Here is a 72,089-nt window from a genome sequence, read left to right on the forward strand (position 1 = left end):
ACTGCACATTAGGTAGCCAGGGTCTAATCTCCACCAGTACTACCCAGGAGAAATATAACGGGAGCCACCAATCATTTTAAAGTTTCTAATACCCACATTTTAAAAAGGAAAAAGGTCATAATTATTATTTTTAAGAGTATCATTTATTGACTCTCATAAGGATGTGATATTATTTTGACGTATAATCAATATAAAATATAATTATATGCAGGGTGGAGCAAAAGTAGGTTTACAGTTATTCCTATGGAAAATAATACCATAACTAATAAATACTAATACAAGAATACACTGTTTCCCATACTCACAACTGTGAACCTACTTTTGCCCCACCCTGTACTTAACGTTCTTTTTATATCCTAAGTCTTTGAAATTCAGTATGTACTTTAAATGGACAGCATGACTTAGACGCGACATGTTTTAAATGCTTCAGAGACACACGTGGCTCGTGGCTGCCGGCTGGACAGAACGGCTCCGACCACACTGCTGCCCCGTAGGCGTCTGGCAGAGTCCATCTCATTGTGTAGTCCTGAAAGCAGCTCCTCCCCCTGAACAGGGCTCTGTTCTGTTGTATGATTCTTTGATATTCTGCCCAATACACACACACACACACATATACAGTCCAGGAAAACTTCTTAATTGATTTCCTTTTGCTCTGACCTGTTATGGAGAGAAAACAGCCTTTCGCACCACCTTCACACATTTAGATTATTCTGCTCGGGCTCTCCAGTTCCGACGTTAGTGACGACATTAAGTGAGGAGACTTCCGAGCTCTTTCTGCTTCCATGACTCTGCGATTCTGTGCTTTCCAATACTAGCTGCAGACATTGTCCCATGTACCTTCTCGGCCTCCTCTTTTCATCACAAACAGTTCTTACATCCCTCCCTCATTTCCTCTCTTGAGGACATTTTCCCATTCAGATAGAGCGGGAGGGAGAGTGAGGAAGAGAGAGAGAAACATTGACGTGAAAGGGACACATTGAGTGGTTGTCACCCACACAACCCAACCAGGGCCGGGGACAAACTGCAACCAAGGTACATGCCCTTAGCGGGAACTGAACCCGGTCTCTCTGGACCGCAAGCTGACGCTCTAACCGCTGAGCCAAACCGGCCAGGGCTCATTTCCTCTCTTAAAAACTCATTAATCACCTTCACCCTCCCTCTGGAGCCAACTTCAGGCAATTCTCAGATTTAGAGGCTTAAGTGGAACACTGGAGTCTAATAGAGGACAATTGGGGGCACTATATCAGATGCTCCTGTGTCCACATGCCCTCAGAACCCAGTCTTCTGTTTATATACAGCCCTGAGAAAAATGGCCCGTGGTTAAAGCACTAAGTGCCTGAGGAAGTCGAGTGCAGGGTTAAGTGCACAGGCGTGGGGAGCTGACAGCCTGTGATCACGTACCCGTTCAGCAGGGGGGCATATGGGAAGTCTCTAAACTTCAGTGTGTCCTCATATGAGGTTAAATGAGATAACTTAAGTAAAGGACGTAAGACATTGCCCCTACATAATAGTCAATAAGTGGCAGGTGACTATTAAATTTGGTGTTTTGTGTTTTTCTTTTTTTTTAATTGCTAGGAAGGGACCTGATTTTGTTGCGTGACTCAGCCAGGAGAAATGTTGTGGGCTGAAAAGGACTGAGCACGTTTTGGACTGTGCCTAACTTAATTTTTTTTCTTTTATTGACTTTTAGAGAGAGAGGAAGGGAGAGGGAGAGAGAGATAGAAACATCAATGAGAGAGAACATTGAATGGCCGCCTCCTGCATGCCCCCCACTGGGGATTTGGCCCACAACCTGGGCATGTGTTCTGACTGGGAACTGAACCGGTGCATGGGTCAACGCTCAACCACTGAGCCACACCGGCCGGGCTGGATTGTGCCTAACTTAGAGTAAAACTATTTTTCTTTCCCGTTAGACATTTGATCACTCTAATATCAAGACTTTCTGATTTCAGCCCTTTGCTTAAAATCTTGTTGCTGGTTTCTCATCGCCTCACTACCCAGTACTCGTTGGTGACCTTCACCTGGCTCTTTAAGAACCTTGTAAATCGCTGGTCATCTCACAGAGCTCCTGAGCAAAGGCCTTGTCTCCATGCTGCCCGAAGTCAGCCGCATGCAGTTTGCAAATAAACAACTTCTCCCCACGGAAGGAAGAACAAATAGTTCATAATTGGCAATCTGCATAATGAGTGGAGCGTGTATGCAAATATAACATTTGGAATAATCTATTAATATCTCGACTGTGATGTCTGTGGGCCACCACTTCCCATGCTAAAGAGTCAGAGCCAAATATTCTCTGACTCCTCTTGGGGTGAGAAGAGAGATTGACAAGCTGCTGTCTTCTTGGGATTCCAATTAGAAATCTGGAGACCACTGGAGTTGGAAGGGATCTCAGAGGCTGTTTAGTCCCTACCCCTACGCAGCTCTCACATTAAGGATGAGGAGTTGTGTTCAGAGAGTCATGAAGACTCGCTGGGTTACTGTGCTCGCTGACCCAAGGTCACGGGCCAGTAGCAGTCTCCCAGCCTCAGCCCTCCCTGAGATGCCAACACAGGTCTCTCCTGCTGATCGGGTGTTTGCTGCTATAAAGAGCAGCCCTCCATGTGGAATTGTCCCTCGCTTTCCATTACCTGCCTTTCCTCTCCTGTGATTGAACTGTTCTTGCTGATTTGGACTTCTAACCTCGAGAACCAGCTTCTAAGACTGCAGGACAGATGGTTGGGGGACTCAGACAGAAGTGTATGGTCCCACCCTGGCTGGTGTGGCTCAGTTGATTGGAGCATCATCCTGTATACCACAAGGTCATGGGTTTGATTTCTGGTCAGGGCACACACTCAGGTTGCAGATTCAATCCCCAGTCGGGGCATGTGCAGAAGGCAACCAATACATATTTCAATCCCACATCGATGTTTCTCTCTCTCTCTCCCTCTCCCTCTCCCTTCCTCTCTTTCTAAAATCAATAAAAGTATGTCCTTCAGTGAGGATTAAAAAAAAAATGCCTGGTACCAAACAAGTAGCCATTGGTGTTAACCAAAAAAATGCATCCACTGGCTGAGCCCCTTTACTTTTGAAGTAGAGAGATTCTTGAACACACACACACACACACACGAATAAATAAACCCTCAGATTTGCATAGGTAATACTACTGAACCACCAGTGCTGGGGAGTGCAGAACAGTCTCAGTGAGCAATCCACGACCACATTTCCTTTACCCCTTTCTTTAATCCCACACTCTTCAGCTAATCTTAGGCAGCCCCACCATTTCCATTATGTTCTTCCCCTTCCCTAGAGGTAATAGTAGCTCCTTCTGTCACCCAGATATCTAACAAGCAGCAGTGCATGTCTGCATACCTGCTGGCCAGGGAAAGGTAAAAAACTGTGATGGGGACAGAGCAATCAGTTACTCAGTCAGGCAATGAACCATTGCCCAAGTTGAAAGAGTAACATTGTGAGTCTGGGAGGTTTGGGCTACACCGTGCCATGAATACTACCAAGTCATACATTCTTGATCTTTCTTTAAGGCACAGGGCAAATAATTCCTCCTCTCGGATCCTTTCTCTGAATTTGACCTCACTTCTTAGATTTAATTAACAGCCCCTCCTTCTGCTCCGGCTTGTACAGAGCACCATTTTACTTCTCACAGTTTGTATTTTGCTGAGTTGTTCACGTGTCTCTCTTCCAGGCTGGATTGTGAATCTCTTTGTCTCCTGAAGCCCCGAGCACCTTGCACAATGTCTGCCACTAATAAACGCTCAGCAAGTGTTTGACACATGACAGATGAGTAAATTAAGTCATAAAAACCTTTCCAGACTTCAATTTCCGCATCAGGAAAATTAGGTACTTGGAGTTTTGTGACTTAATTCTATGACTCTAAGATATTATTGAGCGCCTGCTGTGTGCTCAAATTCTGCTAAGGGTTGCTGAGAATCAAAGGAAGTATGAAACCTGCTCCTGGCCTTCATAAGTCTAGTTGAAAATACAAACATTTAGTAAAGAAAATTATTTCAGGCTAAACTGGTTGGTTATAGTTTATGCAGTAGAGTTTCCGAGAAAAGACAGATGACTGCCAGATGGAGCATTTAAAGACGTTCTGGCCCAGCTGGTGTGGCTCAGTGGTTGAACGTTGACCCATGCACCAAGAAGTCATGGGTGCCCAGGTTGTGGGCCAAATCCCCAGTGGGAGGCATGCAGAAGGCAGCCAATCAATGTTCTCTCTTATTGATATTTCTGTCTCTCTCTTCCTCTCCCTTCCTCTCTCTCTAAAATCAATCAATCAATCAATCAATCAATCAATCAATCAATCAATAATGATGTTCTCAATGTCATGGTGGTGAGTAGGTGGGCGCAGGGTAATAGCATACCAAGGAGAGATGACTTTGTGAGCCTTGGCATGACATTGGGGTTTAGCATTTAAGACACTTATCTGCAGAAGGGGAATGGCAACTTCAGGAGCTACAGACCCTGATTTCTGACCATCAATTCAGTAACAGATATTTACAAGTAAATGTGGTTTTTTTTTCTCTTGCTCTTTCTTTCACTTCTCCCTTTATACCCACTTCTTCCTAAAAATAGGTTCTTGCATTTCTATCATAATCAAGCATTTTGTCACCCATGCAATCCTCTCAAAATGTTCCTTCACCTCCTAACCCCTTTGAAATGTGGCTTATATCACTGCCTCTGCTGCTTCAACAGCCCCGTGCAGTCTGCCTGCTTCTTCCACCATGTGTTGATTCCATTTGCAAAGGCCTCCAAACATCTGTAATTGCCAAACCCCAAAGCTATGCCTTATTTCCGGTCCCCCTTGACCTCTAGCACTATTTCATCTACTGACCACTAGTCTACCTCTATCACAGACCTCACTCTCTGTCTTTTGTTACTGCCTCTCTTCTTCCCTAAACAAAGATATTCCCCCCAAATCACTGAGGATTCCTAACCTCCATCCCCTGATGGTTACATCTTTTTATAACATTGGCTTCCACCCCGATGGCTTATACATCCTTAATACTAACCCTAACCACTATCCCAAGCTTTTGACTCTGACTTCCAACTGCCAACTAAACTCTCAGCCTGGAATCTTAGCAACACCTCAAAACCAGTGTCTAAAAACCCAGCCTTTCATACTTGCTCTTAACCTAGTTCTTTGCCCCGCCACTGTTACCCCCTTTCTCCTTCTCCTTTCCAATCACATTTATTCCAAAGCTTACACCTTGTAAATTCTCTCTCCTTGGCACCTCAGATTCATCCTTTTTTTCATTCCATATGCCCACCCGTTTGTTTGGGTAATCTTTACTTCCTAGGCACCTTCCTGTCAATATCACTTCCAATCCATATAAAACTGTCAGATGCCTCTTTTCTCTTATTTCTATTTTTAACTTATCTTTATTGTTGAAAGTATTACAGATTTTCTCCCTTTTTCCCCCATTTACCTCCTCCTCCCCACTTCTGCCCCTCTCCTGCCTTCCCCACCTATTGTCTGTGTCCACTGATTATGCATATAAGTTCTTTGATTTATCTATCCCTGCTCCCCCAACCCCCTTCCCTTTGAGGTTCTTCAGTCTAACAACCAATTTGTACTTCTTAATCCCTTCACCTTTTTACCTACCCCCCCAAGGCCCCTCCCACCTGGCAACCAACAAAAGGTTCTCTGTATCTGTGAGTCTGTTTCTGTTCTGCTTCTTCATTTTGTTTGTAGATTCAATTGTTGATAGACATGTACTTATTGCCCTTTTGTTGTTGTTGTTGTTCATATTTTTTATCTTCTTCTTCAAGAAGTCCCTTCAAGATTTCATATAATACTGGATTGGTGGTAATGAATTCCTTTAGCATTTTCTGGTCTGGGAAAATCTTTATATGTCCATCGATTCTAAATGATAGCTTTGCAGGATAGAGTAATCTTGGTTGTAGATCCTTGCTTTTCATCAATTTGAATATTTCTTGCCCTCCCTTCTGGGCCTTCAGTTTCTTTTGAGAAATTGACTGACAGTCTTATGGGAGCTCCCTTGTAGGTAACTAATGGCTTTTCTCTTGCTGCTTTTAAGATTCTCTCTTTGGCTTGAAACTTTTGCATTTTGATTGTGATGTGTCTTGGTGTGAGTCTCTTTGAGTTCATCTTGCTTGGGACTCTCTGTGCTTCCTGGACTTGTATGTCTGTTTTTTCACCAAGTTAGGGAAGTTTTCTGTCATTCTTTTTTCAAATAGGTTTTCAATTTCTTGCTTTCTCTACTCCTGCTGGCACCTCAATGATGTGAATATTGGTACACTTGACAGTTGTCCCAGAGGCTCCCTACACCATCCTCATTTTTTTTGGATTCTTTTTCCTTTTGCTGCTCTGATTGGGTGTTTTTTCCTTTATTATATTCCAAATCGATGGTTTGCTTCTTAGCTTCACCCACTCTACTATTGATTCCCTGTAAATTGTTCTTTATTTCAGTTAGTGCATCCTTCATTTCTGACTAGTCCCTTTTTATGCTCTTGAGGTCCTCACTAAGTTCCTTGAGCATTCTTATAACCAGTGTTTTGAACTCTGCATCTGTTAGATTACTTATCTCCATTTCATTTAGTTCTTTTCTTGGAGTTTTGTTGTGTTCTTTCATTTGGGATATGTTTCTTTGTCTTCTCATTTTGGCTATCTCCCTGTGTTTGTTTCTATGTGTTAGGTAGAGTTTCTATGTCTCCTAAACTTGGTAGGGTGGCCTATTATAGAAGGTATCCTGTAGGGTCCAGCAGCACAGCTTTTGTTGTAATTTTGATGTGGTTGTGGGAGGAGGCGAGTATGCCACCATCTTTGGTATGTAATCCCAGATGCATCTTTTCTATGCTATGGTTCTAATGACCTGAATTTAAAATAAAATCTTTGTCTGGGCATCTTAGCTTCTGTCTTCTATGACACCATCTTCTAGCTTTACCTCTGACTACTACCTACTCAACCCCCCAGTCTCAGAAATCTTGACTATTTTCCAAAGGTACCCTATAAATTCTAATCTCTGTGGCTTTCTTAAGCTTATCTGCCTTCCTGGAAGAGCCTACCCACCACAATTACCATTAAAAATTACATATCCTTCAAAATTCCTGTGAAATTGCTATTTTCTTCTTGAATCCAAAAATTTGTATAATCTCCATCTCTGTTTCCTAAGGTTCAAATCTAGACAATGAGCTCCTAAGGGTAGGGGTTAGGTCTCACTTGGTTTTGAAGTCTGAGTATTTAGCACAGTGCCTTAAAGACCCCTATTAAGAAATGAATTGAATTGAACTGAACTGAACTTAATTGAATTACTGGTAAAGAGGTCTGAAGACTGCTCCCTTTATTCCTTATCTCGAGAGTAAAATCTTTGGAGAACTACTTCTTGAGACAAATCTGTGCGCTATAGTACAGTTAACATTTAGAATTGAACTTGGAGAGTTATCCCCTGTCTCTAGTGAAAACTGATTTCAAAGACTTCTGGAAGTAGTTTTTCCTTTAAACCCCTGAGATAACATGATAGAAGCAGGTGATTTAGCAGAAAGTGTTTTGGATTAATTTATCTCTGCATGTGCAAACACATTTATGGGCCAACATTTTCCTGATGCGCTTTGGAAGGTAAAAAATTAGATTATGATACAGTTCCTGTTCTAAATTTTAAGGTCTTAAGGGAACCCTTTGCAGAGAGGGTCCCTGTTTGTTTTATTTACCAAGGTTATCCACAGAACCTGGAAAACATAAGTGTATAATAGGTTTTTATTGAATGAGTCTAATGAGGAGATGATACCTGACCAAAGAGCTAATTAAATTAAAACCCAAGGTAGTGGAATGATCAAATTAAAAACAAACAAACAAACAAACAAAAAAACCACAAGATAGAAAGGTGACTGCATCTTATTAATTCTTGAATTTCCCTCCTTACCCTCACTCCCATTAAAATCTAGCATAGTGTGTGGAACAACCCAGATAAGCACGTTAGAAACAGAACAACCCCACAGGTGTCATGGAAAACAAACTTCCACCTCCTACAGGATTTGCTCTCAAGCATTTTGATAAAATGTCCTCCAGTCTCTGTTTAAGTTACCTCAAGAATAGTAAACTCATTGACATCTACATTGTTGGACAGTTCTCCATGTTGAAAAGACAATTTCTATATTGAGCCAAAAGCTGGCTTCTTATAAATTCCACCCACTGGTCCTAATTCTGCCTCCAGAGTAACATAGCAAAAGTCTATTTTCTCTTCTGTGTGATGGCCTCTCCTATGTTTGATGATAATTATCATGTTTCCAACACATGAACTATTCTCCAGACTCACCGCCCCACCCACATTCCTCAGACCACTCTTCCTGTGACCTGGTTTCAGAGCCTCTCTTCATAATCATTACCTTTCTCTGAATGTATCCACTGATCCTCTAAAATGTGATTTCCAGACCTGCTCTATCTGAAATGTTACCTTCTACAATCTAAGCCTCGTCTACCTCTTAATGGGGCCTAAAAGCACACCGGATTTTATCAAAGCTTTATCATTTGCTCACACTAAGTGTATAATTATGTAAACCTTATGCCCATTTGAAGTAAATCCCTCCTCACCAAGGTTCCCATCTAATTTTTCAGTTATTACAGGACTTGGCCATGGCCAAAAAGGATGTTATGCATGTACTGTATTTTACGCATAGATTTGTAGGCAAGGAGCTCTCCACAAACTAGCTAAGGTAAATCACTTTCCATCTCACCTGCTATATGGCACAGAAAATGCCCATCCCACCTTCCTCACTAGAGTAATATTAGGCTCAAATAAGAAACAGACACTCAAATAGAAATTATTAAGATGATTCATCCTCCTCAAACCCCAGTGCCTTGCAAATATCTCCAGGTAATAGTGGGCCTCTATACTATACTATGCTCTACTCTACTCTACTCTACTCTACTCTACTCTACTCTACTCTCTGGGCCTCTCTCCTATAGTGGTAGAGGGGGGTTAGCCTTATTTTGTAGTGTGGTGCCCTAGAAAGAACAAGGGGCTAGATGCTACAAGACCAGCCCTTACTAACTCTGTGGCCATGGCAACCCATTTAACCTTATAGAAATTGTCAATATTCTCCAGCCAGAGATCACCAGAAACACATCTATAGTTGAACATGTTGGATTTATTGCTCTTTGCAGCAAGGGAGACTACACACCATGGGGAACCACAGGCCATCTCAGTAATAGGGTAGTAGAAAGAACCGATTATAGAATTTGAGCCTTGGTTGGGTGATTTTAAAAGGGTCTAAGAAAATAAAGCTTTGCTCTAGATGGAATACTATCAGAAAGTTGAGAAACGTCTATAATTGTATCTTAGTAAATCTTCTCTATAGTGAAAACAAGAATAAATCTATAACTGATAAAGAAGTCATTCGTTTTACCCAAGGGTGGGGATGGTTATGTATTTGTGGGAGGTATGGCACCCTGGTTTTTGTATATGTTTAAACAAAATTATGAAGTAGCCTTGCTTTGTCTCATTTTATCCTGGTCTCAGAGTAACTTTGTGTGAGGTTCGTACTTTTTTATGTTCAACATGAGAATAACACGGCCTAGCTGTGAGTGCTAGGCCAGCTTTCAGATGTCAGGAGCTGCTCTTTTTTTCTTTCTCAAAATTAATTAAACTATTGTAAACCTCCTTGAATCTCAGTTATACCATCTAGAAAACAGAAATAACAACTCTCAGCACTGTGGCCAGGGATCAAAAGTGATAACATTTGTAAAATGCTTTGTCAACTCTACAGTTGTTTGATAAACATGAAGCTGCCTTGCTCAGCTCTGGCCTCCAGGATCAATGACCTGTAGATGTTCTTGAGTTTTCCTGGGCCCTTAGGTCATCAGCCCTCAGAAGAAAAGTCTTACGTATAGCTTCAAAGCTTGAGTCCTCTAAGAAAGTTGCTCTTGACCTCTTCTGATAAACCTCTCTCCACAGATAGAGCCAACCAGTCTTATGCACTTGTTAGACACTTAATTATCTCCTCCCCTGGCTGAATCTGAGCTCTGTAGTAGAGCAGAATCTGAGAGGCCTGAATCCATCTTCACATGTAATGCAATTGGATAGCGATGCTTGGCACACATTTGGTTAAAAAATAATTGTATTTTTCAATCAAAACATCATTGGATATGAGATTTGGAAGATACTAGACACGTTTTTTTCACCCAACCTCTTATTTTATAGTTGGGGAAATTAAGGATCAGAAAAGGAAAGACCTCCTGAGTTTAGTTTTCTGTGGTCTCTTGACCACAGTCATCCCAAACTGTATAAGCTACAAGGACACAAGACTGGATTTGATATATCCCCTTCATTTTGGATCTGGACCTGAGCCATCTGAGGACTTCAACACTTGAGTCAATGTTCTATTTTATTTTATTTTTCTTAGTGTGACTTAGGTCTAGCTTTTAGGGATCTAATAATGTAGACTACAAATGCCTTAAGGGACAGACTAGCTGGAGACAAAATTGTGATTTCAACTCAATTCAAGTAACATTTGGGAGTAATGCTTGCCCCATATCCTGGTGATATAGGAAAGGATTAAACATAGGTTCTACTTTCAATGAGCTGTTACTCTTGTAGGAAAGAAAGTACATGGTAGTATGTACTGATTAGTATAATGGGTGTCAAGGACAGTAGGGTTTCACTCTACCTGAAGGTATAGGGGATGCCTACATGCACAGGCATCTACACTTGAGTTAATCTCTATGACTTGGTCTGCAGGACACCTAGTTACCATATTACATCTTCCCAGATTCCCCACAGTACTTAACTCTTTCTACGCCCCTTTTCTACCCAGACACTAAATGATTACCTATTTTGCCTTATTAAAAAGGGCCATCCTTATGTTTCAAAGTGAACCTAAGTCAGATGTCATTCATCCCTGAAATATTTGTATTTTAACCATAATATCTGTATAAAAAACTTAAGAGAGTTCTGGATACTTGGTATGCACTGCTTAAATACTTCTAATTGATTACATGACACTTGTATTTTCAGATATTTCTTTTTATACTTCAGATAGCTCTTTTGAAAATTGCTGCTATGTACCCATTTGTGCTGTGGCCATGGTGGTCTTGTCTAATAAATGGCAGAGGAAGAGTTTAGTTCAGAACTGCAGAAAAACGTTTAAAGTTTTCTATCCCCTTGATGGCGAACAATTTTAATCTCAAGTAAAAGCTCTATTTGGTTGATAGTGACTGTTTCAAATAATGTTGAGAAGGATTCTGAGTCCAATTCAGTAGGAGAGAGCACCGTGATCCATCAGCACCACGTACTGTGGGATAGACTGCCTGGCTTCCTTTGTGCTATACGTGAACCTTCTCTGGCACATCCCAATGCCTATATTTGACAGAAAGGCAAATTAAAAACTAGAGAGGGAGAGTGACTTGCCCAAGATCACACAATGGGTTAGTGAGAAAAGTAGGACCTAGACCCAGGTCCTACTATATGATTCCCCGTATATTGCTTTTCCCATAATCTCATGCAACTCCCAAAAGCAGCTGGGAAGTTCTACTCTGGCTATCTGTGAAGACAGAGGAAATTTGCCCATTAGATACTAAAACAGCTTGGCTCCAGGTGGAAAACACAGTGACCATATGGAAGCTCCTTCAGCCACACACTTCAAAACTCCATCCCGCTCATTGGATCCCAGAGGCTGAGAGTTGAAACGGGCTTGGGGGTCACTCAGTAAAACTATCCAGCCAGTGCAAGAGTCTTTTCTGTACCTTCTCTGAGGGTCCTAAACAAAATCTTGGTATAGGCCAGGCCTATGTTACACTCCACCTCTCTTACCACCTCCCTTGCCTTCTCTCCTGCTCCCCAACCTCCTTGGGCTCCTTGCACAGGCCTCCAGGTATTCAACCCTTCATGATGCTCTCCATCCAATTTCACCTTCAACCCAGATTTAATCTTGCCCCTAGTTGTTCCATAAATGAAAATGTCTAAGTACTATCCCTCCTGGATGTTATAAAAGAGCAATCTGAAAAATATCCCTGGGTGACTGCCCTAATCTCTGCTTTCCCAGGCTTCTTTATTTTCTCCACTCCCAGGCCCGTCTTTCCCTCCCCCCAAGAGACTCTGACAGCGAGGCGAAGTGAGAAAGATCAGGGAGGTTAATCTGAGGTTCATTTGCAGGATGGATGGATTGAAGGAGAAGGACCAATACCAAGGGTAAATCCCTCAAAATGTACAAAAGTTTAGCGAGCCAAGGAGTGTCTCTGGGCTGAGTACAGGGGAAGATCATTGCTCTTAAACACCAGATATTCTAGCATAGGCACTACAGGGAAAGAGATTGGACGTACATTACATTTGTTTGAAAATAAGACACAGGAAGCCTTTGCTCTTTTTCTTAAAACCACTGGGATCTAACCCACTGCTCTAAAAGGAGGAGTAAGAGCTTGAGGGAGACACAGTGACCCTCTCCTCTGCTGGCTGTGACCTGCTGGCTCTGCCTCCAGCAGTTGATTTCACCTTCAAAGCGGAGAGCACCACGGACCCTCCCAGGACCAGCCTGGGGATCCACGAACCAATTCTCTTGCTGTACAGTGAATGGACCAGAACTTTGCTCTCTAAAGGGCTTTGTGGCTCTACGATGTTCTATGTTCCTCAGTGGAAATCAACCCGCAGACTTCATAAAGGAAGCATCCTCCACTTTCTTGGGGCTACAGAGGATACCCCAAAGATACCCTCAATCTGCCTTGGCCAGTCTCTGAATAGAGATAGATTTAGGATTGACTGTTAGGCATTGCTGCCCTCTGCTGGGTGGTATGTAGCCACCTGCCCCCATAAAGTGCTCTGTGCACCCCCTAGCTGCCCAGCTGCTGTCCCTGTCTTGCATTTCATGCTCAAGTGGAAGGCCACAAGAAAACTGAGGACCCAGAGGGCGTGTATGTACCCGTGTCTATTTGGGGGATATGGGTCTGTGAGTATAAACCCAAATGGCCAGAGTCCTCAGTTAGGTGAAAGCTCCCTAGGACTGGAGCGAGCCCTGTGAGCTCCCCCACTCAGCTGAAAACCGCACGCTGGCTACCAGCATGATGGCCCCCTCAAGCAAAGACGGCCAGGGGGCTTTCGGGGTTCACCTGCCTGTTGTTATTGATGAGCCAAAACACAGAAGCAACATGGGAATAATCGGACGGCAGGGGAACATCAGGATATTGTGATTGTTCTCCTCGGAGAGGAAAAGGGAAGCTGGAAACATCTGCACTCTGAAATCTGCGCTGATGCGCTGAGTGGGCCAAGAAAACCTGCAACCACGACGTGGGGCTAATTTACTGCTCTAATCACCAGCATCCAATCTGAAGCCAGACATTATCTTAAAGTACACACCAGTTCCAGGTGGTGCACAGCGAATGTTTGATTAGCACTACCAAACTCCCTGCAACTTGATAAGGCTTCTGAGTGTGCAGGAATCACACGGCTGCTGGGGAAGGAGCCGGGCCGCGGGTTTCCTGCAAGCTGCGTGCCTTCGGGTCACAACCTTCCTGAGAAATACGTCCCAGCCTCTTCTCAGGGTGCAGAAACACTGGGTTTAAACATGGAGAAAAAAAAAAAAGAAAACTCACACAGGAGCACAGGGAGGTAGATTTAGTAGATGAAGAAGAACCAGACTATTTCCAGTGAGGTTGAAAATGGGATAGAGGGAGAGTGGGGGGTTAAAACCCACCGAGTATCCAACATGTGCCAGGTGCTGGGTGTTTCATACATCACTCGTTTTCTACATGGTTAGCACCACCATCTTCCCATTTTACAGATGAGAGAACTGAGGTGCAGACACTTTAAGGGATTCGCCTAAGATATTTTAGCTAGAAAATTGTGGAGCCATAATTTGAACCCAGGACTGACTTAAAAGCCTCCAAAGGAAATGGCTCTGAAGGAATAGGGGTTCAAATGAGGTAATACAGATGTTGAGGTGTTCTACAGGTTACACAGAAAAGTAAGAAGAATAGTATAGGTCAGTCGATGGCCTCAGAAAAGATGGAAATGAATAGACTTGAGGCGGCCGAGGTTTTCACTGAGTGCCATGGGCAAAGCAGACGACACAGTGCCTACCCTCAGAGAGCTCAGGGTGTATGTGAAGGAGAGGAGGTTGTTTGGCCCAGAGTTGGGAGCTGCACTGACAAAGGATGATCAAATCAGCAGAGGGAAGAGCTTAAACCAATCAGTGGAGGTAGAAGGGATGGCGGCAACTTTCCGGGGCAAGTGACAAAGCCCATGTGAGAAGTTACATCTGTCTCGCTGAAGCTGGTTCAAAAACTGCAGCTGGAAACGACTTCCCTCCTTTACTTCTCGCCAAACCAAAGGGTCAGATGTCTCATGGAAATTTTATATCCCAAACCCAGTAGATGGGATGGGAGATAGTATTAAACCTGAAGGGTGGGCCAGGGTAGAGTGAGGATTGGTGACAAGAAATTCAGTTTCCATGACACCTGGAGTTAGAGCTGATTCTTTCAGTGTCTTCTTGAATTAAGAGCTCAGGAGTGTCTTGGGAGACCAGGGCCAACCACAACATTGTGGTCTTGAGGCTCACAGCGCCCCCATGGGCCCAGGCATTGGCTCTGTACCAGGCCTCTTCATTAGAGCTTAGCTGGATGGATCCCTTCTGAAAAGGCTTGCTTCCTGCTCAGTAGCAGTGGGTACAGCTGCATTAACGTAAACTGAGTCTTGCTAACACATAGCTCTAGACTCCCTGTCCATTCAGCGACTGCTAAGATGCCTTTCAGAAGCAGAACATCATGAGGTTGACAGCATGGATGCTGGCATCAGGCTGGGATTTGAGTCTCTGCAGTGATACCAACTGGCTGTGGGACATTGCGCATGTTACTTGACCTCCTGAAGCTTCGGTTTCCTCAACTGTAGACTTGGGATGATGATATACCTACCTCCCAGGGACACTGTTGATGGCAATAAAACATGCAAACCACTTAGCACATAACCAGACACCTGGTGAGCACATGCAGTAAATAGCAACTTATTATTAGCATAATTGTGACTCAGTCTGAATTATTCTTTGTGAACACTCTATGAATGTTAACTCTCTCTCTGTGTTGAGACCTGGCTTCAAACTGTTTTTGGAATACACTTGTCTGAATTACCCACACTTGTCTGAATTACCCTTTTTCTCGAAACTGGGTTCAGCCCAGTTGCCACTTCTTCTATTGGGCCATCACTGATGCGCTACACATTGGGAAATGTACACATTGAGAAATCTCACTCCATAAGAAGTTTGCTATATCTCCCTTACAACATTTCTCTTTAAAGTGCAGTCATTTATGCCCATGTCTATATTTCAAGGATAAGCTCCCTGTATCAGTCAAAATAGGCTAGGCTATGCTGCAGCCTCAAATGATCCCCCAATCTCAAAGGTTTTAAACAATAAATGCTTTTGCCTCACTCATGCTCCTTGTCCTTCAGCTGAGGGACTCTGCTCATGGCAGTGACTAAAGGGGCAGGATAATGGAGCAGTCACCATCTCATACTTTGCTGGTCACCATGCATGAGAGAGAGAGCACGCGCGCTCTGGAGGGTCTCACAATAGCACACGTAAGCTCCAGCCTGGAAGTAACATACATGACTTTTTGCCACAACTCATTAGCACACTAGTCATCTGCCCTGCCCCCAACACAAGGAGGCAGCCAATGCAACCCTACCAGTGCCTCCTCACTCCCAAAGTGAGCAGAACCAGGAAGTGGTGGGAATGCAAAGGCAATCTCCATTTCCACTTTGCACACACCCCCGCACACACATTTGCCCAGCAATGTGCCTTAGACACAGCAAGTGCACAGGAGAAGTCTTTGAGTGAAAAACTGAATGAATATGTTAGTTTACGATTATTGAAGATCAATTCCTTAGATCCAGGATCTGTAATGCATGGTAGTAGAAATCTCAGGTGTCCTCGGAGAAAGTAAGAAGGGATGGTGTTTGGGCACAAGACACAATTCTGATTCTCTGTTACTCACACCACATGTTTTTAAGTGTAAAAAGGTGTATGAATGATTGTGACCGTCAGTAACTGAGAAGGATTCATTGCCCTCAGGAAACTGATTCACACATGAGATAGCACTTACATGTGGTGTAGCTGGAAGACAGTCTGCAGCTACTTGTAGAAAATGCATGAAAGTTGGTACAGAGTGTGTCCACGGAAGGAGCGGAAGAATACATGAATTCTTGAGGTCAGGTTCAATGAGAAGGAGATCATTCTTGACCTGATTTTTAAAGGTAGTGTGCAGCTTGGAAAAGCTTGGAGGAGGATCTTCCTGGATCTTCTAAAGCTCACCTTGTTTACATCTTGAAGAAAGTAGGAACCTGAAATGAGGCCTTGCTTGATCACAGATAGAGAACAGTTTTGCTCCTTAGCTCTTGACAACAAGAGCAGTTATAATTACTTGTGGCTTCTTCCATTCTCTCCTGGCATCTGTGGCCACTCTGGCAAGTTCCCTTCAATGCCCCAAGGCTGGGAGTACCTGGGGTTGAAGATGTTTATGTATTGAGATACAGAATCCTAAACCCGTTGTTTCCACCATCTCCTCTCATATTTCCCAAGAGAACGTGAAAAAATAGAAATGCCATCCATGTGTCTCATTCCAGATGCTAGCCACAAAGAAGAGCATCTCAGCACTTGCATGGAGAAGAGGTACATAAATCACAAATTTCTCCATCACGATCTAGGAATAGATGGGCTGTGTAAAGGGTGCTGGTGCACACCCATATGTATTTGTGCGAGATAGGACTGTGAAGCCAAGGGATCCTTATACATCTAAATGTGGGTTCTCTCCTTCAAAGGAAGCATACCAATGTTCTAGAAGCATCTAACGAGGATTTAAAAATACTAAATAAATAATTAAGAAAAGACAGAAGTCAAATATTCATACATATAAATAGACACACAGTAATCTGGCATGGATGAGAACAAGAGTTAATCCTTTGAGAGAGAAAACCTTTTCATTTCAGTTTTGTCTCAAACATGGGACACAAGTGTGAGCCCTGGTATGCAGAGGTAACTGACCATCCTGAAGCTATTTGCTGGTGATGAAGGTCATCTTTCTGAGCAACTATTGGCTGGCTCAGGAAGCTTGTAGCTTGAGTGGCAGAACAGAACGGTGTTCCAGGCAGGCGAGCAATTTCTTTTCTTGACTAAATTTTGATATTGGTTTGGTGCTTTATTTTTCTTTTTCATAAATATGGGCTATAGATTCCATCTTTATCATTCCTTGAACCATAGAACCTGGCTCTCTTTCTCCAAAAGTAATGATCAACTCAGTGGCCAAACTAAGTTTTTCCAAAAGGATTGTCTCATTCTTCTTCAAGTCAAACTATTCCTCCTCTTCAAAGACTGACTGTTTTTGCAATATAAAAAGCAAAATAAAAAATATTTAAAAATCTGCTTTCGGTAACTCTCATGGTCCCAAAGCAACTTCAACATTTTGTCTCCCTTGAATTAAGTTAGTGGGTAAACATTGCGAAACTGTGACCTTTTAGGGTTCTACTGCAAACAGTTTCTCAAATAGTTATTCAACTACAGAATTAAAAGCTGCTTTGTATTTGTGGATATCTGCTCACAAGTGCCAGAGGTCAAGGCAAGCCTTAGGCAAAATAAAATTGGCTAACTTTGTCACACCTTGCCTAATATCTCTCTCTTTGGTTCGCGCCTTTTCCCTGAACCCAGTGCCCCTTGCTCACCCTTATTCCAAAAGATCTGTATATTAGATCCCACACTCACGCTAAAAAGTAAAACTGTTAAGCTGCTAGAAGACCTTTGCATTTTGACAGGTATCCAAATTCTAGGCTAAAAGATCACTGTAGCAGACAAAAGCGCCTTCAGTGTTTGGGAGAGAATTTGAGAGGAGGAAGAGGAGTGGCCATGGGCCCTGGAGCTGTAGAACACAGGTGGTTCCTTATTCTCGATATACACTGGGTTGCATACAGGACATGTGCTCTGGGGGGAAACCGAGTTCTGGGGCAGGCACTGATGTATCCAGGGGGTGCTGAAGAGAGACCTCTATCCTGCGTCCTCTATCCCTACCTGCTGTGATCTTACTGGACTTCATGCAGCAAGCAGTGAGTCGTCTCAGGCAGTAGCTCATCGCTGCCTCATGTGCATGTAGGCCTCCAAGAACAGAACAATCAGGCTATCTTCCAGTCAGCTAAGCCTCATGGTGGGAATGGTGCTCCATTGTGCTGTCTGCCCACACCCTCATGGGCAAATTCATTCATTCATCAGTAAACAAAAGTTCCCTGAGCACCCACTAAATGCCAGGGACTTTTCCAGTAATGAACAAAGAGACAAAAATCTTACTCTAATGGAGCTTGCATTGTATTATCTGAGAGATGTAATAAAAAGGTGCACAAATAAAATGGGGTATATATGGAATGTTGAGGAAAGGGGCTAGGAGGTGAGTGTGAATTAGGGCCATGATTTTAGCTGGGGTGATCAGATCCGAACGACCTAAAGGAAGTGATGTCAGTTGCTACCTGTCATAAATGGCCACTGGGGCCAGGCACTGTGCTGAGCACCTTTCACACAGCTCATTGAACTCTCTCCATAGCCCATAGGACAGCCAACATTGCTATGCCTGTTTCCCAGCTGAGGGAATGTTAATGCAGAAAGGTTGAAAACACTGACCCAAGACACACAGAAGGGAGTGAAAGCAGGATCCAAATCCCAGAGTCCTAACTGCTGTGCTGCATCACCAACAGAACGGCCAAGGTCACGCAAGGACATCTGGGCTCCTCAGGAACCTCAGGACATGCTCTCACCAACAACCTCCCTGCTCCCAACACACATACACTTTTCACCTATACTTGCTGGTTTTGTATTTTTTATCTACGGGCTTAATTGTGCTTGATTTATATGAATTCTTGTTACTAAATGTTTAGAAGAAGGAGAATTGAAAAATAAAGACACAGTGGAGTGGCCCCAGGTAAAGCCTGGGCCAGTGAAAGCCACGGTGGTTCACAGCACAGCATGGTAAGCAACGTGCATAATGTTGACCCGGAGCTCACCATAAAATGTCAGAATCATTTAATAGCTCTGTTTAAGATGGGCCAGAGTAGAATAACATGTTTTTCAAAGAGATCCACTAAAAGGGTTGTTGTATACAGAACTTGCTTTAACTGCACACGCAGTTACGTACAAAAAGAGTTCACCTCTTTGAAATGCTGAAGTAAGGTATTATGTTGTATGACTATACACTTTGTATCTGCACCTTTGAACTTATGTCCACAGATTTATAAGCAAACATGTATGCATATAGTTTGTATGTATGCATCTCTCACGTTGAAATAAAAATACACAGCCCTGGCCAGTATGGCTTAGTGGATAGGAGCATCGTCCCACACACCAGAAGGTGGTAGGTTCTATCTCTGGTCAGGGCACATACCCAGGTTGCAGTTCAATACTCAGTTGGGACATGTTCACAAGGCAACCAATCAATGTTTTTCTCTCTCTCTTCCTCCTTCCCTCCCTCTCTCTAAAATAAATTTTTAAAAAATCTAAAATCAAAGAAAAAATAAAGAGAATTAGAAAGTCCAATTTTGATTTAAATTGAGATTAAACTTCTTTTCTTGTTAAGAGCACATTTGCTTTCTAATAATGCGCATCAACTTATTTTCTTTTTAAAGCAGTACATTCTTAGTAAATGAAGGTAGGTCATGCGGTCATGCAAGTTTTCTTCCTGGGCTCCTTCAATATTCTTTCTACAAAAACACTTGACTACAAATCCTGTCCTCTCTCTGTCTCCCCTATACCCATGTGGTATTGTTAAATATTAATTTTATGTGTGGATACATTTTTATAGCTATTTTGTATTCCTGTTATCTTAACCTATATTTGAAATATCATAAAAGGGTGTAAGAAGACCCAGAATCCTTAACATGCTTTGCCCCATCTGCCAACCCATGCCTGAAATTTTGCCCGTTGTTAGTTCACTTGCTTGACTGAAGGCTCATCTTTTTGCAACCTACGTTTACAAACTCTACGCCTCTCTCAAAGAGTTGACACATCGATTGCTTTAATGGAAAAGCACGTGCCAGTTCAATTTCTCCCCAGAGAAGGTTGTAACTAAATATTGTCCCTGTGCATCATGGAAACCCAAAGTCTGGAACAAGGCAACTCAGAAACCTTTGAAGGTCTGCGAGCCCTAGAGGGTGGGAGAGACCTTGATGCTCTTGAGAAGAACACCAGCCCTAGCAGTGGACTCAGCTCACCCACTCTCACTTGGCCCTCTCCAAGTTGTCCGAGAGCACACCCAGCTTGTTCCCTTGGCCACCCCATTTGACAGAGCTCTGGCCTCCTTTGTAGGCTGGATATACAATATCCATTCTTTTTCTGCCAGTTTTCCTAATCAGAGCAGTGGCCAACACTCACTGAGTTCATACTACGGGCCCCACACCTTACAAGCATTATGATCCTATTGAAACCTCCAAAAGCTCTCTAAGGTGTTATCATCCCCACTTTACAGAAGAAAAACTGGAGACCAAGGTCTCATCATAGCAAGTGATGAGGATGGGATCCAGACTCAGGTGTAAATAGCTCCAAGCTCTTAGCTCCTCCTCACCCTCTCTCTCAGATAGTCTTCATTCATTCAAATTTGTCTAGTTTGAGCATCTCAGCATTTTATCATTTCCTCCTAAAAGAAACTATACACATTACACACATTAAATAATTTATTGTGATGCAATGATACGTTCACTGGTCCAAGTTTATGGGGCCAATAAACTGAATTAAAAATTCTTGTGTCTACTTCTCATTGTTCTGTTATATACCAGGATGTCAGGAGTCACTCTGTAATGTCATCAGTTGGCTACTTTGGACATTCCCATTCCTCTTCACTGATTTTATATAATCTGTTAGTTTGCTGGAAATCAGAGAATCAGACTCTAAAACTGTATTTAAATCAAAAATAAAGACATACTGAATCAAGTTCTCAGGCTTCACTACAAATAAAATATGTATGAGATTTGTAGCATCCTTTGCAACTCACAGTGTTTGGGTTATTTTAAATTTAGAATCACAGACTGTCAAAGTAGAAATTACCTTTAATACATTTTTTATAATGGCCATCCTACAGGAATGATGTATAATATCTCATTATGGTTTTGATGTGCATTTCCTTAATAACTAGTGATGTGCATGTTTTCATATACCTGTGGCCATTGTATATATTCTATGGAGAAATGTTTGATACAGTCCTTTGCCCATTATTTTCCAGGTTATTTGTTTTTTGTTCTTGAGTTGTAGGAGTTCTTCATGTATTTTGGATATTTACTCCTTGTCAGTTATATGATTTGAAAATATTCTCTTCAATTCCATAAGCTGCCTTTTTATTCTATTGATTGTTTTGTCTGTTGAAACTGGAGCCCTTGGGCACCGGAAAACAGTAAGAAGTTTCCTCAAAGAATTAAACACAAAACTACTACATAATCTAGCAATATTACTTCTATGTATTTGTTCAAAAATTTGAAATAAGAATCTCAAAGAAATATTTACATTCCCATGTTTATTGCAGCTAAGAGATGGAAACAACCTAGACATTCATCAGTGGATGAATGGTTTTTACACATGTGGTATACCTGTACAATGGAATATTATTCCGCCTTTTAAAAGAAAGACATTTTGTTATGTGCTAAAACATGGATGAGACTTGAGGACATTATGCTAGGTGAAATAAGCCAGTCACAGGAAGACAAAAACTGCATGATTCCCCCTTTCATAAAGTAGTCAGACTCTTAGAAGCAGAAAGTAAAACAGCAATTGCCAGGGCTGGGAGGAGGGGAACATGGGGAATTGCTCTTCAGTGGGGCATAGAGTTTTAGCAACATGAAAATGTTCTAGAGGCCTATACAACAAAGTGCATAGTTAACAATACTGTCATGTACACTTAAAAGTTTATTAAACAGTAAATTTCATGTTCATATGTTTTTAGCACAGTGAGGGGGAGATATCTAATCCAGCCTCTTCTTTTTGCCAGTGACAAAATTCAGGCTTGGACAGAGGGATTAGCTTTCTCAAATTACAAAGCTAGTTAGGGAAAGAACCAGACCTGAACCCACACACACAGAGATCTGCTCCTGTGTGTGCCAGGATTGCTGCCTCCCCTCACCCTCCTTCCCTGCAGGGCGCCCAGGGAGAACCTCAAGATGCGTCAAGTCTGGAATTAGAAAGAACACGTAGCCACAGCCATTTGAATCCAACACACTGCCTGCCCAAGAAATGTCATCTAAAACATTTCTGACAGCAAGTCCATCAACTTCTGCCTGAACAAAAAGATGAGCTATTCAGCATTGGCAAGGAACTCATTCTATATTAAACAGTGATCATTTTTAGGACATTATTTCTTATATGAAATTGCAGCCTGACCCTCACATCTTCCATTCATTTGTTCCAGTCTTACTTTATGGATTGGCAAGGAAGAAAGTATATGTTTTTCCATATGGGAGACATTCAAATATTTGGAGACAACTACATTATGTCTCTATAAGTCTTCTCCCCAAGTTGGATTGGGTCCCTCAACCAACAGGTCATGTACGATATAGTTTCCAGATCTCTCACCCTAAACATTCTGACCACCCTCTTCCACACAAACACTAGTTTTCTCAGGCCCTTCTTCAGATGGTACTCCCAGCACTGAACACATTGTTTTAGATGTGATCAAGCCTATGCAACGGTCCTCGTCTTCATCTGAGTACTGCTCTAATTGCAGGGCCTAAGGGAACATTCAGTGTTTGGCAAGCGTATCCCACAACTGGAGCATGAAGCTTTTCTGGCCAAATAAATCATCCTTAATCTTTTTTCACTTAACTTCTGGCAAGTCAGTTCATCTGCATTCCAGTTGTGTAGTTGTTGTTGTTTTTTAACCTGAGTTTAAATCTTTACATTTATCTTTACTAAAATGTGTGTTCTTTATTCTACATCTATATCATATACAGAGAACTTATTATCATATAGTAACTGCCCTTCCCAGACCCATGTTATTTTATAGTCCTTCATTGTATCCTTTATTCAAGCCATTGATAAAAAGAAACTGCTGATCATGTCAAGGGCACTCTACTAGAGACTTTTTTCCATCTGTATATTCATCCATTAACCAATGCCCTTGAGGTCAATTAATTAATCAGATACATATTCATACAATATTATCATCCTTATTGCTCCACTTGCCTGTCCCTACACACTCACAAAATATCAGAATTTCTTCTCTTTTCTTTTTCTTTTTATTAATTTTTATTTTATTTCTATATTTGTCTATTGAGTTCATTGGTTAGTTGTAGGGACAGTGATGTGTGAAGGTAAAGAATACATTTCAGGAGTCAACCTGCTTAATTTGAATCCTGGCTTCATCATTTACTAGCTGTGGTATTTTGAGCAAATTAGCGAATCCTTCTACAGCACAGTTTCCCCATCTGGAAATTAGAGATAACAATAGGACTTACCTTAAGAACTAGCAATGATAATGATAACGATAGTGATGATGATGATGATGATGGCAAGGATGGTAATACTGATAATGATAATTGATGATGATAGTGATGATACAAATAAATCACCTAATTGCAAGTTTATATTACTTTTTACCTTAATCCTAGTGGGGGAGGGGTAGGAATTAACATTCATTGAGGTCTTCCTGTATGCCAGAAGCTTACATATACAATTTTACTTAATTTTCACACAGAAAAGAAGAAATATTCTATTAATATAATTCATTTTATATACAGAAAAACTGAGGCTCGTGGGGACTAAATGAACAGGGCAAGGTCCCCATAGATAAGATAGCAGAATCAAGATTCTAAAGCCCTTGCCCTCCTCCCCATCAATCACTCTCCTCCTTGCTTCCCTGCACTGAGTGTGTGTCTGAATCAAAGCTGGATGTTAATTTCTGACCTAAACCAGATGATGAGGGCTGAGGCTCCAGAAGGAAATAAGATGGTTGGGCCATTCACAAGCTGTCTCTGGGATCAGACCAAAAGGCTCTGATCAGGAAACAATAGGATTAGAGGGACAGACTTCCAGCGTAAAACAATAGTATACGCAAAAGAATTGAAAGCAGACATTTGCTACCAGTGTTCATAGCAGCACTATTCTCAATAGCCAAAAGGTGGAAACAACCTACATGTTTGTTGACAGGCAAATGGATAATCCATGTGTAATCTATATACACAATAGAGTATCATTCAGCCTTAAGAAGGAAGGAAATTCTGACACGTGCTACACCATGAATGAACCTAGAGGACACTGTGCTAACTGATGTAAGCCAGACACAAAAGGACAAATATTGCATAATTCCATTTATATGAGGTACCTAGAACAACCAGACCCATCTGAACAGGAAGAAAAATGGGGTTTGCCAGGGGCTGGGGTAAGGTGTAGTTGTTGTTTATTGGGTTCAGAGTTTCAGTTGGGAATGATGAAAAAGTTCTGGACATGAATAGATGACACCACAATGTGAGTGTACATAATGGCTCTAAACTGTACATTTAAAATGGATAAAATTATATGGATATTTTACCACAATAAAGTATCTATAGATGGCCAAAAAATGTATAACACTTATTAGTGCTAATCCCATCTCATTTATTTATTTTTTATTAATTAGTTAATTAATTTTTGTTACAGAAGTTTCTCCTTTTGTCCCCCACTGATCTCCCCCCTCCCCGTCCCCAGCGTTGTTGTCTGTGTCCATTGGTCATGCATACATGTTTATAAATTCTGTGGTTTATCTCTCCCCCAGCAACCCCTCTTCTGGGGATTGTCAGTCTGGAACTACCCCATTCCTCAGATTGTTATGTTCATTACATTCCACAAATGAGTGAGATCATATGATACTTGTCTTTCTCTGTTTGGCTTGTTTCACTTCGGATGATACTTTCCAGGTCCTTCCATGTCATCTCAAAGGATAAGAGATCTTTCTTTCTTACCGCTGCATAGTACTCCATTGTGTATATGTACCACAGCTTTTTTATCCATTCGTCTACTGATGGACATTTGAGCTGTTTCCAGATCTTAGCTATTGTAAATAGTGCTGCTGTGAACATGGGGGTACATATTTTCTTTCTGATTGGTGTTTCAGGCTTCTTAGGCTATATTCCTAGAAGTTAATCCCATCTCATTTAATCTTCACGATCATCTCAAAACAGGTTTCATTATTGCTCTCAATTTTGAGACAAGGGCACTGAGGCGAAAAGAGGTTAAGAAACTGAACCACGTTCACACAGCCAGTAGAGGTTGGAGACAGGATTAGAACCTGAGTAATCTGGCTTCTGAGTGTATGCTCTTACCCTCTGTGTTAAAATTGGCACAGCAAACTGCCATTCCACGCATGAAGAAGAACCCTGGGCTTTAAGACAGCTGGGGGCATTCCCTCCAGGGTTGAGGGGCCCCTGGAGGCAGGTGCGTGCTCCTGAGCCCACAGAAGAAGAGCTGGCTGACCCACAGCTCTCGAAGCCATCACCACACCTCTGAGGCAAGGTTTGGGGTTTATCGAGCCTCAGAAATATCCCAGACATGGGAGACTCCGCTGGGGTCTGTCATCAAGAAGGCCATGTGGGTGAGAAGCCACTTCCTTGTCTTCTGCTATTTTTTTGGCACAGAGGAACTTGGGAGATTTCCTGGTGGTGGTTGATTTTTGTTTTTTCCTTTTCTTTCATTATTTTGTTTGGTGGGGTTATATAGGGAAGAGGAAGAATATATATTTTAATAGGACCTCTTTTTCTGTTTTGTTTCTATTTGCATCTTTTTTTTTCTACTTTTTCAAATCTTTCTTCTATTCAGTGCCACCCACAAACTCTTAACCACACAGGAAGACAACTGGTGAGATTATGTTTGAAGTTAAAAGGGTTTTGATTATGCTACTACTCCTGAAGAGAAATTTGCAAATGAAACTTGGTGGCAACAGTCAAGTGAGTTTTCTTCCTCCTTATTCTCTCTCTCTCTCTCTCTCTCTCTCTCTCTCTTTCTTTTTTTATCCTCACCTGAGGACATTTTTCCATTTTTTGTTCAGATAGAGTGGGGAGGGAAACAGAGAGAGACAGAGAAACATCGACATGAAAGGGACACATGTAGTGGTTGCCACCTGCATAACCCAACCAGGGCCGGGGACAAACTGCAACTGAGGTACATGCCCTTAGCGGGAACTGAACCCGGGTCTCTCTGGACCACAGGCTGACGCTCTAACCGCTGAGCCAGACTGGCCAGGGCTTCCTCCTCATTCTCAACAGAGTTGGCTGCAGCCCCAAAGGTCCTGCAGACCTGAAGCAATAAACTGTCTTGATTCATGACTGTCAATTGCATGGTCATTTGCAATTTGTGCATCACTAGCAGCAGTTGAAGTATGGAAGTTGAGGATAAATTTTTAAAATGTAATATTTGAAGCAAGTTCAAACTGACAAAAAAAAAAAGTTGCAAGAAGAGTACAAGGGATTCCATATACTGTTCATCCAGAGACCCCAATCAAGTTACACAAGATGCACCAATGAAGTCCTTTACAGCAAAGGGGACCCAGCCAAGATGTTGTGTTGAGTTACACCCAGTCATTCATCTTTCTAGTTTCCCTTGATCTGGAATAGTCATTCATTCAGTCTTGTCTTGTGTCTCATACTCTTGACCTTTGTGAAGATTACAGGGCATTCATTTTGCAGGAAGTCTCTTAACTGGGGTTGGTCCAATCCTTTCTTATGGTTAGACCCAGGTTATACATTTTTTGTGGTAGGAAGTCCCAGAATTCCTGTTGTGTTTTTCTCCCTGGCATTCTTTCTAGTGGCGTGCAACGTCAGCTTGTCCCATTCATGTTGATGCTGTGATCACTTGGTGAAGATGGTGTCTTCCACGTTTCTCTACTATAGAGTTCCAATTTTCCTTTGTTAAAAGGGTTTTGTATTTAATAAGTATTTCATGTGGAGAGACTTTGAGACAGTGTAAAGATCTCTTTCATTAGCCTACTCTCAACCACGCGTTTTAACATCCATTGATGTCTCTTGCCTGAGTTGTTACTATGATGATCGCCAAATGGAAATTTCCTAATTCTCTCATTCCCTCCACATTTATTAGTTGGCATTCTCCTGTAATGAAGAGTTTTATTTTCTCCCCGCATTTTTATTTACTTGTTTATTTATATCAATGTAGACTCATGGATTTCTATTTTACCTAATGGGTCATAACCCATGCCTATCATTATTTATCTTGACACTCAGCTTTGTCCTAGATTTGGCCAGCAGGAGCCCCTTTCAAACTGTGTCTTTTTCATCTAGCTGTATATCATGCTCTGCGAAATTCATTTGAATTGTACTTTCCCTGCCCTTGAGTCAACCATTTCTCTAAGGATGCGTAGCTATTTTCAGTGAGGAGTGGTGGTCAGAGCTAAGGTCTGGGTACGAGGTGTGCTCAGACCTACCAGGGTGTTGCTTCCCTGAAGACCTTCCAGTAGACACAACTCGCTCCCCACCTCCTTCAAGTCTTCACTCAAATATCATCTTCGTGGGCCTTCCCCGTCTACCCTACTGAAAATTGTGCCCTCTGACACCATTCCTAGCCACAGTTCACCCCTCCCTCCAATTTAATTTTCCCTATCATTTATTATCATATAAGGCTATGTGAGTTTATGTATTTACTTTATTATTATGTATTACATGAGGGTAAGCACTGTTCTAGGTAACCAAAATAGGGGGGGGAAAAATCCTTGTTTTCACTAATGAATGTGAAAGATATATACAAATTACCCAGGAAAATAAGTCCAGGCAGAAGATGTATGACACCCTAAGCTTAGGAAAGCCACAGCATGCAGGAATGGCAGGAGGCCGAGACTGCTCACGAGAGGGAGAGGAGGGTCAATTGGTACAGAGTAGCCAGCTGAGCCGAGGCCAGCCAGGGCTGTGTGGTTCAGCAAATAATTTGGTGCATTTCCTAAGTGCAATAGGAAACTCCTGCCGGGTTTTCAATACAGTAATGAACTAATCTACCTTATATCTTTCAAAGAGTCACTGGTTACTTATGGAGGCAAAAATTTTAGCAGAGCTACTTATAGGGAGGTTTGTTGCAATGGCCTGAGAGATGATGATGTAGGGTGGTGGGAGTAGATGTAATGGTAGACGACTTAGGAGAGATTTTGGAGACAGTCTCCCTAAGACCACTGGTGATGAATTAGATGTGATGGGTAAGGAAGAAGGAAGTGTCAGTAATGATCCCCAGGTTATACTTTCAAGAATAGGGAATTGAATCTGGACCTGCCTGGCTTCAAAGCCTGTCATCATAACTGCCTTGACATCCCCACATGGCTAGAGACAGAGAATAAAGCTTTGCAGGTGAATATCTGGATCAAGATTTGCTTTATAAAATCTGTCCTCACTTCCCTTGTTGCCAGGGAGTCAAATCCTCCTCTAGTCACAGAAGTGATGATGTAGGCCCTCGACACCTATGACAGGGGCTTATGGTCCCTTCTGAGGTCTCAGCAGAGAGCCAGAAGCTGGCAACGGAACCCCCATGAAAACCCCGGAACCGAGAATCACATTCCAGCTTTCTCACCCCACGCCCTCCCTTCCTTTCCTCCCACAAAAATGTTTCTCTTTGTAATTGTCTATAAAAGATTATTATCTGCATTTTATTTAATTATTCCGTATGAAGTAATTATGAGGGAATAATCAGCCAGTTCGCTGATAATAGATGTTTCATAAAAAGAACACAAAAGACGCTAATAAAGGCAGAACCAGCCCTCATCTCTGTCATTATTAGTTTCTCTACATCTTTAATTTTCCTACATTTTTACTGTTTGCCTGAAATTAATTGTCCATTTCTTTTCCCAATCAGGTTTATTGCAAGTGGGCCACTTCTAGATAGCTATACCATTGCTGTGTTTATCTGGTGAATGTCCCAATAGGTCTTGTTAATATTGAAATATCTATCTAGGAAGCTAGAAAGAAAGGGATCACGAAATCATTGTGTCTTGGTAGGCTAAAGGACCTTATAGGAATTTAGCTACTCCCCACCACCTCACTCAGCCCAACATCCTCATTTCACAAACAAAGAATCTGTCACTGAGAGATATTTACACAGTTTGCTGCTGGCAGTGCTGAGCCCAGAACCTGGATCTCTTGGACGACTCTTGAATGGTGAGGAGCTAGATCAGGATTTAAGCAACCTCACATGAAATTTCACTTTTGATCATAGGTGTAAATTATTTCAAAGGGGGGTATCTGGGGCTTCACTACCCTTGTGCACACTACTAGGAAGGTTCTTCCTTCAATTCCTATTTTCTAAAAACGAAAATGTTTGCTATGAATAAGACATTTCAGAATCATCTAACAGGATGTATTAGTCTGCTAAGGCTGCCATAACAAAATACCATGGACTAGGTGGATTTAACAACAGAAATTTATTTTCTCACAGTTCTGGATGTTGGAAGTCCAAGATCAAGGTGCTGACAGGTTTGGTTTCTGTGAGGCCTCTCTCTTCAGTTGAAAGATGGTCATCATCTTCTCTCTGTGTCCTCATGTGGCCTTTTCCTGTGTGTGTGTGTGGAGAGAGAGAGAGAGAGAGAGAGAGAGAGAGAGAGAGAGAGAGAGGACAGGAGAGGAGAGGAGAGGAGAGGAGAGGAGAGGAGAGGAGAGGAGAGGAGAGGAGAGGAGAGGAGAGGAGAGGAGAGGAGAGGAGAGGAGAGGAGAGGAGAGGTAAATGAATTATCTCTGGTGTCTCTTCTTCTTCCTATTAAATTAGAGCCCTACCCTATGGCCTCATTTAACTGGAGTTACCTCTTAAAGGCCCTATCTCCAAATACAATCACTGGGGATTAAGTCATCGACATATAAATTTGGGCTGGGAGGATATGAGGGAAAGAGCAAAGAATTCAGTCCATATACAGGATAATAATTTAATTCAATCACAGAATCTTTTTTTAAACTTTTAAGCTAGAAATTATAATAATTGCTTGGAGGCGCCAATGATGTGCCATAACTACAGGCCATACACACAGTGGTGTTTCTCAAACCCTTGAGATTGGCTACCCCTGAGCCCTCCACATTCCTGTTCACTCTTCCTCGTGTGAGCTGGTTATGGGGCCTGTGCAGTGGGTGCCCACTAGGCATGGAAGCAGGCAGGAACTCACTGGACATTCCACAGTCTAGTTCATGACTTAGCCTTATTTGCCCTACACTCTGGGTATAGGCCATGTTTTATCTGTTCTCCTTTGTATCTCAGTATCAAAACCAGGTTCTGGTACAGAGTAACCACGCAGTCAGAGATTAATGCATGCATGCATGAATGAATGAATGAACGAACGAATGAATTGATGGATGCTCTCTATGAGTCAGATTTGATCATCAAACTCCTCTGCTTAAAACGCTGCAGTGGCTCCCCAGCACCTGGGAAGAAAAGGCCATTGAGGACTCTCATGGCCATACTCCACCTCTCCAGCCTCAACACTTCCCTCTTTGGCACTGGCCCCTTTCTCTCTGTAGAGTCTCCTTCTAGGCTAAGCTTCCTGCGGTTTTCAGAATAGCTGAAGCTCTTCCAAGCACCTGTGTCTTTGCTCATGCTGCTCAGGCTGCCCGGAGGAGTCCTTCTGCATCTAGCTGGCAGAGTTCACCACCAGAGCTCCCTCGCTGCCTCCCAGTTTGAGAGGTGCCTCCATTCTCTGGGCTCCTCTTGCTTTCTGCTTGAACCCTTACTCCACTGGTATATGTGCCCATTAACTTGTCTTTTTTCCTCTTTTGGGTATGAAGTAACTCTTTAATCTGTGTTTTCTTAATGTTTAGCACAATGCCCGATACACCAGGGATCAATTAGCCTAATAAATTATGACATTAATTTTTGCATTATGTAATAATAAGACTAGGTTTCTAATTCATTAATCAAAAGCCAGTACAGTACACATTTACGTAAGAAAGTTTATGGTCTTGGGAGTGCAAGCAATTTGGCTGACTCCTGATTTCCCTCCCTTCTTTCCTTCTTCCCATTAGTGAGGAGGTGTCTCCCTTACGTTGCTTCGGACCCGCTTGAAGGGAAAGCTTGAATACAATGGGCATGATGCAGTAATTCCCAAACCTGTGAGAATCTCTTGGGAAACGTATGATTACATATCTCCAGGCCATGCTCCCATTTCTAGTGAATCAGTCTCTCCAGGAGAGATCTCATGTGTTTCTGTGATCAGCCAAGTGGAAATCACTGGAATAATGGAAGGGAAACTGAAGTTGGACTTTCTAACTGGTCTGGCCACTGATGAACTGAGTCTCCTCGGTTAAGTCATCCATCTCTTTACATTTTAACCTTGTCTTCTACATGTGGAAAGGGTACAGCTGGATTAGTGTTTGTCAGTCTTGTGGGGTTTTTTTTAGCAATGAAACGAAACCTTGCATAATACATAGAATTTTTTAAAAAGCAGTTTGTAATGGTTGAAGGTGGAGAGGAGTTCCCACACAGCCTCATGCTCAGTTCCACTAACATTGTCCTGAGAAGTTTGCAAGGCACTTCCTCGTGGACTTCCAGGACTCTCAGAATTTGCTAAATCCTAGACCAGAAGATCTATGTCTCTGCCAATGGTAGCATGTTGAGACTCCATGGTAACAATGTGCTTCTTTGGAGACGAGACCTCTGGTCACTTTCTCGACAGTCTGGGAAGTTGCAGAACATACTCAGGGCAGAAGAGCAGCCTGACAGTGTATAGGGAACATCTCCAAGCATTAAAACAAGAACAAACAACAAAACAAAAAAATATGGAAGAACCCCTGCGGTCAGCTCTGGAGCTCTGAGATGCAAAAGGTGCCTGGCCCTAGCCAGTTTGGCTTCACAGTTAGAGCATCGGCCCTTGGACCAAAAGGTCACAAGTTCGATTCCTGGCCAAGGACATCTACCTGGTTTGCAAGTTTGATCCCGGGCCTTGGTCAGAGTCATGCAGGAGGCAACCAACTGAACTGATGTGTCTCTCTCACATCGATGTGTGTGTCTCTCTCTCCCTCTCCCTCTCCTACTCTATCTAAAAATCAATGGAAAAATATCCTTGGGTGAAGATTAACAAACTAACAACAACAACAAAACAGGTACCTGGAGAAAAACATGGGTGAGCAGAACACCTCAGTGAGGTCCAAAGGCAAAGGGTTGAACTAGAAGAAGGATCCAGAGCATCCAAGAAGAATGCTCATAAATCTTAGTAAGAAATCAGGTTGTGCCCTGGCCGGTTTGGCTCAGCGGTTAGAGCGTCGGCCTGCGGTCCAGAGAGACCCGGGTTCGGTTCCCGCTAAGGGCATGTACCTTGGCTGCAGTTTGTCCCCGGCCCTGGATGGGTTGTGTGGGTGGCGGCCACTCGATGTGTCCCTTTCACGTCAATGTTTCTCTCTCTCTCTCTCTCTCCCTCCCTCCCTCCCTTCCTCCCTCTCTCCCTCCCACTCTATCTGAACAAAATATGGAAAGTGTCCTTGGGTAAGGATAAAAAAATAAAAATAATAAAAATAAAATCAGGTTGTGCTTATTGGTGAAACAGGTCAATATCACAATTTTTCCCATCTAATTTTTCTACATGGAGGCACATATAACCTCAGTAAGTTCTTAGGACCCATATGGTTATGTTTCAGGACAGTGTCATATGCAGAGAAATTAAATTTAATGACCAAAGCCAATTTAAAAATCTAATATTATTGGTACCTTTGAAGTCCAAATCATAACGCACAGCAATGCTTTTCTAAAACCCCCTTTTCTCGCCTCCCCATTTCATTCCCATCCCCACTGTTATAATCTTTTCATTCTGGATGTCCTTCATTTTCCACTCTCCTGACTTCACCCAGCAACCAGATGAAAACCTGCTTGTCTGGCAAGGATCCTGAGCAGTTTTCAAACATGTGTATCTCCACCTCATGACTCCACGTTCGTGCCTAACACAGGCTCATTGCTGAATTTCTCTCCTTTCATTTGAATCCTCCCCACAATTTTAACCCAGTTTCTAATTTAGAAGAGATGCTTTTGAAAGCTGTCCCCAGCACAGATGTCTTTCTTATGCTGAGCTTAGCGGTTGCACTCTGTTTGGTTTGAATTTGCCCCTTCCTCCCACCTCTATCCACCCTGTCACCCTGTCTCCTCCTGTTATGACACTAAACAGACCCATCCGGGCCCTAGGAAGAAGACTCTTGATGGATCGGGCTTAAGAGGGGCAGACCTTGAGGAGCCCGGTACCAGTGATTCCTACCTCTCCCTCCACAGACTCTTCTCCCAAAGACTGTCTCTACAGTGTCGCAACCACTAAGCAAAAACAGTTGCCCTTATTTAGGACAATAGCAATACTCACTTGCCTGATCTCAACATGCAAAATCCTGAGTTCTGTAGCTGGTGCAAGACATAGACCTGCCCCTGATGTCCGGTGCCCCTCTCCAGTGATGTCTCAACCAACACATTGCATGCATCTGGTGGCCTTCCAAAGGGCCAACTGCAGGCTCTAATCCATGGGCCTGCTTGGAGGAATCCAGCCACAGAAACAAATCTCACCATTTTAGCTCACATAATAAGCAATTGCAATTATGACCCTCCCCACGTTGCTTACTTAATTATTACCTAAGTCAGGTTGAAATACACTTGGTAGAAATCGAGCTGCCTTTCTTTGAGCTGAGGCACAAAGCTTCACTATTCGCTGTTAATATCATTGTTAGGGGAGTCAAGCTGGCATATGTTTTCAGTAACCACCCCGAGATCATTTTTCTCTCTCTGGGGTAATTCTGGGAAAGAAAAGCATTCAAAATATTATATTTGCCATCCCCTACCACATTCATGTCATGTAGCACCTACAATTAATGAATGGTACTTGTGAGGATGTGAGTCATTACAGCAAAGCATTTAATTCCATTCTTCTGCAATGTGCTGATTTAATCCGCCCTGAGTTAAACCGGAGCTGTAACGCAACTTCCCTGAATAGAGCTCCATGAGATAACGTGGTTTGTCCGAAGGACAGTAATTTTGCACATGTACGTAGCAGCTTCCAGGCTAGGATATCCAAGAGTTGCTTCACACATGGTAATTGATGGCACCTCTAAGCGTTACATTAAACATTTAATTGAACAGTTAAATGTAGATTAATGAGGCCATTAATTAATACAGCGGGGAAGTCTGTAATTCTTATCTGTGGACCACAGAGAAAATTTCCCCACACCATGTCTTTGAAACTCCATCATGAAGATTCAAAATCGTGAAGCTGTTGGGAGTAGGGGGAACGTGTGTGATGGCGATAGAAACAGCATAAGACTGGCAGGAAGGAGACTCAGAATTTGGAGACATGAGTTTGAGACCAGGTTCTATTGCTAAGGAGCTGTATGACTTCGTATAAGTTACTTTACCTCTCTGAGACTTGGTTTCCTCAACTGAAAAATGAGGGATGTACAACATCATCCCTAAGATTTCTTTTATTTAACCAATTCTCTGAGTCTGCTAATTTAACAAAATGGAATCCGAGAGTGGCCAACTTGATCAACTATTCAAGTGTCTTTTGACTCCTATTCATCAAAAATGAGGCTCAGTGCTCTAGCCCCTCCCATTAAAGCCCACCCAAGGCAGGTGGAGGAGCACTGGACTTGGAACCACAAGTCCCACTTTCCATTCTGCTGCTACAGGTGTATTTCAGAGTCAGCACCTGCCTCACCTGCCCCCACCTGCCCTCTCCATTCCTCATGTTTAAAATGTAGATATAATGATCAACTACAAGGATAGTTATGAAATACACTATATGAGAACCAAAAAGCGTGATGCATATGTGAGCTACTATTTTTTCTTTATTATCATCATGCACTGGTAACTGGTTCTGGGAGTCACGTCAGGGCCTATGGCCGCTCCTTCATCTCCCTACTTCCCTTCTTCTTCTCCCATCTTAATGCTCACTCTTGACTTTCTATTTTTCTAACTATAGCCCAAACTATCAAGTCTTTGGTACGCATAGTTCTTCATTCAGCAAACTATTATCAAACCCTTTATGACTATGGTAGTAAAAATGAAACAGGAAGAAAATTCTAAAGTTTCCATATGACAGCTTTGCCTCTTCCACAGTACAGCCAGCCCACTGAGCTCCAAGGCAAGCTTTCCTTCCATCCATGCCTTCCCCAGAGGCATGCTTTCGGGATGCTTCTTAGATGTAAATGAAGTGACAAAAGAATTAAGTAAGAATTATTTGTTCTTTTTTTTTCCATATAAAGATCACTATACACAGTAGCTTATCTAATGTTATCTACAGAGAAAGAGTGTTATCTACAGAGAAATAGTCTTATTATCAGGCAGTTTTGTTGAGGAGAATTCCTATCCTTTAGTAATATGAAGCTCAACCTTTTCTTCCCACAGAAAAGGCATCTTTTTCTGCCAGTGGGGTCTCTTGGATAAGCTTGTAGAGTTGTAGAGTTGTTTGTAGAATCATGTTGCAATATGGTAAGAAGGAACATGAAGGTGGCTGTATCACATACATGCCTGAATTGAAATGCTCAAACAATAACACTGTGCTCACATTCTTCGGCTCCCTTCTCTTTTTTTTTTTTCTTTTTCCTCATCTGGACTCAAGCCCAAGTTCCTGACTTCCAGGGAGGCATTCTTTCCTTTCCTTGCTTTAGAACCCACAAGGTGGACCCCAAAAAGACCAATCAGAATTTTAAGGTAATAGCAATATTTTAGATTCAAAATTCCAATGCATTTACAGAACTTGGCTGCTTTTTCTCCAACATTGTCATTTGGCAGGTTGACCAGAGAGTCACTGTTTCTGCCAATGCTGACCTACAGCAGTTAATATGTGGGGTTCTAGGGTGACAGTTCTGGACGCTGGTCCCACGACCTTCTTATCTAATTATGTGACTTTGGACAAGGTGCTTAACTTGATCCTAAGCTACAGTTTTCTCATCTATAAATAAGGTAATGATAGTGCCTATTTCTGTAATGTTTTTTGAGGGTCAAATGAGATCATACGTGAAACTATATATGAGCGAAAACCCCAATAAAAAGAAGACCATGTATAAGTCTATATGTGAAGCACAGAGAGCTGTGTCTGGTACAAAAAAAATCAATATCACCTGACTTATAAAGAAAGAGTCACTATCACCTGGCCAGCATGGCTCAGTGGATTGAGCATCATCCCATGTTCAATTTTCAGTCAGGGCACATGCCTAGGTTGAGGGCTTGGTCCCCTGTAGGGGGCGTGCAAGAGGCAACCAATCAATGTTTCTCACGTCAATGTTTCTCTTTTGCTCCCTTCCTCTCTCTCTAAAAAATCAATAAAAACATTTTTTTAAAAAAACTCATTATTATTATCAAATAGGTGCATGAATACTTCTTTGCTGTAGAGTATTGTAAGAATCAGGATACATCTGCAGTTTCCAAGTGATTGTAAATGGAGCAAGTCAGCCAAAGCAAACCCATGTTCAGTATCATGTGGGTAGTGGATGAGCTTTGGCCTGGCCAACAGAAAATGTGCACTCATGCCATTGGTTTCAGGCCTAGCACACAGTCTGCAGCATTGCAGAACTGAGTTCAGGTACCATGCATGGAGCCCAACCCCAGAGCACACCGTGGGGAGTGCTCAGTTGGAAAGTGGCTCTTGTTAAACAATAAAGAATGGAACACTCAGAATTTTTCAAGACATTTGGAATTCTAGGATAATGATTGGAGATGAAGAAGTCTTCTGAGAGAACCCAACAATTTAAGAGAAAAGAAGTTCCTTCTCTCTTTCTCTCGTCACTCTCTACTCTCTTTCTACCTGTCTATTCATATACCCAATGGGAAATGAATTGGAACATTTAGGCACATATGTGATTAACTTTTTTGGAGGAGAGTTTGTCTTCTACAAAATTGTATACTTGTATCAAATCCTCCAGGATACAATGGGCCTTTCCATATTCCAGGCACTGTGCTAGGCATTGAAGATATAATAACTGAGAAATATAGTCCATATCCTCAAAAATCTCATAGTTTTGGAGACAAGATTATCTTTTTAAAGCCCCAACCTTCCCCATTCTCCTTCCAGTATTCCTCCGACCCTAAGTGCCCCGTGTGTTCACTTGCTCTCAGCAAAGAGTCAGATAAACTTCTCTGCACGAAAGTCAGTATGGCTACACTGCACTAATGTCTACGTGTTCGACCTCTTCAAATCTGCTTTTAATAAGATAATATGTCTTAAACCAAAAAGGTTATCTCAAATGATAGAATTTTAGGCATTCTTGGAAAGGTATGTGGAGTGAATTTTTTATATATTGGCATATACCGCATGTACTTGCTGACCCTGAAGTGAGCCAGCGATTTGGCTACCGAACATCTCTTTGGTCTATCATGTAGGCTTAGTGGGGAAGCCACATGTACGTATCCTATATCATAGACTAGTGGAGAAACTTAAGCTTTGGGTCAGAACTGAGACTCAAGGGCAGAGGGTGTTTCTATCACCATTCTCTCCAAATTTATACAACTGAATGCGTAATTTCTTGCACACTTTGGAATGCCCTGATATGTGCGTATACTCTGAGACTTGACCACATACCAAATTTGCTCATCAAAGCTCTCTAATTGAACCATCTCCAGTGGTAGATGGCATAAGTCAAATATTAGGCTTAATTTGAACTAGACCATTAACAAATCAGACTTCTCTGTCATTCTAGACGACCTTAGAGCCCATAGCTCTCACATTCCAAAGTGTTAAAGAATTGCCTCTTCAAAGTGTTCCACTCTTTCCCAATTTTTATTTAGAAAACCGGTAATGGTTGAAATAAACCACAGGGGGTCAAAGAGCCAGGTGGCCAGGGAGCTTATACTCAGATGAGAAAAGCTTTGCTGCCTGCTGGTTGAATAGGCTGCCCTTATTTCTAATGGGGCTTGAGTGGAGCTGAAATCGAGGCCAAGAGACCATATCAGAGCGATCTTAACATTGAACCACCTGACATTGGGTCTGTGGGGGATATTTCATCATTGTCTGCTTGACCTTTGGCCCCTTAGACTTACAGCCCATCATTTCTAGGAAGCAGCGACTAAAAAAGCCATTTGTTCCCCATGGAATGTACCTGTCCTGATGTGCTGTCAACAGCTGTTTGCATTGCTAACTGTGCCAAGGGAAAACATTTGATGCTGGCAAACTCGACTTTCTAACCACTTCTTTTATTTTTGTCACTCCTGGTGCTAATGATGACCTATATTCTCTACCATAATGATTATCTTAAAAGTCTTTTTGGCTTTGAAGAGAACGTTTGAGTCCTAAGTGCCTGTATTGTGAGAGAATATAATATGGAGAGGTCTATTATCTTAGAATTCATTTGCCCATTTCTTTTCTTTCTTTCTTTTTTTTTGAGGCAGCACTGTAAATTAAACCGCTTGAGTTGGCTTTGTAGGTCTCTTTTTTTCTTTCCTCTTCTTCTTCTTCTTCTTCTTTTTTTTTTTTTTTGCATACACAGCAAGGATAACTACACCTCAGATTTATGAGCATTGTGAACAGGTTGCCATAGCAACCACTCTGGCTGCTCTACACCAAATAACCTTGTCATGTGAGCGTTTATCACAGGAACATCAAGGACTGGATTGCACTGTACGCTCTTTGGCTAAACAGCAGGATTTTTCTGAATAATAATTGGTCGTGGCCTTTTATTCCACCAGTCAGAGTTAATCATCCTCGGAATCTGAAATTAACCATAATGGATTCAAGGCGTAGAGTGCAGCCATTCAAAAATTCCTCTTTGGAGGAAGAAAACTTTCCGATGGTCTTTGCTCTTTGTTATATATAACCATTGTTGTTATTGTTATTGTCATTATTATTATGGGGAAGGCTTAAGGGGAGGATGAGAATTTGGGAATGGCATATAGAACTCATGAGCATGATATAAGTAAAATAGGCATTTTAACTAGCCTATTACTTATGAGAAGTAAAAGATATTTTAAATGGCCATCAGAACCGGTAGTCTTTTTCCCCCTCTCAAATTACCTTTACAGGACATTTCATCATTTGAATGGATTTTACTAGGTTAAATTATTTTCCATAGATTCATGTTTTACTACATACCCAGACATTTCAATGTGCTTCTGATGTGTCATATTAGAAGGGAAAATGAATGGGGTGTAAAGAATCAGCAAGCTGTCTCCGTGCTTACACAGCATGTGAGTGTGGGCACACGCACACACACACGGTGCTTGTGTGCGTGTACACGAACCCATCAGATGGACCCCAGAAAGAAAATAATTGTACCACAGGGATATAGCTGGCCCTCTGTCACAGGTGATTATGTTAGATCTGGGGGTGAATGGGTTAAAGAAATATTAGGATTGTGATTATTCATTAGCAGAGAGGTTTTCTGGTCCATGCAGAGTTCTCACTTAAAATTCTGCTAAGGATGGGCCAAACTTCAGAAAATTCACCAAATTGTAGTTTCCTTGGGCACTAGAACACTTTCTATTATTAGTGACCTTTCTTATACCTTTTTGCACTTTCCTAGTCCCAAAATCTCATACCTTATGGGTCCTCTATCATTGTAATTGTTAATAATAAACTTTACACTTCAAGTGTGGCCTCTCCCAAAGATAGTTTATGTTAAAAAAACTAAGCAATGGCCCTGGCCAGTTTGGCTCAGCGATTAGAGCATCGGCCCATGGACCAGAGAGACCTGGGTTCAGTTCCTGCTAAGGGCACATACTTCAGTTGCAGTTTGTCCCCACACCTGTTGGTGTTGTGTGGTTGGGGTTGGGTGGGTGGCAACCAATGTGTCTCTCTCACATCAATGTTTCTCTCTCTCTCTTCCCTCCTCTTTCCCTCCTGCTCTATCTGAAGATAAATGCAAACAACAACAACAACAACAAAAAAACCTCAACAATGAATCTCAAATGGAAGAATTTTTAAAATATGCAAAGAATAGCTTTTTAAAAGATGAATTGAAGGAGAAAATAACATTTTAAAAATTCCCATTGTTATACCTCCTGGGTAGCTATGTCTTTCACCACCTTCTTTAAGAAAGATCTCTATGCAGTCAACAATCACAAAAAGTTAAATGATTGGATTTGGAAATGGAACAGAGTTGAGTGGGCAGTTGTTGGATAAACAGCTCTTCAGGGAAGGGGCATTGTCCATCCTAAGTCACATCCCTGCTCTTATCTTTTTGAGGTTCTCCCTTGGAAATAAATGTATACATGGGGTAGGCAGTAAGCTGAGCTTTGGAAAAGCAAGAACAGAGTAGTGGGAACTCGGTAATTCATTTATTCACCAACTACATATTAAGCTCCTTGTAAATGCCAAGGACACTGCTAGATGCTGTGGAGGAAACACAGCAACAAGACCTGATTTCTATTCTGTAGGCACTTACCAGCTCTGAGGAGAAATAAAATACATACAGAACCTGGATGGAAGCTGCACTATTGAATGAGAAACCCACCTCTCATAAGTGAGTGACATAAAAGTCTGGAGGTGGCAACAGTCGCTAGCATTGCCATGGGAAGGCCCCTGTAGTTTGTGGTATTGGAACTGCTGGACTCCCGTGACATATGGAAGGCTGGTGATTGGAAAGAAAGCATTCCAGGGAGAGAGGATGGCAGTGTTGAAAGCCAGAGGCACAGACACTTTTGGGATGTTCTGAGAATGGTTAGCATTTACTGAGCTCCTGGTTCACATCCGTGAGTTGTGGGTAGAAATAAGACTGGAAAGTACCTTTCAACTAGATTTGAAGTGAGATTCACTTAAGCATCATCCTAAGATACTTGGACATTTATTTGGATGGCATTAAAGAGTCATTTCAGGTTCTTAAGCTGAAGAATATTGATCTGATCAAAGCTGCAGGAAAATTTAAATGAGACTGGGGTGAGGAGTAGGAAGGAAGATATTTTATAAGTTTTTTCATCACTTGGAGAGATGTATTTACCTCAAGTCTCTGTTGAACTAAGCTTTTCTTATAATTTTATTTCTGGGGATAAAGAAGAGGCATTTCCCTTTTGATGGTGGTTTTGAGGTGCTGTGTTAGAGATGAGCAGACAACCCCACCCCCCCACCCCTGGTAAGAGCATCAGATCTATGGCTTAGCAATGGGGTAGGAGAATAGCTAGAAAAATACAACTGATCAGATTTGGGCTGGTCAGGCTGAAGCACCAAAGACACAGCCAATTTGATTGCTGAAGTTTTTGTTTTATTTTGTTTTAATCCTCAACCGAGGATAATTTTTCTATTGATTTTTAGAGAGAGTGGAAGAGAGGGAGGAGAGAGTGAGAAACAGAGAGAGAGAGATACATTGATGTGAGAGAGATACATTGATTGGTTGCCTCCTGCCCATGACCCAACTAGGGCCAGTGATCTAACCTGCAACCCAGGTACTTGCCCTTGCCCAGGAATCAAACCCATGACCCTTTGGTCCATGAGCCAACACTCTACCCACTGATCCACAGTGGCTAGGGCTGATTTCTTAAGTTTTAACAGGAGTTTTATGAACAGGAAAAAAATAAGCAATATCATTGACCAGCACTCAGTAAGCAATGACCAATCAGTCAACGAGCATTGCTGCTGTCAGGCCCGTGAGTGCTGAGGTGGGAGACTAACAAGAGAATCGCATTCAGTGTGTGATGGAGAACCTTCATAGACTTGTGTCTGGAGCCCAGGGCTCATGAAGCACACCTTGACATGGGTGATCCCTGGGGTTCCTCGTGGCTCCTCCTGACTCTCTTAGGGGGGTATGACATGTGTAGGTAAGATTTAAATTGTGACTACAAGGGTGAACAATTCTCTCTGTGGTGCCCCTTTACCCTGCCTTGCTCTTGACCATCAAACTATTGAACAGATTTATTCTGTGTTGTGGTTCTGTCCTAGAAACAGTTCAAAATGATTTTTTTTTTTCCTTTCTCCTTTTTCATCGTATAAGCTCTGTGAGGACAAAAAGCAAGGTGTGCTTTGTACTCTCAGTAGAGTGGACATTCTTCTGTTATTAGTGCTCAATATCGGGTTCTTCCTGGTGAGAAATAGCAGCTCTGTGTGAGAAGTGGTGTGTTATCTAAAGCTGTATAACAGAGCGCTCCAAAACATCATGGCCTATAGCAATAATAATAATTTAACATCTCTCACAGTTTCAGAAGGTTATAAATTCAGGAGCAGCTTAGCTGGGAAGTTCCAGCTTAGGGTCTCTCATGAATTTTCAGTCCAATGTCAGTGAGGGCCACTGTCATCTGAAGACTTGACTAGGGCTGGAAGACACACACGCAAGGTGGCTTCACTCACATGGCTGGCAAGTTGGTGTTAGCTGCTGTTGAGGGTCTTCATTTCTTCACCCCAAGGGTCTGCTTGAGTGTCCTTACAGCATGGTGGTTGGCTTCCTCTAGTGCAAATACGTAATATAGGATACCAAGCTGGACGCCATTATGACTCACCATCACTTCCGATCTACTCTGTTGATGACACAGAACAGCCTGATTGGATGAAGGAGGGGATTACATAGGGTGTGACTCCAAGAGGTAAAGATCCTTTGGAGGTTTCTTGGAGGCTACCTACCACAGAGGTGCTGTATCTTTGCACCTCATAAGTGGATTGGGAGGTTTTAACATTCAAAAGAGAAATTGCCCTGGTTCTGCTCAAAAATTCTGGGGAAATTTTTACCTGTGCTGAGGTTGAGTGGTGCATATTGAAGAACTGCTTTAATCTGACACAGTCGGGAATTATGGTTGATAATGTACCAAATTATTTTAAACATACATAAAAACAGTAAACTTTTATATTTTACCTTAAACTTATAAATGCATGTTCATTTACCAATTCTTTCATATGGAACCAATAATTTTTCTTTGAAGAAAGGTCTTCTAATTAAAGTTCTACATCATCTTTTCCCCGAAACCATTTCCAGAATACATAATTTACATTATCTAGCTTTGGTTTCTTTAACGTAAAGCAAGAGCCTGAAACGTATTTTTCAAGCAACCTGAAGGCAGAGTTCGTCAAGACCGTTATGATCTTGGCTAATTTCTCAGAGCTGTCTCAGCCACACTCAATTCAACATCAATTCTTTTTTCCCCAATTTCTCATTTTATTGATTCTTTCCAAGGCAATCAACCTGATTTTTATCAACACAACAACTCTCTTTGCATTCATATTTAATAATGTTGCATAATATTTAAATACATTGCATAATTATAACTAAAACTGGCATTAAAAGGTTTGGGAACACAAACAATTGATTCTTGGGAAGCCTACAGTGTAACAGGTAGGAATAGAGTGCTGTGGGTTCCTAGAGAGTAGTGCACTGGCCCCAAAGGTTCATCAGGATGTCTTGAATGTAAGGTGAACAGCATCAATTAGGTGGTCATGTATTAAAGCAATGTTTGTGGCTGGTATTTTAATTTACTTGCATTTCCTTAAAAATATGCTTTGAAATGACTGATCTTTGTGCTCCTTCCTCAAAAGTCAAATCTGTGCAAATAATTAAACTCCATGCAGCAGATCAGAGAATCATAGATATCAACAAACCCACAATATTCCCCTCACCAAGCATGTAGGAGAAGCCTGAGGGAAACCTCAAGGAATGGGACGGTGAAGTTTTAAAGTTAATAATCTTTGGCTTCAAGCCTTAGGATGACAATGCAGATCAGCTTCTAATTCAGTGCTGAATGATAAGGCCTAGGCAGTAAGTGCATTAGCACCAATCTTAATAGTCAGGGTAGGCTTCACGGAGGGAGGGTCTTGACTTTATCCTTAATGGGATAGGAAACATCTAATGGGATAGGAGGTTATACCACAGGAGTGAGAAGGAGTGGGGACAATAAGAGTGTTTGTGGAAAGAGCAAGGAGAACATGAAGAGAGGTTGAAAATGTGATTTCTCAGGGAAGATAGGGCCAAAGAGACCCAGGAGTTTTTTATTCATTGTTGGAAAGAGAGAGTCATGGCAGGTTTCTGAGCAAGGGAATAGCATGAGTAATGGAGTATTTGAGGACTAGCAGACTGGAAAGAAGACACTGGGTAGATTTAAATGGGAAAAAGCTGGAAGCAGAGCAAATTTGCTGGGGCTATTAGAGTGAATTAGCAATAATGTGTAGGAAGGTCCTGACAAATGTAGTCTGTGGGTACAGAGATTTCACTAGGAAAAAATAACTGAATTTGGGAACCATACGACAGAGGAGATAAGTAGAAGAGATAAAAGATTGAGTCTAGGGAGATCTGCGAAATCGTTGGTGCTCGTTGGTACCATTGATGTAGTATGAAGTTTGGGGAAGGGGAGCCAGTGTGAGCAAGGAAGTGATGAACGCAGATTTGGGCTGGGGGCCAAGTGGCTAGAGCAGTGTGAGTAGGGATGGTGGAAGGTGGAATACACGGGGGGTCTGGACCCAGGAAGGAGAAACAGGTAGATGCAGGAATTATCCACAGAGCAGCCTGTAAGAGACCCCAAAAGTGAGCAGGTCAAACCCCCAAGGAGTGCCCTGCAGAGAGAAGGGAAGCCAGTGTCAAAACTAAGCTTTAGCCCAAACCCCTGCTCCCTCCACTGAGCCAGAGCTTTTCGTGACGCAGACAAGGTGGCTGGAGGTGCTGCTCTCCGAGATCTCAGAGCCGAAGCTTCCTCCTTTTCGTTCTTCATTCTCCCGATCTGGGAGTTTTGTCGTCTGTCTTTCCTCTCTGGGTCTCCATTTAGACAATAGGCCATTAGGCTCTGTATGCACGTGTGCATAGGCTCAATACCATTTTTATTTTACTGTCATGCATAGACCGATCCTGGCTCTCCCAGTCTCTCATGTCTGCCCTTTTCTCTCCCCTCCTAACTTTTCTACTGATTCTATTACCTCCAATGTCTCCCTTGTTAAGGACCCACACTCCATTGTGTCACACACCACTTAAATATCTTTATCACTTTCCCACTGGGAAAAACAGCAATTGATGGTATTTCCATTTATCTTCACTTTCTATGCTCCATCTGGGGAAAAGATGAGGGTTTCCAATAGCTCATTATTTATTTTCCACCAGGCTCAAGTTGAATTCCAGCACCATCCTTACAGGGATCCAGACTTCCCACTATCCCATAATGTTTTATGAGCAGTTTTACAATCCAGACACTGTATTATCATGTCCTTCTGAAAGATGGTTATGTGAATTGTCAGCAAACAGGAGCTGAAAGACAGGGTAATCTACCCCTGCTTGAGAGTTGGTTCACAGTCTGCCCTGGTGAGACCCCTTTGCTCTGGAGCTCCTGTGTGCAGGAGCCTCGGCGGCGGGGTAGGTGACCACTCATGTCTAAAAGGCTCTCAAGTTCAGCAACAGTGTGCATCAGCTGAGATGCTGCCTTGGAACTTTCTTACCACCAAATTCCTTAGTGGACATGCAGGCTTTCCCCTCCATGTCATGGGTGAGGAACTGGAGCACGGAAATAAGATACAACCCACCAGGCACATACATACAATGACAAGCTCAGGACTGGAAACCATGCTTTCTGACAATCAAAAAGAAAAAAATCTTTAAAAATCGTTTTGCTAAATACCTCACAAATATAACATCCACAGGTTTATTCAACTGTTCTAAGTAGAAACGAAAACCCACAGATGAGGACAGGCAGTAATTCTGACTTGCTGTTTCACGTAGAGAAAATAGAGTGAGCTGAAGTCCTGGTAATGGGCCTGCCTCTGTCCCACCCCGAGTTGGGGCTCACGTGCTCTACTTTTGATTTACCTTGTCAGACTGCATCATTTTGCCCAAGATTTATGGAGTTGAGGTGGAGTTTCTTTGTTTGTTTGTTTTTTTATCCCTTATTCATCTCCCTTTTGCTTTTCTAGCAGAGAGAGAAATAACTGGAGCTCAGTGGAGTAGCTTCTCCCCATCATTCTGGGCCATGTTAACCAATGCCACTCTTGGGGCTGGCTTTCAGAGTGATGCCTGAGTGGGTAGATGGAGGGAGGGCACAGATTTACAGATTTCACAGAATAGGGGTCCGAGCTGTACTCTGGGCAGATGAGATTTCCTGTAATGAAATGGGGTAGGGAAGTACAATGTGTAAAAGACCTGAGGTGACATGCAGTAAAAAATATTGGACTTGGAACCAGGTTCTGGTTCTGACTTCGCAACCAAATAGATGCATGACCCTTCTGAGCCTCCATAGTCTCACGTATAAGATAAGGGAGTTGGTTTTGTAGGTGCGGAGGCCCCGTCCAACTCTAACATTCTGGGATTCTACAGAGACTTTGCATCCGGGCGATGGTGAGCAATGATTGCAAGAAGCATGGGCCGGAAGGGGATTGCAAAGCAAAGAGTAATGGAAAACACATGGTGTGGATGACTAGCGGCAGGAAGCTAGGGGGAAGGATCAGCAGACCCAGGGGCTCCCCATAAAGGCTTCACTTCTCCAGGGGCAAACTGTTTCCAAACTCACAGCTGAGCACAGTCATGAAGAGTTAAATACCCATCATTTACTTTTTCATTGCTCATCAGAGAAGAGCAATTCATAATCATCTCTGTTGACTTTCAAAACACCCCTTTGAAGCAAACAGATTCTATTATCCTGCATTTACATATGAGATAACCAAGGCTCCAAGAAGGTAGGAGACTGCCCAAGATTTATTGTTTATGGGCTGACTTGGACAAGACCCAAAGTTTCCTAGGTCCTACTCACAGGCCTTTTCCAACTCTGTTATAGCAACCACTTGTATTTCTGTGGAACTCTGTAGAACTTTTTATTTTTAAAGTGTGTTTAAAAACCATTACCTCATCTTTATCCCACCATGACTATGTCAACTGGAGGTACTAGGGACTATTTTTCCTGTTTTAGAGATGAGAAAACGGATGCCCAGGGAAATTAAGTGATTTTTCCTGAGTTTCGTTTTTGTCCAACAAATCCTCATGGAATACTTATGATCCACCCAGCGTAATCCAGACATGGCTGCCTCGTGTTCAAGGAGTGTCTTAAGTATATATCTGGTGCCCTTTCGGAGCTGTGATCTTTCATGTGAAAAGAAAAACTCTCAAAATAAGCTTTCAAATACAATATGGGCAAAATGGCCCTGCAATGGTAGTATCCCGTCTGAAGGCTGTCCTCCACTGCCCACTCTTATTTTAAGATGCCCTTTGGCCCCAGAATTAGTGGCATGGGAGATAGAGTAAACCATTGAACAACATGGGGGTGTTAGAGGCACCAAACTGCCAACACATTGAAAATTTCACATGTAACGTTTGACTCCCCCAAAACTTAGCTACTAATAGCCTAATTGTTGAGCAGAAGCTTTACCGGTAATATAAACAGTTGATTAACACAAATAGGTTGGAGCAAAAGTAGGTTTATAGTTGTGAGTACATGAAACAGGGTTAAAAAAGCTATTGTAATAATCATAAAACCTGCATGTCTTTTTCCATATGGACAACTGTACACCGACTTTTGCCCCACCCTGTATTTTGTATGTTATATGCATTATATTGTATTCTTACAATAAAGTAAGCTAGAGAAAAGAAAATTATATTAGGAAAATCATACAAAAGAGAAAATACAGTTTTACCATGTTTATTGGGGGGGGGGAATCTGCTTATAAGTGACCCCACGTAGTTTAGACCTTTATTGTTCCAGGGTCCACTGTACGTAATAATTCTTAGAGAAATGGCAAGGCAATAATAACAGTTGATGAGGGCCAGGCTTCACCTTTGATTTGAAAGAGTCAAAGCATGTAACTTGCTTCCCAGCCTCCCAATGCTGTCTTTTCTCTACCTGCCCAGCACCATGATACCATAGTCTCCTCCATCCTAGACCAATGTCCTTTGTTCAGTGCCTGCCAATCCCCACTGGTGGATTACCAGTACATCCGTGGAATAAGGTGTAGACCGGAAGCCAGATGGCCAGCCCATAGAGATGGCTCAGGAAGAGATGTCTGCCCTGGGAGAGGGCGCTGAGATTCTCTTCATCCTTAAGAACACATGAAATACATTCATAGAAGGTATTACAACTTCCTTCTAATTATGTGTCCTCTCCTGGAATATGGTTCTTCTGTCAGATCCTCAAATATGTTAAGTTGCCCAGAACTTTCCAGTTGACAAACATTGTGCTGACTTTCAACAGATCCTCAAAGCAATTCCAGGGCCCACATTTCTCTTCAAGTCTTTTCTGTAGATAGGTGGCACAGCCATAGTGCATTGTTTTTAAGTTGGGGAAGGAAGACTATTAGTCTGAAAAACCGGGTGCTATTCCTGCACTTCATAAATGGTGCTTCTCACCTATTAGCAGGATGTGCTTTGAGCCTCTAAAGTGGAGTGAAGTTTATCCTGAGCCACTCACACTCCCTTGTGTAATCCTTTGTGATTACAAGAGAGCGAGTCCCTGGGGACAAAAGGGCAGTCTATGTCCAGGAAAGTGAATCAAGCCAACTCTCCTGCTTTCTCCGACCTTAATCTCTCTTCTTGACTTTGGGACCACCTCCCTGATGACCCTCCCTATCCGGCAGCAATCCAGCAACCAGGACCCAACTAGAGTCCCACCCCTCCTCTGATTTCTTTGTGGACCATCCCATCCCTCTTGGACCTCTCCCTTTCCTGGGCTATCACAGCCAATCTTTCTATTCTTCACTGGGTGCCCCATCATTATCATCTTTGAATTGTTCACTGACTTGTCTGGTGTATAATCATGACTTTTCCATTGGAGTGTAGGCTCCCTGAAGGCAAAAGGCATACCTTTCACCTCTGCTCCTCACTGAGTTTACATGGGGTTTAAAAAAATGACTGCCAAGTGGGACACACAACTGATTTAGCCCTGACAACACAGAGCAGAGCTGAGTGAGTAAAACGTATATATACTCAGTGGAATAACAGCCCTTGAACAAGATTGGACATTTTCTAAGGGAAGCATAATGCGATCCCTGGGTCCTGGCTCTGCCCCGGGTAACTAGCATTGGTCACACATGCCTGTGTGAGGAAGCCCTTTCTTTGCTGCTTCTGGACCACCCATCACAACAGCAGGAAATCTATCCATCTGCTATCCTCCCTTGGGGAATGACTGCATTGCAACCATCTCCTTTCACCTATTAAGATGCCAAATGTATTCATTCATTCTTCAACACAGAGTTGAGAAAATATTAGTATTGGCTAAGTTGAGACTGTGGGTCATTTTACCCAGCTAAGAGTGACCGAGTTATTCCAAAATACCTACTGAGGGACATAAGTAGCACGGAAATGGACACCCCAGCCCCTTTCACTGGAAGAGTGTGGGAGTGATTCTTTACATTTGTCATGGGGGAAACCAAACCCCTGAGCTGACATTCACTTCATTTTTCTTCATGGTAAAAGCTATTGACTTCTCCTATTAGTGGGGTTAGCAAAAGAAGCACCGGCCTGGAAATCAGGAGGCCTGCCTTCTCACCCTGGCTCCGTGCCCAAGACCTCCTTCCCCTGCTTCTTTCCATGAGACCACACCACTTGCACACCTGCCTGTCACCTAGTACCAAGTGATGGGTTCATTGGGGTGGCATGTTTCTTTGAAGACCACCCAGAAGTTCCTGCTGACTCTCTTGCTTTCTACTTAAAATTATTGGCAGCAGGGAGCCCGACCTCTGAGGTACACAGTGTGTACACAGAAAGGTGGCAAAGTTCCACCTGGAGAGCCCGAAGACCAGCGTTCTCTCCCACCTCACCCACTAATCCACATGTGCCCAGGAAAACCCCTTAAATCTCGGTGCTTATTTCTCTGTCTGTAAGTTGAAAATAATAATGCAGATAACACCCACCTAAGGTTTCCTCCGGGGCGCTCATGAAAATTAAATGGGATAAGAAATATGACCATATTTTAGAAGCAAAATGATGTGGAGAAACAGATATTTGTCAAAGCATTATTATGTGTATAGCCAAGAGACAGTCCAGGCAGAAGTGTCATCTGGTTCTAACTTGGGCACTGACTATGTGATCTTAGGCAAGTCACAAGATCTCTCCAGGGTTCCTTTTCCTCATCTGTCAAATGGGGATGAAGCTAACTGCCCTACCGTTCACACAAGGGTACAGTGAAGGTCTGAAATAATGTGTATGAAAAAGCATTGAAAAGTATATAACACTGTATTCAACTAAGAAACAGTTTACTGTGTTTGGCAAGTCTACCTGGATTGAAGTTCATTCATTCAGTGTAAGAAACCCACCCCCTAAGAGGGTATCCCAGAGGGAGAGATTATATGTAAATTACCCAGCTACTACACCTACATTACTTCTGGAAGATGTGTCATTCAATAGAAGAAGCACCAGCCTGGGAATTAAAGATACAAGCTAGACATTTACAAAGAAAACTCACCACACAGCCAGTCCCTTGGGATAGCATATATCTTAGTGGTATTATATCCAACTCAAATAAAACAACACCTTTCAAGGGCGCAGTGTAACTTCTTCGGATTGTTGGATAGAAATGATGCATGTTTAAGAAGCTATAAAATGGGGACCACAGACCATAACTTTAAAATAAAAAACCTGCTTTGCAGAACTGTAACTGCAGAAATTGTACACAATATTGGACGTGTGGAGGAGAGATGGTGCTTACATGAATATAAAGCGGAGAACAGCACTGTGTGGGTGACACAGAATCACAGGAGAGGGACTCCTGAGGGCTGGAGAGGTAGCCATTTCTACAAGCTGGAGGTCATGGGAGCCCCTAGGGTACGTACCCCCTAAACTGATCCTGAAACATGGATTATAATTGGAAAATCAGAGGGGAGGAGGAGGAAGACAAGATGACGTGGTGGGTCTGGGTAAGGAGCTGAGCAGACGAGAATAGCAGCTATAATGCAGAATGGACCAATCCTTGAGACTTTACTTACCAAAGACCCTGCCCCATTCACCACCCCAAGTCAAAAGAAGAAAAACCAAAACTTCCATTTGGGTTCTGTTTAATAAATACAAGACACATAGAATTTCAGCTTCTTTGAAGTCGTTCAGAATGATGATTAGTGGTTCTTGATGAATAGTGGTTCATCTTTGGCAATGCACTGGTGATGACCGGTCGTCCTTGCTGAGCCTCCATCTTGTCCCCTACAGTAGGTTCTAGATTTCTGAGATGAGATGGGTATCTGTTGCTCTCACAGGAGGAAGCCACGTCCTTTTCCTGCAAGCATAGACGCCATTCCCTCCCAAGGACCCGATGGATAAGAGGGCTGAGTAGCAGGTGCATTACGGAACAGGGATGAGTGAATCCAGGAGCCAAAGGCAAAATTTACACTCTTGTATATTTGGAGAAACAGTAGCCCTGACCATGATGAAGGACAAGGACACAGGTGTTAGAGTTCTGAACTTGCTGTCCTGAAGAGATATTTACCATGTGTCATTAAATGAAAAATCCCCTTACAAAACAATATATAAGTATGCTTGTATTTGTTTGGAAAAAACACTCATTAGATGAATCAATACAGTGAGATTTTTAAGGGCTAAATCCATTGAGCCAGGAGTCTGTGGGGAGCTTGTGCTCCTAGTAAGACCCTGCCTGCGACAGCAGGCTGGCCAGGCCTGAGCAAGGGAAGGCACTCTTGGTGCAGCCTGACTTGAGAGGTGTAGATGTACCTGAGCAGATCATGCTGGCAGGGCTCAGGAAGGACCTTCTCACCTTGCCCACGCTCAGAAGGTTCTATAGTAGCCCTGGGGAAGCCTTGAGGGAGGAAACCTAGCTCATTACTCAGTTTCTCTTGTCAAATCTCTGTGATGTAAGCAGCTGGCAGCTCCCAGGAGCCTCACTCATAGTCGGAGAGGCCTCTCCAGCCTAGCCAGTCTTAGAATAGAATTAACTCATATATTTCTGCCTCACAAATAGAATCTAGTCTTTGACAAGAGTCCAGAGGGAAAGGAAGACTGTGCTTGAGTTTGATCCTCCAAGTCAAGCTACCTCCTGGGGCAACTGGCAGTCTCTTTCTGTGGCTCCCCTGGAGTCGCTGGCTTCTGATTTCCGCAGTGGGAGGACCTGTCGTTGTGGTCAGGTCTAGTTAAGGTCTGAGCTTAAGGAACCAGATCCTCTTTCCTCCAAAAGTTCTTTTCATCACTTCCTAAAGAATCAGAGGTGCTCACTGAAAGAAAACCAAGTTGCTTGGGCCCAGTGATTTTTAAGCCCTTGTGGAAACTCAATAATCTGCCTTAATTGACTGGCTGTCCTTCCTCCTGCCCTTTCATTCATATACTTCACATAACAGCCTCCATTCTCGAGTACTTGTAGGCTAAGTGATTTGAGTTTAGGATGACCCTTTCTTTGCAACTTTTTTTTCTCTTCGAATGTTCAGTCAGTTCACTAAAGGAGTTGCAACTTGGGAAAGGGTCTTAGAAGTCATTTTTGCAGATGGAGAAAGCAGTTAAGTAGCTCACCCCAAATCACAATAGCTGGTTAGTAGCAGAGCTGGAGCAAAAGACAGGTTTCCAAATTACTAATTCAGTGTTCTCTTTACGGCTTCATTTTAGCGGTTATACTTCTTGGGCATTTGCTACAAGGGATTAGAGAAAAGCCTAAGACATGGCCCCTGCCTTTAAGGCTATAAACCTAATAGAACAGACAAAACCTACAGGCGGGAAATGAGAGGGCTGCTGTGATAATCCAGGTAACACTGACCGAAGGACCTCGGCGAAATAAGAGAGCCGTGTGGGGAATGGAGTCACTGGACCGACTCCCCCTGTGGAAGGCAACTGGAATGTCAGGAACACAACAAAGTGGGAAACTTCGGAAGGCTGGTTGGAAAGCAAACTTAACTCAGATACAGAGGGCTTGCCAAAGTGGATGGGCTTCACGTGGTGGTAAGGGAGTCAGCTCGCTGCCCACCAACACAACGAGATTTATGAATCAGTGGAGCTGACAGATGGAATGGGCACCCAGAGAGAGTTGTGAGCTCTTGCCCAGGGTGAAACCCATGTTGAATGAGACCTCTCCTCCGGCTGGGTGTGGGTGACGTTTTCGAAGGGGGAGCAAATAGTCAAGGAAGGAGTTTAGGACCCAGGTGTGGAGTAGGAAGGATTTGGAGAAGGGTGAATAAGGAGGTAGAAGATCTTACATAATCTATTTTAGATCTCTTACCTTGTATTTGGGTTGATAATCAGACAAGGTTTAATGTTGACTAGGCAGAGGGAATGGCTCTCTATATGGTATTATTTGTGCTAAAGCCTGACAGTGACCAGTAGACTCTCCTCTTAAGTGATTTCTGGAGAGAGTATATTTTGAAAGATTAAGATGAGTACGCCTGGCAAGTGATCGAGTGTGTGCTGTATGTATATGTATATGTGCATATGCAATGTCTGATTAGTGGATGAATCTTGGGCCATCACTAACTAGTTCAGTTACCTTGGGTAACTTAGTAAATCTCTATGTGCCTTAGTTTCTTTACAGTGAAATAAAGATAAAACATATCTTGCAGGATTATCAAAAGAAGCAAATAAGGTAAAAGCAGCTCACGTGGTGCCTGGCACATAGTATGTACTCAAGTAACACTAGTTCTCCTTTTCCTCTTTAGCAGATACAGGCACCCGGCAAAGAGTAACACTTGGGGGGGAATTGGGCTTGGGGGCACAGAAGGCTGGACGGTAGGAAGCTATCTTGGCACAGTTAAACACTGTTAGAAACTAGATGTCGCCCTGGCCAGTTTGGCTCAGCGGTTAGAGCATCGGCCTGCAGTCCAGAGACGCGGGTTCAGTTCCCACTAAGGGCACGTACCTCAGTTGTAGTTTGTCCCTGGCCCTGGTTGGGTCGAGCGGGTGGCAACCACTCGATGTGTCCCTTTCACGTTGATGTTTCTCTCTCTCTCTCTCTCTCTCTCTCTCTCTCTCTCTCTCTCTCTCTTCCTCGCTCTCCCTCCCACTCTATCTGAACAAAAAAATGGAAAAAATGTCCTCGGGTGAGGATAAAAAAGAAAGAAAGAAAGAAACTAGATGTCATGGACAAGCAAGGGAGGAATAATGTGCGTGCCGTGAGCTTTTTGGGAAAAAAAAAAAAACAAGCAGTATCCATGGGTCAGTGAATATAAACTAGAGCTGATGACCTGCCTTCATCACTCAGCCCTCGGTGCCCAGGATAATCAGTGTGAGGTTAGGAATCCTTCAACAAGGTGAAGGAAAGAGTGAGATGCTAAAGATGCTAAAGAGAGGAGGAAACAAACTGCCCTGGGCGGAGCCCTGAGCCCTAGGAGGGCTCTGGTCCTTTCAACAGAGTTTCTTTTGTTAGGTTGTTTGACAATGGAAGGCAGTACAATGCTAATAAATGAGTCCACACAATCCCTGGTTTATGCAAAGAGGGAGATGAAAACTGAGCACAAAGCTTCACTGCAGAATATTATTCCCCGGGCAAGACAATGCCTCGTTTGAATATTTGTTCTTAGTCACTATTTGTTTTTATTCTGAGCAGCCATTAACCTCCTACTATGTCTCCATCTTTTATAATAAAAATAGCAGCGTTAGAAAAGATAACAACACTCCCAGCACGACACCCTCCCTGCGTGGTGCAAGGAAAGAATAAAAATGACAGACACTCCAAATGGTAAGACCGCAGAGGCCGGCAGAACCCAGGTGACTGTTTGAAAGAAGCTTCCAGTGTAGCTTTAGGACACCGCCATTATGAAACCCCCTCCCAGGAAAGTATCTAGGAGAATAAAGGGGTGATTAACTAATAAGTGACCCGAAATATTCAGTCTCTGATCAGACCTGCACTCAAAATACACAGATTTTTGCAACCCAGGAGTTAACAGGGCACATGCTTCCTAGCCACAGTGTGGGGGGGATGGGGGAGCTGACTTCTGTTCTGGCAAATAGCCAATATGATCTAGGGGAGACAGAGCCCAAGAGAAGTCACCAATTCCAGTTTTTCTGCTGCACCCTGGAGCCCTGGTCCTGGCCCTCAATCCGGAATTTGGCTGAGTGGGCTGGGATGTGTTCATGATTCTTGCACTGTTCTTTGCAATGAACAGCATCCACCCAGGATTTTAGTGTCCACAATACAGGGTCTTGCAGATCCTTGGGACAGCCTGGTGGATGGTATATCCTCCTAAAATGGGATTTGGTGACATAGCCTGGGTCACAAAATGTCTACTGGGTTAACCTTGGCCCATCAAGTCCAACTGTAGGGGCAAGAGTTTGTCTGGGATTTTGATTCCCTTATATTAGCAAATCAATATTTTTTGTACATTTCCCAAAGGCCCTCATTTGTCACCACAGCAGATTTTCTAAACAATCTCTCTTCTTCCTCTTCTCCTAGCCCTCCCCATCCTCCTTTCTCTCTCTGGGAATGTGCTCCATCAACTTGTCTCTTTTACCTCCTAAGAATAAATACTGACCTCCGCTTTATTATATTCTTCTCAATATGGTTGAGGTAGACATGGAGACATGGCCTTGAGTCCTGGCCTCAACATTTATCAGGACCACAAGCAGAGTCATTAACCTAATCAAGCCTCAGTTTCCCCAGGTATATACTCCCCTCTAAGTGCTGATGTGAGGGTTCAATGAAATAATGCCTGCAAAGTGCACAAGTGATATACATAAGAGAGAGCATGCCATAGTCCTTATTTTATAATTAATAACATTATTTATACCAATATGGTTAGCCAAACAGAACTATAATCTCAGCTTGCCTAGTTCATGCCTTTGTCTTCACTATTCCCTTATCTTCTTAGACATTCTTCGATGAATATAAAAGCCTCAGTCATTTTTAAAAGTCATGTGAAATGTGTATAACACTCTGATTCTTTTCAAGGACATGCTCATTTGGGCTCTGCACTTTATACTATTCTTGTGGCACGTACCTTATTCTGTCTTCTCAACTTTGTACCTTCTACTGGGTTAAAGGGATATGGAAGGCTGGGAATATGCAATGTCCAACCCCTGATATGAGATCAATAAATATTTGTTGAGTTGCAGCATCTTCAAGTACCTGATACCTCTTTCTGTGGCTGAGAAAAAGAAATTTAACTTGATATGATTCAAAGGAAGAGGATGTATGTGTTGCTCAAGGTCATAGGACATTCAAATCCTGGCTAATATGAGATCAAAGATATGGAATGGGCATGGAGATCCTGAGTGGGCATTGAGGATGACCATAGTTTAAAAGGAAAAGAAAGTGTGGCTTTTCCTCCTCTGAAAGGGGAAGACGGAGAGGACAGAAGTTAGTCTGGCCAACTTCTCACTTGGTTCACCCTATGCTCCGCATAATACTTATTCCTCAACACCAGGTGGTCCTCTCCAGTGAACAGATCTTCATATCCATCTCTGAGGAACCTTCCTGGGTATTGGGAACCACCCCTTTACCCCCTTATTTCTTCCATCTCTGAATCACACGTGGTTCCATAGTCTGAACCTCCCCCCTTAACTTTGTAGATTGTCTCATATTTTCTTCTCCCTAAAGCATCAGCCCTCAGGGACAGACACCATGTCTTCAGTTCCTTTACTTCATTTATAGCCAGCCAAGGGTGGGTCCTTAAGAAGTATTTGTTTTAAGACTGATGGACTGACAGCCTCTCTTACAAATGGAGGTTGTCAGGTTGTCCTCAATGATATGGAGAGACTTTTCAGTCTGGCAAGACTCTGAGATGTTAACTGTTCCCAAGTAAAGGAAAAAGTTGTAAAACCTATTTTATATTTCAAGGCCTAAAAAGACTGGAAGTTTAATCTAATCTAATCAGAAAAGTGTTGTTGTTTTTACAAGTTTAAATACATTTAAACCATCAAACTCCTTTAATGTAGCAGCAGCCATAGAAACCTGGGGTTTCTTGAACAGAATCAAGAGCAGGGGGAAACCCACGAGCCAGGACAGTCCTTGGGATCGCTGCATTGTGAGTGGGTTTACTAACTGGCAGCCTGGAGGCAATCTATTTTATTAAGAGATTGAAAAATAGTTTAAAAAACCAGCATGTGAAGATTTCCATCAGAAATAGATGGGCACTTTTTAAACTGCAATTGGTTTCTAAAGAATGGGCAAGATAAGAATTGATAGAGGTGAATAGCTATCAAAGCGTGGGGTGGAAAAAAAAGAAGCAAATTGCCACCTACTTGAAGTGAATAGCTCTTGTAATGTAATGGCTTTTAAACTTTAAAATTGTTTTGTATTATGACATACATAACAGTGGAAATCTGGGTTGAGAGTGTTTATTGGTTTTTTTTTTCCCAATGGAAGATTGCCTGTTTGGTATTTGAATAATAATCTCCATATAAAAATATGGTAATGTAATTATGCTAACTAGTATTTTCTATAATTCAAGACTCTGTTTATAATAATATATCATATTTTGCAGTCAGGTAGGAATCTATTTGTCCCCTCCACCTGGGCCTAGAGATAGGAAGAGGAACTTTAATATACAGTTTTCTCCAATCTAGTCCTCTCTGGAGTTAGCGTTTCCTGAAGGTGATAAAATAAATCTTACCAGAAATACCTTCATTTACCACATGCTGCCAAGGCGAGATGAAGATGATTCTCCAAATTTTGCAGATAAGCTTGCTTTGACCAAACTCACAGATGGAAACATGCGAGTGTGAGGACATTAGCCAAATTCAGAAGCAAAGAAAGTAAGAGAGTGTTTTGAATTATTTGGGAGAAAATAAACAGAAGAGGTCGATTACATTTGTTATTACACAGTGTGTTACTGAGAAATGTATACGTGAAAAGTACTTCATCAACTAGTATCATAATATCATCCACGCAATAAAATGTAAATTGCAAAATTATAGATGGGTTTGCACTTGTTTGAGTCCTCTTTTAATTTGGCATCACCCTAAGACAATTTGGACAAGGTTAGTTCGTTGTTCTTATTATTGATTTAAGAGACAGAGGAGGGGAGAGGGAGAGATAGAAACATTGATGAGACAGAACATCAACTAGCCGCTTCCTGCACGCCTCCCACTGGGGACTGGGCCCAAAACCCAGAAACTGAACCGGCGACCTCCTGGTGCATGGGTCGACGCTCAACCACTACGCCACACCGGCCAAGCCATTGTTCTTATTTTCACGTGGAGAATATGATCAGTGCAGTGCCGGGGATTGCCTTTTACTGGGATAGCTAATCCTGAAAAAATACTGATTAATGAAGTAATAGCAACCCACTGGATGGTGTCCAGTGGCTTGTCCCAGGGTCCTGCATCAACCTTGCTCAGGTTTATAGCCTCCCTAACTAGGATGAGGGTACAGAAAGCTACAGTTTTAAGTAAAAGGGGTAAATCTATTAGGAGATAAGTTGCAGTGCAAACTGGTCTCCATGGCTAACAAGATGGGCGAAATTGAACCTATTAAAATTTATAAGGCTAAATATAAATTCCTGCGTGTAGGTTTTTCAAAATTCACAATCAAGGAAGCACATCATAGGGAAAAGGTGGCTAAGCAGCAGCATGTGACATGCCAAAAGAAAGCTTTAAAAACATTAGAGCTCTATTAATAGTAATAGCATGCCCAGAAAAAGGGAGGAGATCACCCCTCACTGCACATAACACACTTGGAATTTTGTGTTAAATTTGAGGGTTTTACATGTTTAAAAAGAAGTTGATAAATGGGGGTAAAATAACCAGAATGATGAATAAGGAATGGTTGAAATAAATAATATTCTTTGTTGGGAAAAAAAGCAGTCTGTCTTCAAATGCAGTTGGGCAATCAGGTCAATGAGGAAATGGACTTATTCTGGGTGACTGCAGAAAGCAGATGTGGTTCCTGGAACAGCTGGATCTATAGACCACCTTCTCCTTCTTCCAATTACTCCCGATACTTTTGTTTTTGTGTTTCAGCCTTATTGGAGTATAATTTATAAAAATTGACCCACGAGCACTGTGTATCTCTTTTCACTGGTCCGCAGACCATCTCTGTAGAGGAAATAGTGGGAGCTCAATGAAGATGCTCCCTCTGTAGAGAGGGGAGGGCTGGGAAGGAGGCACATTGAGGGGAAGATCAGGGAAACATTGCAGGTCAATCTTTATAGGAACAGAGACGAGCCCTTCCAAACAGTCTTCATTCCCTTCCTTCCACACTCCTTTGTCCTCGTCACACCCCAGAGCCTCCCCATGCAATCCTTTTCTTCACATATGGGGACCTTGAAAACAATGAACTGACCAGGAGAAGTGTGTTGATTCAAACCTCTGGCAACATCCCGGTTACCTTTCTATTTTTGCTCAATCGTAGTGACAGGTGATTTGAGGTGATGATAGATCCATGCATTTAAAGCCTTGATTGCCTGAATAAATAGGTTGGATATCTTCCATAATTGGATAATTAAAGCAAAATGGAAATGCCTGTGGGGCCAGGCACTGAGATAAACAGGGTGGCTGGAGATCTCATTTTGGAAAAGCCAAAACCCATAACTTAGTAGTAGACCAGGTAAGACCAGAGCGTACATATTCACAGCAAAAAATGGATGCAGGGGAGGAGGGGGCTTGATTTAGCAGAAATGAGATATAAATGCAAAGCAAAGACACACTTGAACTCGTTTGCATGTTTTCTACCAAAGCATGTTGATCCCCTGCTCAGGATCCCAGGTTGAGCCAGGGAGGAGACAACAGGGGGTCCTCCTGTGAATCAGTGCTTTCCACTCGAGACCCTCCCTCCCTCATCATGCTCAGGGCACACCCACGCCTGTATGCACACACACTTCTCTGCTTTGCCCTTTCTTTTCATCTTTCAATTTCCCTCCCATTCTACTTCCTTTGAAGCATGCTGCATGAGAACTATAGCCAGAACCCAAACTCTGTAAGAAGTCACCAAGGAGGGCACCCTCTAAGACACAGCTGATACCCTCAGACACTGAGAGAGCAGAAAAGAGAGCAGAGCCGTATGGCTGGCAGCTCTTTGTTTCCAGGTGGTGAAAACCCACCTCCAGGAGATAGAGCCATTTATCCAGGACCCCACTGCCAGACAGGAAAGTCATTTGCTGCCCCTGCTGATAGATATTCTCCTCTCAAGGAGCCAGGCATGCCCACCACCCTTGAACACCGCAAGGGGCCCCACTCCATTCAAACCTCCCATCTAGGAGTTGACACATCTGCTTTGGTTCCTACCACCCCCATCTCACATGGCCTCTGTCTGTCTTCCCCCTATGCACACCACCCTGCACTGGAGATTATTAATGCTCACCGTGCAACTAGAACTCTGCCCTCCCAACCTCACCAGCAGCAGTACAGGTGTTGCAGCTATAAGCGGAGCATTCACCATGTCAGACACTGTGCTAGGCACATCAGCAGTAGCTTGGCCTCCAAAATCACCCCATCATTTCCCATTTTGCTGATAAGGAGATTGATATTTGAAAAGGATAATTAACCTCTTAGCATAGAATAACTCACAGAAGGAGAATTCACATTCAAACTTGAGAACAAAACCCATGCTGTCAATGTATGTGATACCACATTCTGAGAGCCTGAGAATCTTGGGTTATAAATACTCTGATGCTCCTGACTTACTATTGCCCTCTGTCTTCAGTCATACACCCAACAAAACATTTACTGGGCAGTTATATATGAGGGACTTGCTAGACCCTGAAACTGTAGACGTGAATAGGAGCATAGCGCCCTCAAGGACACAGAGAGACAGAACTAGACTTCCAGTAAACACACAGTGTAGTAAGTTCTTAGCCTATGCTAGGTGCTTAATGCATATTTGATTAAATAAAATCACTTGAATTAAACCTCCTGTATTCACTTCTCTGAGAGTAGGAAGCAAATCAGCCTTTCTCTGCATGACTGGCCGAGGGGGATGGGGGACCTCTTACTATTGAAATCATAAGCCTGCCTGAAAAACACAAAGAAATATATATGACCCCACAGTTATGAGAATTCACCTCCCGTTATCTGCATCTACACAAAGAAACTGGTTTGACAGAGTTCAGGTGTAAGTTGAAAGAACGATTCTGTGTGTGTGCATGTGTGTATATTCATGCATGTGTCTATCTGAGAAAGAGATGTTTTGTGTAAGACTCTGATTGCTTAAGTTGATTTATAATAGCCAAAACAATTGTTCAAAGACAACTATCCTGCTGGAGGCCAAACCATACCATTTCTGCTCAGACTAGCTGTGAATAGCATCCCTCAGATTGGAAATCTAGAGTAAAAACATCTTACTGGTCTAGCAATAAAATTAAAGGTTTATGTCTTTCCTATGATAGGAAAATGACCTGGAAGACCAGGTTCTCATGCCTAGAAAGTTATCCAGTGCCAACAAATTTACCTGACTAAGAATTCAGCACAGAACTATGAAGGACACACCTGTAGTTCATTATTGCCCACATGAGACCCTGGGCACTTTCTGTACAATATCTCTTTTAATCTTCCCAATGACCCTATGTAACCCCTGTTAGCCGGGACCGCTAGCATTTCAAGATCAGGAGAAGACACTGCAGACTTGGCCTAGAAACCCAAGCAAATGTGCACGGTTTCCTTGTCAGATTTCATTGTGTCGTTAAGTTGAGTTTGAATAAGGTATTCATCAAAGTATTCAGTAAAGAAAATGAAGGAAAGAAACTACTACTTGTCATGCTATCTGTATTTTCTGGAATATTTTTTTCTTGTTTTGCTCTTTGAAAAATATCAGAGCAGCTATTCCTGGAGCATCTGCAATGTGCTTAGTCCTGTGGTTGGTCCTGGGATGCAAGGATGAACAGGGTCAACCTGGTTCTTGTTCGTATGATGCTTAGTCTAATGAAGAAGAGATACCATGACACCATTACATGTAATTAACTGAATCATTATAGACTGGTTTCTGCTCAAGCGTGCTAAGGAAAAACACAGAAGACAAGTATGTGCCTATACTTGATGTCGTTTTAGAGAAGATGGCACCATGTCCATACTAGTGAGTGCTGGGCTCACAGGAGGCTAAAGAGTAACTTTTTTTTATTTTTTTATCCTCACCCGAGGACATTTTTCCATTTTTTGTTCAGATAGAGCGGGAGGGAGAGAGAGGAAGAGAGAGAGAGAGAAACATCGACGTGAAGGGACACATCGAGTGGCTGCCACCCGCACGACCAACCAGGGCCGGGGACAAACTGCAACCGAGGTACATGCCCTTAGCGGGAACCGAACCCGGGTCTCTCTGTACCGCAGGCCGACACTCTAACCGCTGAGCCAAACCGGCCAGGGCTAAAGAGTAACTTTTGTACGTTGCTCAAATAATAGGAAACACAGTGTGGGGAAACCACTGCAGGGACAGAAGTGCCAACTCACCCTTTCTACCTGCAGAGTCGCCCCCACCCACCTCCCCTCGCCAGACTCTGTCCGGCATATTCCGGTCCTAGGAGACTCTGTGCTTTGTTCTCATAAGCAAGACCCCTCCCTTACAAGGGAGCCATTCAGCTTTGGGAAGCGAGTGTCAGTGCCCAGAGGCTGGTTCCACTGAATGTTTTCTTCTCAATGAATTGCTTTTGGCATTATTTAAGCCCAGTCATAATATTGTGGTTTGCAGGAAGGTAAAGAGTGACCTTTGTAAGTTGATCAAACCCTAAAACTAATGGCAATGGATGGCTTCCAGGGGGGCATGAATATAGTCCTCCTCTAGGCGGCTTCACCCAGCTCCTTGCCATGCAAACCCAGCTCTAAAGAATTGTTTTTCAAAGTCCTTCTTTTCTTTCTATGAGCTACTAATTTATGCCAGCCTGAACTAAATCCAGAAGTGTTTCTCTGTAGCTTTTGCTGACACACACGTACACTGCTCACGTGGCTGTCCTCTGACACTTTACCCACCCCAGATCCGTCAGCGGACACTCACTCTAAGACCATCACAGCAGAGTTGAGTGGCTTGGGATTCCAGTATCAACTTTGGACCTGGTTTTCTTTTACCCCTCACTAGCAGAACTGTTCCAGCTTATTGGAAATGAAAATGGTTCTCTGGGTGCCAGACCACATGGTCACATGAGCAGTTAAGTGGGCGGTGAACCTAGTAAGCCTAGTCAGTGGTAGGTAAACCTACAGGAGGACAGGATCTGAGACCACAGTCTAGAAAGCACCCTATGTGGTGGGCAGAATTTTAAGAGCAAGACACACCTGAGTGCAGTCCAGGCACTGTCACTTACTCCATGTTCAGTTTCTGGCTTATATGACTGTGGAAGCCTCCGCTTTGTCATCTGTAAATGAGGAGAGTAATGGAAACTACATCAGAGATAAGGCCCTTGGCTCAGCTCAGGACACAGAGACATTGTGCAATAAAAATTTAAAAAAATAAAAAAATAGCAGCTGTTATTATTGTTACTTTGAGTCCTAGATGAGAATCTGCTACATGTCGAGAACTATGGACACCTTAAGTTCTTGGGTCCCAGGCTGGCTTTGCCCTGGGACATGGGTGTTGACTCCTGCTCTATCTGGGAGCATGAACAACTTCCTGTCTGAGGCGTACCAAGGTCGTTCGGTTGGTGCTGCCTTGTTTTCATCTGTTATCGACCTACTTCCCTGTTTTTGGCCTCTTGCTTGACCTGACCTCAAGGTTGGACTCTTGGTTTGCAACCAACCGTCCTGCTTTTGCTGCCCCTGAGCTGCCTCTTCCAAAGGACAGCAGCGCCCTCCACGTCGGTTGTCTTTGCCTGCTCAGGCCAATGTTCTAGCCCAACAGGCTGGAAAAATAACAGGGGCCTCTTTCCAAATATAATTTGACATAGTTTCTCAGCTTGGGACATGCGGAGAAGAGGCCCTATCTTGCAGAGATTCCAAGGATAAGTCTGCAAGTACCCTCCTGCTGAGGGATACAAGATTCTAGTGATTTGGAAATGGAATCAAATCCCAGCAGGCACCCATGTTGCTGTCCTGGGGCTCCCCCTTTCTCCACCCAGCTAAAACCCTGACACGAGGGGTGCTATCACCTCTAAGGCTGGACCACCATGGATTTTGGCTTCAGGACAGGTGGTGGGAGAAGGCTTATAAGGGTGGGACCACTAGTGCTTAGTGCTAGATGGATGGTAAGATGAGGAAGCCCCAGAGGAATCTGGTCTGTTTGGCTTCAGTAAAAGAGCCAAATTCAACTTTCAGATCTGTTTGCGTATTTGAAGGCTGTAAGGATGGATACGAGGCGATGAGAGGGCCCTCTGACCACAGAGACCAGGAATAAGGGAGCATTTTTGTTTTAAATTTGCTTTTCCTTCATATCCTGGTGAATTTAGGAATTAACTCTCTCAGAAACAGTATAAAAGTATACACTGTATTTGGGGGGTCTCCAGTGTAATCCCATGGCTGAATAAAAATAATAAAAGAGCTTGGCCAGTGTGGCTTAGTTGGTTGAACACTGTTCCATGCAGCAGGAGGTCACTGGTTCGATTTTCAATCAGGGCACATGCCCTGGCTGTGGGCTCTATCCCCAGTAGGGGGTACGTGGGAGGCAACCAATTAATATTTCTCTCTCATAGATGTTTTTACCCCTCTCTCCCTCTGTCTCCCTCTCTCTAACATCAATAAAAACATCTAAAATAATGATAATAATATAAAATAAAATGAGAAAATTTACTTTCTAATGCTAGCTCTAGGCATTTGATTTGGGGTTGTGTTAATTGCTGAAAGGGGAGATGTATAGAAAAAAAAAGGCTATGCCTCAGGTTCTGAGTTAGTGATGGGGTATAGAATGGGAGACCTGACTTTCCTGGCCCAGGCTTAGAGAGAACGTATGTCACATCTGGCTTATCATGGAGATAAAATTGGTGTTTTCTAAACTCCACAAGCACAGGCTCCCAAATAAAATCAGCAGAGCATCCAGAACTAGGTATAAATCCTGGCTCTGCCCCTTTCTAGCTGTGTAACCTTAGGCAAGGTATTTAACCTCTCTGAGCTTCAGCTTCTTTGTAAAATGAAGAAAACAGTGCTCAAAGTCTTTGTACTGGTTTGCTAGGGTTGCCGTGACAAAGTACCATAGACTGGGTAGTTTAAACAGATGTATATTTTCTCATAGTTCTGGAGGCTGGACGTCTGGCATCGACGGGTCAGCAGGTTTGGTTCCTTCGAGTCTGTGAGGAAGAGTGTGTCTCAGGCCTCTCTCCTAGCTTCTGGGGGTCTGCTGGCAAACTTTGGGAGTCCTTTGCATGTAGCAGCATCACCCAGATCTCTACCTTCAGCTTCACGTGGTGTCCTCCCTGTGTGTGAGTCTCAGACTCCAAATCTCCCCTTTTTATTAGGACAATGATCATACTGGACCAGGGGATCACCCTACTCCAGTATGACCTCATCTTAACTAGTTACATCTGCAACAACCCAATTTCCAAATAAATCCCATTCTGAGGGAGTGGGGATTAGGACTTCAGCATGTGATTTCTTTTTTCCAGGGGTGAAGGGACATAATTCAACCTATAGTAGGATTGAAAAAATGTTAAAGTGTGACATTATCTAAAGTTTTTTATACAGTCCCCATTACCAAGTGTTCAGTAAAGAAAGCTATTACTATTGTTATTTGTGCTAAATCTTCATTTACTAAAGATTTATCTTCAGTGAGGCCAGATGACCGGAAAAATCACCTCCCCTCTGCATCAACTGTGTCATCTGAGTGAGGCCACGTGGGGCAGGGGTGGTGGGGGTGCTTGGCTGTAGCAACTTGGAGGCTATGTCTACTCAGTGTCGGTACATGGGTCAGCCATACTGGCAAATGTCTGCCTACGGACGTGTGTTTTGAAAATTTTACTAAGGGAAAACCTCTTTGCTTCAAAATCGAAACCCCTGAAATGTAACCATGAGACTCATCCTGGCTTAGCTGCCACTCACACAGATCTCGTTTTGAATGAGGGTAAATAAAAGACACTACGCCTCTTCGGCTGAAATCTAGGGCTGGGGCAGGAGGACGACAAGGTCATCCCAAGGCCTGGGCCCTGTGGAGAAAGAGCAGGTCTAGTTAACAGCGGAACATTGCTGGGAACGCGCCTGGAGAGAGGGACATCTGCGAAGTCAGAGGACCCACACAAAGGAGATGAAAAGCATAACAGACCTTCACAGTTCTGCAGATTTTCCTCTATTGTAAACAACGAGGGTTTGGCTCCTCTGTGAAACTGTCAGCAATGTATCTGAAGGCAGACGTCTGTGCATGTGCTGGGTGACCCGAGCCCCTGCTCCAGGGTTTCTGTCGTGCCAGCAGCAGTCACGGTGATGAGACGAGCGGAGAACAAGGATCTGGGAATCCGGAGGCTGAGGTACTACAGCCTGCTCGGGAGCAGCCTTACTGTGTGACCTTGGACAAGATTCTTTTCCTCTCTGGGCCTTGGGGGCCTCATCTGTAAAGTGACTGGCTGGACTACCTTCTCTCCACGGACCCTGCCTGCCGCCCCAGCATCTTTGATATTCTGGTCCTGGCTCGGCCCAGACCCAGAGTCGGTTAGGAAGAAGTTCTGCTACACCATGAGTGTCATGAGGGACAGAGCTGTCCTCAGCTTAGGTTTCCTTGTGGCTGGACTGCTGCTGTGCTTAGGTTGTGCCTCTGGAGCAGGCTTTTGGAAGGGAGAAAAAAAAAAGAAGGAAAAATCACCTGCCTGTATTAAAAAAGGAGAGAGAGAAAAATGCCCTGTGATGGGAAGCAAGGATCAGGCTTGCTCATCCCCACCTTTGAAGCTTGAAAAGGCACTTTCCCTGAATAGTGTGAGTGAATATGATGAATGAGGCTATTTGACTAAGCAGGATGAAACTGGCGAGCCAGCGTTCTCTGTATTTTATTTTACCTAATGGCTGTAATCAGAAATCACACTGTCATCTTTGAAAAGTGGGAGCCCGTGGTTGGGCAAGGCTTACAGGGAGCTGTGTGTCTGCAGCTCTTTTGAAGACCCACGTCTCCCCTGGAGCCTACAGGAGATTGAGAACATGGAGTGGTCTCCAAGGAAGTCCCCACCAGCAGCAAAATAATCGGATCGCTTTGTCAGTGCAGTTACAGTCTATTGCTTCAATTTCCTTTTGCAGATTTAGATGAGATCATCAGTACCTAGTGCCGTGGCTGGCACCAACTAGTGTGCTTCAAAAATATTTATTAAATGAATTAATCAATGAGGAAATAAAGCCAGGGGGAGATGGAACCATGTGTAATGGATGGGAACCTCATAGGTAAGGTTAAATACGTACGGATATCTTTTTAGCTCTTTGTGTGAACTTGACGCAGTTTGGAATGGCACACAGGAGACCTGTGCGATGCAGGCTCTCACTGTTTATTCCTTACTGATAAAAACAAAGATGCCTACTTTTGAGCCCTGGGTCTTTTCTACGCTTCCTGTGTAAGTTTCGGGAAGCTGCTCGACCTACCTGTGCTTCAGTTTTCTCATCTCTTACACGAAGGTAATAATAGTACCAACCTAGCTCATCGGGGTGGTGGGCAGACAGAATGAGATAATACATGTGAGCACAGAGCGCACTTTGGGGCCCCAAAAGCCCCAGATTCGGTTAGATGAGAGTAGGACTGGCCCATTGTGGGCACCACAGAGGCACTGGGCAGTCGCTTTTACGGCGTGATTTCAAAAGGTGGATGGGGCGCTTCTCTTCCAGGTATCATTCTACTGACCTGTAGTGTGCCTACAATGTCTACTCTTAGAATTCCCTTTAGGCCAAAGAAATGCCCAGAGAAGACCCATTAGTGACACAAGTTACGTGAGAAGGTGAACACATCCAGCTATTAACCGCTCTTTCCCAGGCTTCAGTCTACCTTCAGAAGCCAGAGCGGTGTGCATCGTCATCAAACCCGGGCTTTGGAGTCACTCAGATCAAATCCGGGCTATGCTGTTTGCTAGCTGTGTGATCTTAGGCAAGTTACTTAACTTCTCTGGATCCTCGTGTTCTCAATTGTAAGTGGCTAATGATATGTACTTCTTGGTGTTACTGTGGAGATAATATGAGATAATGTACATAAAACTCTGCATACATCACTCATACTCAGTTATAGGGAATTATTATTATTACCACAAATTCTCTCTCATTGAAGGTATCCATAAGAACATTGCTATGGACTGAATGTTTTGTCTCCCCAAAGTGTATATGCTGTCCCCCCAAGATTTGTATGTTGAAGCCCTAATCCCCAGTGTGATGGTGTTAGGAGTAAGACCACTGCGACTCAGGTATAGACAAAGGCACAGTGGTGAATTGTCCTTATAACAAGAAGAGCTCAGAGCTCTCCCTCTGCCCATCTGTGTGGACATGGAGAGAAGGTGGCCATCTACAAGCCAGGAAGACAGCCCTCCCCAAGAACCTACCCATGCTGGCACCCAGAGCTCAGATTTTGATCCCCCAGAACTATGAGAAATACATGTCTGTCATTTAAGCCACCCAGCTTATGATATTTTCTTACAGTAGCCCAAGCTAATACAAACCTGAAAGGCAATTCTCGAAGATTTCCAACAATATTTGGAGTCATAGCAGCATTACTGAAACAAGTTTCAGCTCCCAAAGTGACCACTTTGAAGGACACCCTCATTTTCATGCAGCCCCCTTTCACCTTGTGTAATCGATGTGCCATTGACTGGCCACTCTAGAAGTAAACACTGCTGTATGCACAGAGGACTAGGGAAGGGCTATCGAAAGAGCTAGTGCCCAGCCAGGTGGCTCAGCTGGTTGGAGCATTGTCACGTATACCAAAAAAAAAAAAAAAAAGGTTGTGGGTTCGATTCCCATTCAGGACACATACCATGGTTGCAGTTTCCATTCCCCAATCAGGGTGCATACGAGAGGCAACTGATTGATGTTTCTCTCTCACATCAATGTTTCTTTTCCTCTCTCTCCCTTCCTCTCTCTCTCTAAATTCAATAAACATATCCTCCAGTGAGGATTAGAAAAACAAAAAGAGAAAGCGGTGGTCTCTAAATGGGGTCCAGAGAGCTGGCAAATGGGGAAACAGAAGATCATTCTTGCTTCTTTGTGACTATCACCATTTTCATGAGCCCCTGGCTTCCTGTTCTCCCCTCCTCCGGCTCCCCACCTTACTCCCCATCTCCTACCCCCAACTTGTGCCAAAGAGAGCCAAGGAGAGAGATTTCTCGTCCTCTTTCAAAAACTTCTGTTTTCAGTTTATTCACTCGTCCCCCACATTTTGTAGCTCAAGACGCTGGAGGTTGCTCCGCATCTTGTTCACCAGCTGTCACAACTAAGGTCAGTCACTTCCCCTGGGAGGTGCCCAGACCCCAGGAGGAGGGGCCAAGCTAGAGAATGAAAGGGAACATGAATTCCAGTCTTTCGTTCACTTTAGAGATCATCTTTCTCTTTTGACCAGAACCCTGCCTTGCTTCTTTGTCCCAAGACAGAATCAAGGATCCCACAAGGTCTGCATGTCCAACTCTTCCATCCTCACTTGGAGGTCAGAGAGGAGCAGAGAAGAAAAGACACACAAAACCTCTCGATGCAGTTCCACAGTTGGGTTGCAGCAGAGAAAAGAGTTAAAGGGAGAGTTCCTTCTCTTCTCGCGTTGAGATCATTTTGTCGCTCTGCTCTCAAGGCGAAACCAGCAGTTGCACATTTTTTGTTTCCTATCAGTCGACCATCTGCAGGCACCACCTTTCACGAGGAGCTTATACCTTAACTGGTCACTTTATCTTTGTAATATATTTGGAAAACCAAAAACCAGCTGTTAGAAAGCTATAAACTGGAGACTTTATTACATATTGTTTATCATTACTTTAGTATGTGGAGATTCATAAGGCACAGACTTGAGAATCTATCAGTATTGCCAAGGAGGCCAAAGTTTATTTCCTTAATAATATGCAAATGGGGCCTTTATACCAGATAATGAATAATCACTTTAGATTAAAGGCTGAATTTTCTTTTAGTGGTACTGGCAGTGCAGCCTTTTGCATGCAGTTAATAATTAATTTAAAGAATTACCACTTCAGTGAGCCCTGCTTACATTATTTATTAAGTGTAATTAAAGTATTTATTAGTCAAGTAATAAATGAGGGACTACCCCCAGCACCTTAACAGTGTTGTAAAATAATCAGACCATGTTTATCTGCAAAGCAAGACTGAGTGTGGCTCAAGTGTGTTAATAGATTATTCATGATCAATGGAGTGTCGATAGCCTACCTCAGCAATGGGTGTGGCTTTGACGTGCCCAGCTGCGCCCATGGCTCAGTTCATTCTACGTAAAACGAGTGTCTTGGCCTTTTCTGGTTGTTGATTTGCATCAGTTGATTTAGAAGCCACATCAAGGGGATTTCTGGGTACAAGTTAGCACCCCCTGCTGCCATGTTGCTTGTAGCTCAAAATGGCCAATCCGACCTTGCCATCTTAGAATTCCTTGAAAAGCTGCTAAAAGTGTTACCTATAATTAAGATGCAATTCATTGTCCAAACCAGGACAATTTTGAAAACAAAAGAGAATGTTATTAATAAGTATATATCAACTGAGAGGGTTCTAGGCAAAGTAGGGCAGAACCTCCAAAAATTAGCATGTCCTGTATCCACCTAGCTGGGTTGCTTTTATCAGGCTGTGACTATGAGAATCAGCTTCTACTCCTGACTGCCACTCACTGTATCAGGTTTCAGATGAAACCCTAGCTGTCTGCCTTCACTCGGTTTCAGGTGACTTTGGGCTATCCACAGTCTTCCTCAGGAAAGCGTTCCTGGTTCCTCCGATCACAAATGGTCACACCCACCTCTCACTCCCACTGTACTACTTACACACCTGTTGGTGCATATCTCACGGCTGGAAGCATTTTATGTATGTATTTATTGTTAAATCCACTGCACGAAGAGAATGCAAACTCTCTGAGGAAAGAGAGAGACTGGACTTGCAGATTTTTATTTCTCCCAAATTCCTACTTTGGTGCCTCACTAATAGTAGGTATGCAATAAACATTTACTAAATGGATTCTATAGTTGGGAAACCCCATCCCTTATCTTTCTAATCAGCAGAGAGAGTAAAATTTCAGTCCAGGATCACTGACCAGAATCCATAACTGAGCAGGTGGGCCTGTGGAGTGGACATAAGCAGAGGAAGGTGTGGTCAGCAGTGACCATCCCAAGGGACATTCAGGTCTACCCTGGAAATCACCTTTGAGTGGGACTACTCACACGAGTCAATAAACAAAGTCTCCAGGTCCACTCTGGTCAGAGTAAGGCCTTATTGGTCCTCAAGGATCTGCTCAGCCTTTGTCCTCTGAGTCCTTAATCTGGGATGTTCTCCATCCTATGCTCTCTGTACAATGAGGATAAAATCACCAATGTTTATGCAAGTTAAAAGACAACTGAGGTTGCCCAGATGACTGGAGTGTCTCTGCAAATCTCACGTCTTTATCTATGTGAATCCCACCTACCTCATGTTCCACCTCTTCTCTGAAGACTTCTTCTGTCCACCTCTCTAATCATTTAAAAATCCACATCGTCCATACCGCTTATGTTGATGCTTTACATCCTGGGGTTGCATGTTTCATACACATTCACCTCTGGCTCTCCAGGAGAGGCTGTTACAGTCTCCTTTTCCTGCATTTGCCCACAATGCCGGGCATACCGTTAAGTGCTTGGCAATAGGAAAAACAGAACCAGAGCTCACCCAGTTCTCCCCAAACCCTTCCCTCTCCTGTCTGTCTGCCCGCACCCTCCCTCACTTCCCAGAATCCCACTGGAAGGGTATTGTCACTTATCAAAAAATATGACCATATTAAAAAGGAAAGGAAGTGATGTGAGGTCAAAGGTAAAGGGGCTGAGTGGCATTTGAGAAAGCAAACCCAATGAATCAAACTTCATGTTTAATAATAGCCAACACAACTGGGCCCAAACTTGTGGGCTTATAAATTGATTTGTCTTCGGGCCCCTTTACAGAGCTGTTCCTAGGCGACCGACAGGTTGGCCGTATATCATGTGCGCTCCGGCCTCGTGCTGTTGCAGCCGGCTCCTGACCTCTTAATCAAGCAGAGTGCTGGGGCACAGAGAGGAGATACGCGATCACTTATGGAAACACCCAGCTGGCGTCGGTCCCACAAACCATCTGCCTGTCTCGCTACGGTCAGACTGACTGTCTGCGAATGCCCCCTTCTCCTAGGAGCCATTTATATATTTCCCCAGCCTTTTTTTTTTTTTTTTTTTTAAGTGGAAAACAAATAGCATTATTGGACGTGTTCTGCTTGGCTGCAGCTGTGAATCACGAAGTTGGAAATCACTCCAAGACTGAGTCAGACAGCACATGCTCTGCGTGGTGGGGGAGGAGATCCAAACTGCTGATCTCGCCTCGTTGGATCTTTGATGTTTTATTTATCTATAAACTTGACATGGCCCTGTTAGGAAACATCTTATTGTTGTGCATGTTCCTCCTTTCTGTGTTTCCAAAGGGAAGAGGTCTCTACTTTAGTCATAACCCAGGGTCAACATTTTTGCTTCGCCTTGTCGAGAGGTAATCAGTGTGAAGACAGTACAACTTGAGTATTATATGCAGCTGGTAGCAGCAGGG

Source organism: Molossus molossus, unplaced genomic scaffold, assembly GCF_014108415.1.
Source record: "Molossus molossus isolate mMolMol1 unplaced genomic scaffold, mMolMol1.p scaffold_m16_p_6, whole genome shotgun sequence".
Lineage (NCBI taxonomy): Eukaryota > Metazoa > Chordata > Mammalia > Chiroptera > Molossidae > Molossus > Molossus molossus.